Source organism: Poecile atricapillus, chromosome 1 (genome assembly GCF_030490865.1).
Source record: "Poecile atricapillus isolate bPoeAtr1 chromosome 1, bPoeAtr1.hap1, whole genome shotgun sequence".
NCBI lineage: Eukaryota > Metazoa > Chordata > Aves > Passeriformes > Paridae > Poecile > Poecile atricapillus.
This window is the reverse complement of record NC_081249.1, coordinates 67,624,340-67,696,428: the sequence shown is the minus strand read 5'-3', so window position 1 is coordinate 67,696,428 and position 72,089 is coordinate 67,624,340. Positions and strand designations below refer to the sequence as shown.

At 41.2% G+C, this 72,089-nt stretch overlaps 2 protein-coding genes across 9 annotated transcripts in view; one reads left to right on the top strand and one right to left on the bottom strand.

The window, feature by feature from the left end:
- Positions 1–14,944: 14,944 nt before the first annotated feature.
- KL (klotho) lies at positions 14,945–63,608 on the top strand. 2 transcript variants are annotated; one of them, XM_058862526.1, is made up of 5 exons: positions 14,945–15,663; positions 47,268–47,778; positions 52,439–52,707; positions 55,180–56,296; positions 59,936–63,608. In XM_058862526.1, exons 1-5 carry the CDS (start codon positions 14,986–14,988, stop codon positions 60,271–60,273), a joined length of 2,913 nt encoding a protein of 970 aa, XP_058718509.1. In that variant the 5' UTR covers positions 14,945–14,985; the 3' UTR covers positions 60,274–63,608. The 2 variants fall into 2 exon arrangements, with proteins under 2 accessions (XP_058718509.1, XP_058718499.1); XM_058862516.1 differs by having other exon boundaries at positions 14,945–15,792.
- An 8,284-nt stretch (positions 63,609–71,892) lies between these two features.
- The window catches only part of STARD13 (StAR related lipid transfer domain containing 13), a 287,017-nt gene continuing 286,820 nt past the window's right edge, over positions 71,893–72,089 (bottom strand). For all 7 annotated transcript variants that reach the window (XM_058862448.1, XM_058862457.1, XM_058862467.1 and 4 more), the window contains one exon: positions 71,893–72,089. This exon is cut by the window's right edge and continues 2,232 nt beyond it. The gene's annotated coding sequence lies outside the window, so the exon portion shown is untranslated.

Below are 72,089 nucleotides of genomic sequence, written 5' to 3'. Positions count from 1 at the left end.
TACAGCATACATATGCCCTCTAAACAGAGAACTCTTGTTTTCCTTTTAAAACAGGAATTTTAATCAGCAGTGATTAATCCCCACATAGAAATGAAATTTATATTCTCAGTCCAGTAATTAGAACAACACCTTAGACTACTGTTGTAGTCATTGTTCAGCTGAGGACCAGAAGTGTCCAAGAGAAAGCTGTTACTGGACACATCCCACACCAATACACTGAGCAGGACATTATGTGACACCTGTACAGGACCAGCAGGTGAACTGAGTTTGAGATTTGGTTCCAGTTCATTCCATCTATCAAATTACACTGGGGATGAAATCCCAATTTGAACTGGATGTCACCTAAAAGGTCATCTACACCTTACAAACATAAGATAAGACAAAAGCACAAGTGTTTCAAAAACACCAGCCCCCCATGCTCCAGCCACTGCAGCCTAAAACCAGCTGGCTTCACCTAACATGATCTCCTGCCACTGTGACTGTAACTGGTTGGAGGGTTTACATTAGTTATGAAGTCTCTGGGGTCAAGTAAATTCCTGGTCTCAGTTCAAGATTTGTGTATCATTTAACTCCTTCCTCTAAGTGAGAGTTAAAAATCCATAATCTGTGTTTTAAATTGGTGGTGTGCATTTCATTCATTAAGAAGATGCACCAGTTAAAAACAGTCAAGAAGATTGCTGTCTGATTGACAAAAGGGGATGATAAAGAATAGAGAAATGTTATTCTTTACACTGAGTCTTAGAGGCTTAGTATAAATAATAAAAATAAATTTATAAGGGGCTAGTTAATGCTGAATGAGTAATATAAACATGGTTCATAGCTACAGAAATTCAGTATATTGTATTCTGGGTGACAGCAAACATTGTTTTCAAAGCAACCTATCAGGCCTCATGGTAGGATTTTGTGTCTAAAGTAATAATTTTAATCTACTTAAAGTCATTTGTAATTTGATTTCAAATATAAAATATGAACAGAAAAAAGATTAACATCATTATCTATAGTTATATCTGGTACAAATAATATACTATGTCTGCAAACAACTTTCATGTATAAGGAAATGAAAGCTGGATTGGAAATATTTGAAAAGTGTTCTTGCTTTGCTTCAAAATGAACTCTGGACTTTCTACATTAATCAGACAGAAACCAAGCAGACAAAAGAATTTTAAATATTGCAGTGGGGAAGGGCTTTCAGCTATTATCAGTATGAAGACATTAATGTGAAGGTCAAGTGTTTCCACAATACAAGGTACAAAAATCACCTATCTTGACAGCTTGTAATGGGAAACAAAGCATTAAATTGGCAGAAGTCCGTTCATGGCAGTATAATTGCAAAAGGTATTTTTGCAGCACAGAAAGAAAATGTGGGTGACCCTTCTCCACTATGTACGAGACTTCATTTTTTGCAATAAATTGCAAGACAATTTTTGTATTTAATTACTGTCTATATGTATTTTTCAAGGGGGGTGGTTACACTGCAAATAGATGGATGATCATTCAAAGTGTGTGACTTACAGTTTGTTATACCCTTTGCATAAGGCACATGTATACTTAGATTAAGCTATCTACTCTTGTGCCTGGCCATACGAGATAACACAGTTGTTAAGCAAGTCACATTTATTATCTTGCTACAGCATGTTCTTTTATTGCAACGGCATGCTTACTTAGCAGTTCTGGATACCTGGAGAAAATCTGAAATGGCTGAACTCCTGTCAAGAGATAAGATATGTAGAGGCAAAAGCCTCTTATTTTTGCAGATCACAGAGTGTTTCTCCAGAATGTATCTATGCTTTCATTGTCAGTCATTCCCTCAAAAAGATGAAATATTTTTCCCTTCTTGAGTCTCTTCTCCATTTGTAGTCCTTTATATCATAAGAATTGCATGTTCTGAGGGTGTCTGCTGCCAAGCGGATTTTCCATGCATACTGCGTCTGGCTGCAGTCACAAGATGCAATTGGAACTAAAATAGGAGAAGGCAGATCACTGAATCTTCTCTGCTATTATCTGACCAGAGACATGAATGCCCTTTGGTTTCTTTTCTTGTATGTTGGTGCTATCGTCACATTGCATCTCTGGCAATGACACTGCACCTGTGAGTCATGACCACTGGGCTGCAAACCTCATTTTCTCACTCTCTTGCTTCTAGATGAAAAACAACTCATCCCAGCACAGCTGGGTGAAAGGAGTACTTTCCTGGAGGGTAGAAAACAGACCTTCAAGTCTTCAGGCAGAGCCATGCACATCCAGAAATCTCAGTCTTCCCCACAGCCAGATAAATGAGCCAAGCTAGAAGGCTGTTATGACTTAGGCTTCTCTACTTCTTTGATTTTTTGATATGAAAATTCCATCTGTATCAAAGCTGGCATGTACATTTCCATAAAAAAGCTTTGGTTTTGATAAAGCTGCCTTTTCCAACCAAAAATAGTTTCTGTTGGAAAATTCCCAACATATCCTATAAAATCCCATTTGGATGACAAACTCACTAAGATAAAATCACCTTAATAATAACTTAGGGTTTAATGTACATTTACCAGCAAAGGAAGGTTAATCCTCCAAAATTTTCAGCAGTCATTTGAAGAACACTGTGCCTCATCCATCTGACTTGTTTTTGAAGTAGTCTTCTGAACTTGGATATTTAATGAGATCCTTTCTGTAGCATCATTAGGGTCTTGGGCTCTGGAGACAAATCTCTGTTGGAAGCTACTGATAATCACTGCAACAACTTGTATTATTGTAGTGCCTTTCATCCCTTTTCAAAGCTTTCACATTCACGTTGATGACATCTTTCCCTTCTTCTCCTGAGTGCCAAGAAAAACTTTAAGTGAAAGTCAAAATGATTATAGATTAGGGATTTTAAATTAGGAATTAAATAATATTAATGACAGACAGTACATACTAGCAGCTCAAGTACTGTCAAGTTTTGGGGGCTTAAAAACAAATTCTTTTTTGTGAGAAAGGTAGGTAAACTTTGCTAATCTAAGGCATGGAAATAAAAAAAGCAATGTTCTGCTGTATAATCATAATCTAAAGTTACCACCATTTAGCACCAGTTTTATCACCAGTGTTTAGAAACATGCCATGTATGTGTGTACACACTGAATTTCTTCCGTCTAGTTTATGGTCATGTAACTTTCTCAGAAGTGAGAGGATTAGGAATGTTTTTGAACTTGTCTGAGACATGGTCACTACGCTGTTCATTTAGATCATGAATATAAAATACATCAATTGCTATAAATTTTTCTCTTCTCTTAACATATGTGAATCAGAGCTCTTGTTTACACTCCTGAGCCCTAGCAAACATTTAATGGAATCAACAATGTGCAGTTGCCCAGCTGGCCTGACAATAACTTTTCTTATATCTTCCTTCCCTCACAGTTCCAGGAACCATGAGTCTCCTTGGCTTTACCTAGGCCAATCCTATCCCACCTGACAAAAAAGCACCCAAGATTTTCATCCTTGATGTTTGTGAATTTGGGAAATTCAGTCACTCAGTGCAGGCTGGCATCATACAAAAGGTCTTGGAGTACAACAGAGCAGAATAAAGGGTTTCACATCACAGCAATAACAATGGTAGGTCTGGGTGTGGGGTGTTAACCCTTAGGCAGCAGTATGAACATAGAATCATAGAACTATTTAGTTTGGCAAAGATCTTTAAGAACATTGAGTCCAGCCAGCACTGCCAAGTCCACCATTAAGCCGTGTCCCTCAGTGCCACATCTACATGTTTTTTGAATGGCTCCAGGGATGGTGACTCAACCATTTCCCTGGGAAGCCTGTTCCAGTGCTTAATAACCCTTTTAGTAAAGAATTTTTTCCTAATATCCGATCTAAACCTCCCCTGATGCAACCTGAGGCCATTTCAACTGGTAAAACAAAGTACAGCAGCTGGTTAAAAGCTGGAAAGAAAAGTTTGTAAAGACTTACGTAGATGTTTATACCAATTGTCAGAAATATGCATTGAATTTTCTGTATGTACAGATGTGTCCTCTGATTTGGAGATGGTAGGGAAGTAGGCTAGATAAGCTATGGAGATGTTTTGCCAGTTATTACTACATGTGTGGATTTTTAAAAAATAAAATCCTTGTACCAAACGGAAAGGGCTAATTGCACTTTTACCCATTTTCATGCTGCTGAAGAAAAGCGAATAAAAGTGACTGATTCCTGTGCCTAGGGCTAAGCAGCACCATTTGGCTCAGGTCTGCAGTAGTTATGGCTGCTCCCCTTCATAGCAGATTTGTCTTGCAGAGAGTTGTGCAAAAGCAGAGACAGAATGGCAATTAAACAGCTTAGGGGATGGGCGTACATGCACAGCACAGTTCTCTTTTATTTACCAGTACCGATGGACCTGTAGGTTAGTTTAGGACAGTGTTGCTCTGGAAGGACTATCCTTGTTTCATGCCTTATATGGCTGCTGGATTACTTTACTCAAACAGTGGGCCTGTGGGTGACCAAAACATTTCCCACATCCAAATAGGAATAGAAATTAAAATCCTTTGCAAAAATAAGTTTGTTTCCTGCTTATGGATTGTGTGTTGCCCCTGTACCCCATGTCCCACTCCCTGGCTCCATTTGAGTGCCTCAGGGGAGAGGTTACTGGAAAAAGAGGGTGCATATGAGGAAGGACAGAAGTGGTTGGATTGTTAGTCACATAAATTTTATTGCTTGTGACTGAAAGAAGCAGACTGCTCTCCTGAGGCAGAAGGGCAGGGTGTTGAGGGGGAAGGGTTTGCTGTAGAAGTACAATGGAACAGCTTCTCCCTTGCCTTTTCCCTGTTATTTGCAAGTCCCAGACTTTAGGGCTAGGAATTTGCTCCACAAGCCCTTACGTATGACCTCCTTGGTCCTGGAAGTAGCTGCAGTACTGACTACTGGGGTCAAACAGGTGGAGGAGGAGAAAGGGAGGAGAAGCCTTTCATTTAAGGCATGACAGCTTCACAGTTGCATGTACCAAACACGCCTGGACAGACTGTTACTGCAGATCAGACAGCACCTGTCAGCAACCAGAGACCTTCTCATGTGTCCATGCACCCTGTTAAAGAAGCACAAAGATGCTTCTGTTGGTGAACATAAGCCCCATTTTAGAAGAGGCACAAACTAAGCCACAATTAACATAGTTTTGCCCATAGTAGAATTTTTACTAATATTACTATTCCACTGTATATTAAAGAGATTTTGCTAAAAGGCTTTATTTTTTCATACTGCCCTAAAATCACAGGATGCTTTGGGTTGGAAGGGACCTTAAAGATCATCTCCCTTATATCATTGTGTAGGTGAAGCTGACACTCAAAGAAAGGCGGTCCTTCCTGCTTACATATGTTTCACAGTTAAGAGCCTGCCTAGCTCTTCTTTAAGGACTGGCCACATCCTCATGGGTATTTAGCTCATATTTGCTGTTGAGAGAGTTCACTCTGCAGCCCCATTTGATACTGCACAAATATAGGTCCAACACAACACTAGCCAAAGGAAGCCTGGAGAGTGATTTGAGAATGAAAATGGAAATCCTTAACCTAAGCCAAAACAGTAATGTGAAAGTATAGTCAAGATGCTGCCGGGGAGTGTGATGTCCTCTCATAGTAGGAGTAGGAGAAGTGACTGTATTATATATGGTATGGTCTGGGACTTAGGTGAAGAATGGGAACAGAGCAGGATGCAGCTGAGCAATGATATGTGTGAAATGAGACACCTAACCTGTTTTGAGCACTGCAAAACAGGAGTTAGAAATCAAAACACATTGTGTTAGTCCTGGGGAGTTACACAGGCTCGTGTGAACACCTTGTTACGGGCAAACATGAAATGCCTTGCCAGGCAGATTGGGAGTGTGTAAGGGGCATGACCTGAAGACACCAAACCAGGCAGATCCTTTATCACCAAACCAAGCCTGTCAGCATTTTTAAGAGGCAAGAGTAGTGCTGCAGTCTCTGGAGTCCAAATCCACTGACCTCAAGGTTTTCCAGTGCTGACTGCATTTACAGCTGTGAGATGGATCTGGAGGATGCCCGTAGCTTTGGGAAGCATGCTCTCCCCATGGTGTGAAATTTTGCTGAGCTTTTTTTGGAGATACCTGCCTCACTTTGAAAAATCACATTTTCCAGCTTTCATTTGTGATCCTCAGGAAACTGCTGCTGGCCTGCTGAAATAATAATAGCAAACATGCTAAGGCAAGCCTCGCACACTGCAAGCATTGATGCTCTGCCCACACAGCACATCTGCTGTAAGGGAACGTCCAGAAAAGCCCTTGCATACACAAGAGGGACTCTTGGGTGGCAATGACTAGTAAGTGAATATATTTAGTAGATCACCTTCCTCAAATTTTCCAGTTTTTTAAGTTAAAACCCAATTCGAACTGAAGATAGAAATAATAAAGAGAAATGAACACAGATATCTTCCTTTCAGTGAACATGTGTTTGTCAGCTGAAAGCCAGGCCTAGAGGAGCTTAAATGCTAAATTAATAAAAAGAAGACCAAATTAACTTTTCTTTGTATCTATGACTAAGCTACATAATTCAGACAGAAAAGTTCCATATCAGCCTTTGTGACTATAAATTGCCCAAATGGCAGCATGCCCCCAAAACTGTAGCTAACTCAATAACTACCCCTTGGTACCTAACAGAGAAATTGGTCTGGAAAATACTTTCTCCCCCACTTTCCTTGCAATGAGTCCTTTCCCTGTTTCAGTCCAAAGAAGGAATTGCTTGATGATGCCTAACTGTAGTAGATTAAAAAAACCCAAACTAATTCATTTAAAAGTCACTTACTGCTGCCTCCTATGTAGCATGTTTCACAATGGTGGGTGTTTGCTTTTCTCTCTATGGGGGAACTGCCTCACTGTGTATATATAAATGATTTTTTGCTACAAGGATATATTTTTTTAATTTAAAAACATAAAATGGTTTGGATACATGCATCATACTGGTAAGGGGGTACATTCTTGCAGCAATGAATGCATTTGAACATAGTTACAGGGGCTGTAAAACATTTTTTACAAGCTGAATTTTTGCATGGGCTGTGTTCTGTGCACATGTAAAAGAACATTGTATATCAAAGATTTACACTTGGAAAACGCTTGCTTTCGATGCAGCTTCAAACAGTAGATAACCTTCCTAATGGCCTAACAATTCTGGAGAATAAGCTTGTTTAACTTCCTTATATATAGCTCAAATATACATATATTAAAGCTTAATGAATACCTCCTTCAGCCACAATTTGGGATGAGCAGAATATGAGCAGAAATACTAAACACTTTTTTCTTTAGAATGCCTCAGATGCTAATATTTTCTGAAGTTACCTGATGGATGAGGAGGACTGAAACACTGATGTGCCAAAATGTGTTACTTCATCACTGTGGCACTTTTGTTACTCCTGACTTCAGCTACCCACATTATAATTGTGGCATAGCTCTTCCCTCCTTATTAGATTGCTCATCCTTCTTTGATTTGCAGCAGATAACCACTGTAGTGGTGAATCAGAGAGGCTGGCGGAAACCTAATCACTGACCTTGAGAATATTCAAAATAGTCTCACAAACACTTAATCTCAGAGAACTGAAGGCAGTGGTAGCACACATGGCTTCTTGTTTTGCCCTTGATGGTTTGGTCTAAAGAAGGGGTTGTGAGTCCATCACTTAAGGGGAACAATAACATAAACAGACTGGTTCCTGCTCAGGAAGAAGTATTAAGATCCTGACGCTATTAAATGTTATCCTGTGTCTAATTTCACTCTAAGGAAGAGATGGACATCTTATTGCTGAAAAGAACAGATGTCCTGTGATTCCAGATGAGGATAAAGCAAGCTGTATATTAATGATAGAAGTAGATGTCTGACGTATATAAATATTATTAATGGTGTTAAGATAAAATTTTCTCTCAAAGTACCACTAGAGTGAGATTGAGATTCAGACACCCATATGCTTTCAAAAAGAGCTGGATGATGAAGAACTCACAGAGGTCTGGCAATAGCAGATTGTGTAATTGGACAGGCAGACAACCACTGTGGTTAAGGCTCCCATCTTTACACATGACATTGGGTACTATTCTGAGTGTATGAGGGTATTCTGCTTGACTTGCAATGGCCATTATGGCTGTACAAGGATCTCCCACATTTGGTTTATCACAGGAGGGTAGATGGTGTTGTTCAACAACCACTGTGTCACACCACAGAGTCACCATATAGTCTACCCAAAGCTAATGGATATAACACAAGATTTACATGTGATTTGTATTGTTTTGGAATATTAAGTGGAAGACAGGTGGGATACCTAGCCAGAAGTTATTTCAACCCTAAGCAGGCAGATGAAACGAGCCCTCTTTGCAATATCGACAACTCTGAGATGGGACCAGGCATACATACTTGGGAAGGTGAGTCTCCTTGGTGATTAGGCTGAGCTGAATCACTCTTTAAGCTGCACATATTACATTGCTTTGAATGTTCAGACTGCCTTGAACTGTCAAGGGCTTGATTCAGTTACCTGAACACAGACATCGTTTGAGATGCCCTGAGGACCCCAGGACATTAGCATGGAATTTCCAAAGTATTGGGTTTTCATGGCAAGGTTTTGGCAGCAGGGGTGGTTTCTGTGAAAACTACCAGAAGCTTCCCGCATGTTCAACAGAGCAAACGTAGATGGCTCCCAGATGGACCTGGCACTGGCTGAACCAAGCCCATCAGTGATGGATGTAGAGCTCCTGCGATAACAGGTTTAAGAAGGAGAAAAGTTACTGTGGAGGAGAAATTGCAGCTGGAGAGAGGAGTAAGAATATGTAGGAGGAATATGTGAAAGGAACAGCCTTGCAGACACCAGCATCAGTGAAGAAGGAGAGGGAGGATGTTCTCCAGGCACCAGAACTGAAATTCTCCAGCAGCCTCTGGTGAATACCATGAGGAGGGTCAGCTGTGCCCCTGCAGCCTGTGGAGGTCCATGTGGAAGCAGAGATCCCCCTGCAGCCTCTGGAGGAGCCCATCCATAGCAAGTTTCCTGGCAGGGCCCCACAGGAGACCCATGGTGGAGCAATCTGTTCCTGGAGGATTACACGCCATGGAAGTGACCCACGTTGGAGGAATTAATGCAGAAGTACAGCCCATGGGAAGGATTCATGTTGGAGAAGTTCATGGAGGACTGTCTCCCATGGGCAGGACTCCACGCTGGATTATGGTAACCACTTGAGGAGTCCTCTCCCTCACGAGGAAGGATCAGCAGAGACAATGTGTGAACCAACCATGAACATCTCATTACTTTATACTTTGGTTGCAAAGTAAGGTACAAACTTTAAATTTCATTGCTGCAAGCCTACTTACTATGGAAATTATCAGACCTTCAGTTATTGAAGCAGCACATTAGGTTGAAGCTGTGAAGAAATGCTTAATGCAAAATGGCTACTGGCCATGCATCTATGCTTTCATATCTCAGAGGTGAAATTTATTGCAGTAATTGTCAAGGTTTTATTTTCTTTTATTAGAAGGGTGTACTTTTCAAGTCTGGACTGTTGCAGCATTGTCTTGGCTAGCCTAATCTGGTTCAACACCTCAACCACATTTGAAGAGGCAGACCTTGTGTAATTGTGCATACCTACTGTTTTGGTAATAAATATCTTGACTTCCTGATGTTTTTGAGCCAGTCTTGGAAACAGAAGAGTAAGGCCTTGGTAGAGTCACTAGAAATGGCTCCCCAGTACATATATGTTAGTACGCAGCAGCACTAAAATACTAAATGACTTCTCGGTTGACTATAAAGCACATTTCAGTACTGCACACTTCACAGGGAACCGAAACTAAATTTTTGCTCTTCAGTGAAAATTGATTTTGTGTAACATAATCGTTGTATTTATTAAAGTACATCATATAACTGTGAACCTGAAAGATGTTTATGCATTTGCAGCCAGCGTTGCCCGTACATTTAGTGATGCAGCAGCTTAGTGCAATATATTTAAAATTACTAGTTTACAAAGTTTCATCTCAGTTCAGTTAAATGTGATATAACTCTTAACAGCAAAAGGGTCATTTAGGCAGAAAATCTTACAAAGAATTAACATGCTACAGTAGTTTTTTAAACCAATCCTATTTCTTTGTGAGCAGTTTTTGCCTTGTAGTAAATGAGACCAATATTTTCATGGGCTGAAACCAACAAGTAAGTATCTGAACTGTGTTGTCATTCAAGTGCTTATTGAAATACAGACTTAGCAAGTACAGGAGTAATTCTTATCAATTTACCTACAGAATGTGATCTAAAGATATGATGATAGAAGCAATTTTGCAAAACATTCTTTCCTCACTGAATTTAATGCATAAAAATTTCAACTTTCATGTACATAAAACTCAGCATTGCATTTTCATTTTTTAATAGTAGTGCTTTTTATTTCTTCAATTAAGTCCCTGAGGGAATTTCTTTTCACAGAAGATGTGGCATTTTGGCTGAAGTTTTAAAATTACTGATAATTTGAAGAGAGAAGGGAAATGCTTCATTGGTGCCTGAACTGAAGAGATAGGATGACTGTATATGAAAAGTAACCATACACGTCTCCAGAGTGCTGTCAGCTCTAAACTAAGACACAGGATTCAAGTTTTTGAGCCGTCCTGTGGAGACTGAATGAAATTGGTTCCAAAATGATAACAGTGTATCACAAACAGAAATTAGAAGAGAAAGTTAGAAGAATTGAATTATCTTTCTGGTCCTTTTTATACTGCATCAGACCACAGACCAGTATTTCCACAGGTGTGCAGCTCTTAGGGTTGAGATCCAGTCCCTCCAGATCCTTCATCCAAATTGTTAAATCTACTTCACCCTTGTTAGTGGTCCAGTCACTCTGCTTTCCAGGATTTTCTACCCTAAAAGAGATAGAATTCACTAGGCAACTCCCTGTTTGGCCTGTAATTTCCTAGGACACCCACTGTCACCTGTTTATACAGGCTCAGCAGACCCTATGGAAACACGTCTATCTCTTCAGACACTGCAGTCAGGGTTCCACTCCTGTCTAAAAACTGACAGAAACCTGTGGCTCATGAGCTGTGTGGCTGGAGTCAGCAATGGGCATTCTTCTGTCCTTTCTCTTCTCCCTCAGCTCTGAACTCCTCTTGCAGACAAATCCATGTCTCCTGCCCAGGACTGGAAGAGCGAGACTGTATCCACCTCTTTATGAACCCCCTTCTTAGGAGAGGGGCAACTTCTTTTCCATTGTGTCTTTGCCGATCCCTTCTTTCACCCATTCAGAAGGCACTTTTGAAGACAGGGAGATTATCTTCAAACCAGAGTGCCCATGATTCAGGATAAGGCATTGGAAGAAAGTGGACTTGAGAGTGACTTGGTACTTACAGATAAAAGAGAGAAGCCTTCAACGTTTTCCCATGCATTCCACAGTCCTGCATTTTATTACATCAGCAGGTTTATTTTGAACCTGACAACACCAGTCAGTCACTAGCTCTCTCTAAGGTAATTCTGAATATACAGTGAACGCATTTAAGTACTGTGATCATGCGAGAAAGAAGGAATTGATATGGAAGGCTGCATTTTTAAAAGGGAACTGAATTCGCGAGAGAAAGAACTTATTTGCCTTGTAGTCTGTGGTGTTCGGGCAGGGATGAAGAAGGTAAATCCAGAATGTTGTTGGACATCTTTCCACTGGAAACAGGTATTGATGAGGAAGTGGAAGTAAAATTTGACAGCTTAGCAGTTTGCATTGAACAAACAGAATAAAAAAGTAGTACTGCTATGCAGTGATGGCAGAAGCAGAGAAAACGTTCAAGTCTAAATCGGGTGGTGATTTTTTAAAGCAGTTTTTCCAAGTGTTTGCAAATACTTTTGTGTCTTGAGATGAAATGCTGAGACTGCAAATCCATTACACAAGGCTATTTTCAAGTGGCAGTATGGCTGTGTGCATTTGGAAGTATGTTTGTGAACAGGGAAGGGGCATTAAAGCAGGAGATGGTGGTTTTAGGCACTGAGATCACTTGTTCCACCCCAGATGCTACTGGTATATGGCTTCTAGCTCTTCTCTTGAGATCTTAAAATGATAAGGGGGTTTGCTGCATTGAAGCATGATATTACCTCAGGGGAAGCTGCTAAATGAATCTAAAGCAGTAATAGAGTTATTTTACCTAAAATTAAGTATCCCAGAAGATTCAGCCTCTTTGGGATATAAATGGAAGGGCTCAGTCAGAACACTGCTGAGTTTGATTGCATGCACTGACTCTATACCTAGCAAAGAAAATCTCAGCACAGCCTGAAGATTATAATGACACAGTGCTATACGTTATACATATTATCAAAAGCTGAACGTTCAGTAATCACCAATACACAGAGGCTGAAAGTCAAATCCTGATCTGCTTACCAGGGGCAGAATTGAAAGTGTGTTTGCTCAGCAACACGGACACATGGAGCCACACAAATGGAGCCACACTTTGAACTCAAGGAGCAACAAGGGAGACCTGGATGTCTGCAAGTGTTTGGCTGACCTTTCTGCATGGTTAATATTGCACAGAGTTTGTTAGGCTGCCTGCTAGGAAAAAAAAATATATATTGGCTCAGAGCAGTTGGTAATTGTGTTGTCCTAAGACACAAGAAGAGGCTAAGAAAAAAACTAAAACAACACATGGAACTGGAGGCCACACTGCACATTTTCTGTCATTTACACACAGAAAAAAAAGAATAAAGTTTTCATCTGGCAGACATGCAGGTAAAGTGACAGCTGAAGTGACTGCTTTGTGCCACCAGCTTATGGTGAGATTTTATCCCAGAAAAATGGGCTTCCTGCTTCAAGAGTACAGTCCACTGTATCCTTGACAGTTTTTGGATAATGTAGCCTTCTTCAGAAGTTTTCTAGACTGGCTTAGAGTAACACCATGAGGCCATTTCTTTTCCTTGACTGTTGACAGGCTCTGAAAGAAACAAGCTCTCTAGTGAAGGAGCTTCAGTTCAGTGTCTACTTACTGGTGCTGCCCAAGTACAGATAGGGTTGATTTAGGTTTTAGTTAATAATTAGCACATGGAAAAAAAATGTACTATAATGTATTTCAAAATCTCTTGTGTCCCTATATACTCAATGTTGTTTTTTTTTCCTTAAATATTAGCAATGGACTTACCATCACTAATACCCTGTTTTAGGTGGTGGTGTTTCTGAGACATGCCTGTACATCCCAATTTTTAAAAAGACTTTGTCAGCAAGATCCAGTGAAGACATTGTACTTTCCTTGAAATCAGGTCTGCAGCTGAATGGGAGCCTGGCTCTCCACTCCTTGCACAGGGACAATTGCAGCAATGCCCCAGTGCACCCAACAATTAATCTCCAGCTTCTGCAAGTAACTAGCAGGTGATGCCAACAGCTTTTTCCATTGTTGTACCAGAAGTTGTCATTTACTCAGACTGTAACTGAATTTCAGCACCTTCTCAGACTGTATCCCAAACTCATTCCTGGAAGCCAAAGTCCAGCCTTGGTTCTGGGCCTGCCATCTCCTGTTCCTGTCCTACAAACTTCCTTTTTTAGGGAAGGGCTGTTGATGGTCCCCTGGACTGTTCAGATCTCCATCCCCCTAACATGGCAATTAATTAATTGCCACAGTGGAAGACTAACTCCAATCCTGTCCCCTATGTCTTTGGTCTCTTTAAAAATAGCACAAATCAATTCCCAAAACTGACTTGGATCAGTGCAGAAAATGTAGAAGTTGGAAGTTCTAGAGACAGGCATGGCAAATGTCCTGTCTGCATTTAAGAGACGTGAGAGCCCATCCTGTGAACAAAACGAAACCTTCATTAGCTCACAACTGGCATTTAAATGTGTTGACTCATTATTAGTGATTATCTGTAATTTCTCCCTGACGACATTTATTTTCTAAAAATAAAATAAAATTATTGAAAGGCCTTCATTCTGTAGTTAAACAACAGCCTTATCTCCTGGGAACATCTCTCTGTGCCTAACAGCCTATCTAGTAGATGTATTTTATTCTTAGGTGTCCCAAATCCTGTTAAGCGTTCACACCACTGAACACCAGGTTCTGCAATGTGTTGGACTGTTTCTCGCTTCAAAGTCTTGGTTGAATTGTTCTGTCCAAAGGAGACGCAAAGGGCAGATTGAGACCTGCTTTTAAAGAGCAGTCAGCGTCATGCCCGCTCAGTCGGTTGTGTAAGTCAGTAATCAAACTTAACTCGATTTGTTTCCTCTCCGTAAAGATCCGTAAGGCTTTTCTAACTGGAACTTGCTTTCTGCACAGCAAGCAACCAAATATACCAACCTCCTACTCCAGGAAAGAAAAGTGTTGTTACTGGGAGGTGACAGCCCATGAATTCCCGGGAAGCGGGCGGCTAGGAGTGTACGGTGTCCTTGGACAACGAGTTTCTCTGCAACTGCTGCTACATGAGAGATCGCAGGTGCGATGTGTTTTGCTGAAGGTACCACGACGGAAACACTGAGTGAAGGGAAAAGCGTTTTTATTCCCTCGCCTTTCTCCCTTCCCCTCGCCTCCCCACCCCAGCCCCGCAGTCGCTCCCCCCTCTCGGTCCGGCGCAGGGGCCGCTGCCCCCCGGACTCCGCGACGGCGGCACTGCAGCGGGGCACGGGAGGGGGCTGCGCTCAGCACCTCAGAGGGGACGGATCCGGCCGTCGAGTCTCTCCGCGGGCTCTTCCGATGGGAAGAAAGGCGGCAGGGCAGCGGCGAGGGTCCCGCCTCCGAGGGGACACCGGAGTCGCAGCGAGCGAGGTGCGGGCGCCCGGCGGGGCGAGCGAAGGGCTGCGGCACCCCGCCTGCCGCCCGCGGACCGGGATCTCCGCCTTTGCGGGGCCGTGGGGATACCCCTGAGGGGCCGAAAGAGCCCACCTCTCCCCGAGGAGCCCACGCCCCGCTTCCCCCCTCTCCTCCCTGCCCGCCCCGTCTCACGCCCTGGCCCCCGCCCCCGCCGGCAGCTCTCCCCGATGGAACCGGCTGGGAAGGATGCAGGCGGCAGCTCCGAGGTAATTATTAATGGCCGTGCCCACCGAGGCGGGAGGGGGGGGGCTCGAGGGGAGATAAAATGGGGCGGCGGGGAGCTGGGAGGCGGGAGCTGCCGTCGCGGAGCCCCGCCGGGAGCATGGCCCTCGCCGCGTCGCTGCTGCCACCGCTGCTGCTGCTGCTCTTGGGGCGGCCGGGGCTGGGGGCGCCGGGACAGGGCGCGGGCACCTGGTCCCGCTTCGCCCGGCTGCCCTACCCGCAGGACCAGCTCTTCCTCCACGACACCTTCCCCGACGGCTTCCTCTGGGGCGCGGGCAGCGCCGCCTACCAGACGGAGGGCGGCTGGCGCCAGGGCGGCAAGGGCGCGTCCGTCTGGGACACCTTCGCCCACCGCCCGGCCACGCCGCCGGGGGCCGCCCCGCCGGGGCCCGTGGGCGGCGACGTGGCCAGCGACAGCTACAACAACCTGTTCCGCGACGTCGAGGCGCTGCGGCGCCTGGGGGTCTCGCACTACCGCTTCTCGCTCTCCTGGGCCCGGCTGCTGCCCAACGGGACGGCGCCGCCCAACCCCGCCGGGCTGGCGCACTACGGGCGGCTGCTGGCCCGCCTGCGAGAGCTGGGCGTCGAGCCCGTGGTCACCCTCTACCACTGGGACCTGCCGCAGGCCCTGCAGGACGCCTTCGGCGGCTGGGCCAGCCCCGTCCTGCCCCGGCTCTTCCGCGACTACGCCGAGCTGTGCTTCCGCCACTTCGGCGGGCAGGTGCGCTACTGGCTGACCATGGACAACCCCTACGTGGTGGCCTGGCACGGCTACGGCACGGGGCGGCTGCCGCCCGGCGTGCGGGGAGGCCCGCGCCTGGGCTACCTGGCGGCCCACCACCTGCTGCAGGTAAATGGCGGCTGGCCCGAAGGGCACGGCGGCTCCTCGGCCGTGCCAAGGTGCCGGGAGCGCAGGCCGCCCCCAGCCCGCCCCGCTGGCGCTCCTGGTGCCACACTGCCATGGACGGCAAATCCCTGCGCCGACACAGTGCGGGCAGCAGATCGGTGGGCCAAGGAGACAAAACTCATGGCGATCTCATGTTCGCCAGTGAGCTGGTGGAGAGTTGAAGAACTCTCTGTGTTTTGTAGAAATGTCCGCTTCTGCCCGCAGCGGTTCAGTTGCCATTCTGGGTGAGTGAGGATCTGCAATCCTTGGACTGTGCCAGTCCAGTGATGCCTTTCTAAGGTGGAAATGCTTAATATGACTCTAAAGGGAATTTGCATATTGGATAAAAAAGGCTTAATGAGTTAATGAAGATGCTAGAGGTGACTGAAATGTCATACAGAGACATTTTCTTGACAAAGAATGATTTTTTTGGAGTGTGAGCACTTTTTGGGAAAAGACACACTTAATTCCCCAGTTAGTCTTGCAAATGGCACAAGTAGTTTGCTATACTTAATTTTTATTCTGTGTATCTATATGGTGTAATTGTAATATTTGCTGGGGATTTTCAGAGAGAATTAAGCAGAAATATGTACAAATCCCTCCAATGCCAGGAGAAAGGATTCAGCCTAACTGGAATGGGGTGGTCATTTAAGCATGATCTCTTCTACTTTAATATACATTCACAAATTCTGCTAATGCCTATCTGCTCAGCACACTCTTACTGGCAGGAGTTGTATCCTAATCAGTATTGTGTATTAGATGTGAGCATGAAGAAAACATCTGGTGCATGTCTTATTTGATCTTTCTTCCACTTTCCTGTATTACTTCTGCATTCTTTAATGCTACAAATAAGTCAAAGGGAAAATATAGATGGGGAAATTGTGGATAAAGTTTCAGGTTAGTTTCCTCGTCCTCAAAACTTTAAGCTCTTCATGTAGTTACTATGGTGTGTACTTGGCCATGTTTCATGCTTGAGTATATCCTGCATCACCATAGTATCAAGAGTCCCTCATAATCTCAAGTATGTGCTTGTTCTCATCACAGCTCTGTGAAGGAAGATACTTTTCTGTTTAATAAATGAGAAACTGAAGCACAGTCTTACCCACACCATACCAAAAACCAGGAAGGTCCACCAATACTTGCTTTAGTGACAGAACGATAGTGTTTAGTTTTGTCCCAGTGACTGTCAGTTAGGATTTGCACATTAGTGAATGTTTCTTTTTACGTGCATTGGAAGACAGCAAGATACCACTTTTTTCCCTCCACATTTTATGAAGGAGGAGATGTAGTTAAGAGCCAAAGTGGCTCCTGGTTGTTAGTGCCCTTTTCCTGGCTTGTGATGTTTGTAGCATATTGGTCAGTTACATTATGCTTCCAGCTCTTCTACAGGTCATATCCTCAGATCTCAAATGACCTGCAGAGAAAATCAGGGACATACTTTATGTGCAGAGGAGCTCACATTGCTGACTTCTCCAGGTAAGAGTCTTTGTGGACGCAGAGAGCCTAGCACTTCAGCACAGAGAAGTGAACAGCTTTAGCACTGAGATCCTCCTTCTCCTTTTTACATATCTGTAGCATATTAATATTCAATGTTAATTCAGTATTAATTAATAAAACAAATAAAGACTTTCAACTTGTACAAGCAATGAAGTAGGAGGAAGCTACATAGTATGGCTTCTTCACAGCCTGATATCCATAGAGAAAGTGTGTGCATTTGTGTAAGAAAAGATTAAAGTTCTACCATAGATGCTAAAGAGAATTACATTTAATGCGTAAATTAAATTGTTTTACACAGTTCTTGAGTGATTGACTTTGCAACTTGAGTAATGTTCTTCAGTGTGTGTCTGTGGGTTGTATAATTTTGTAGGTGAATTTGGTCATTTTTTGGGACCATGCACAGCTTTGGTTTTTATCAGGAGGGTGCACAGCAGAGGTGATTGATCACGTAAGCTGCAGGATGTGTGCAGCACTGGACTGTGTTGCTGGGAGATACACTTCTCCTTGACCCACTGCAAAAGATGTGGTTGAATCCTCTCATGTGAAGAAAACTCCCTTTTATTGTCTAACCTCTTCCTTCTTATATTGTAAGATCTGGTCCCTGGTTTCTTCTGAATCCTTTTTCCTTCTCTTCGCCATTCTCATATTTTATTTTTTCCCAGGGAAATTGAATTTGCAGAACATGTTTAGTTTTTTTTGAAGTTAGAATTTGTTGTCATAATTGTTTGTTTCTCAGCAAGTGTGCAGACTAGCTCTTAATATGCATGATTTCTGACTTTTTTCCCCTTATTTACATTATGCAGTTTTAAGTGTTTCCTCTGCATTTATTCAAAGCAAAGACATAAGTGGAAAGCTAAAGCTAATGAAAGATGATGCCTCCTAATTTATTTTACTGGATGCTAATTATGTTAAAAAGCAGAATAATTTCCTTTAAGTTCTTTAAAATTCAACAGATATAAATGTGGATTTGGGGCATTGTTTTTCTGAGCGACTTATTATCTAAAGAAATAATCAAATAAGAGTTTGACTCAATTTAGGTTGTTCAGTTCAGAGCTGATGAAAACAGGACAATGAAGTTTGATTTAAGTAATGATGTTCAAATTCAGCTTGAATGAATTTAATCATATTGTACCGAATTTTTTAATCACCTCTCATTTTTCTGAACTTCCTTAAGTGAGTCGTAACAGATGTTAAATTGACAGAGACACTTTTTTTATAGACAGGTAAAATAAAAATAGTGTAAAAAACTTGTAAGGAAAAATTATTTTATTAATGCATCCTTGGTGTGTTCTTGAGGGTTGTTGATCAGTATTCAGTGAAAATTTCACCCTTTTATAGTATCTCCAGTGACACTTGTCGCTTTTGATATGTCTAAGCCCTTCAAATATGGTAAGAAATGGAGCAAGTTGTTCATGTTTATTCACAAAATAAATGGAATGGATCAAATATATTTCATAAAAGTTGGCATTCTCTCAAGTTAACAGCCAGAAAATGAAATGCCAGCAATCTGTCATGTATATGATGCATCTCTTTTCTCCAAATAGGAGTTGAGAGGTCAGTGTATTATGTTCTGGTTTTTGCAAATGCGGTTTTTTCATTAGTGGTTCACAGTATGTTTTCTGAGTTGAACATACTTGGATTTACTCAATATAAACAGCATTTGCAGAAACAGAAGAACACGTCGTTTCCCCGAAGAAGTGAGTGGAACTGCTGCCTGGAAACCAGTCACGTAGCAACAGACTGATTTCTATTCCAAAACTCTTTCCAAAACAGAAGGTAAGTACTCTTTTGTTGACCTTCAGTGCTAAACCTAATAAACTATCAGTAATTTCAGCATAGGAGAATGGCCTTTTCTTCATGTGTATTGTTTCTTTCAAAATTGAGACAGCCCTCAAACTTCCATTCAGTGCAAATAGAATGATTTGGGATTTTCCTGAAAGTAATGTAGCTCATCATAGTTGTGAAGGCATACCTAATCTTTAGAAAAAAGGAGGAATACTGCTAAGTAATAGTGTTTTTTTTCCTATTCTTGCTTTCATAAGGCATAATCTAAAGAAGAACAAAGAAGAAATTGATTCTTACCTGTGTTTCAGTATTAGTTGAGTGGTGTATGTTTACACTAGTGATTATTCTACTCATTAATCATTTGAATCAGGTTTCTTTCAAATACCAGATTTTACAAAAGAGGTGGAGTCAAACCATGGTGCAAGTTGAGGTTTGATGCTGCTGTTTTCTGTGCCAGTAGCTGCCAAAAGTTAGGCTGTGTTCACAAGTTATATTAACAGCTATAGCAAGTTGTTTTTAAGCTTTAATCATGAAAAGAAAGAAAAAAAAAAAAAGCATTGAATTTAATTTTCAAATGTGATAAACAGAGGTGTTTGAGTTTCAAGAATACTTGTTTTATTAAAACCAGCTCCAAAGGTAGATTATGTAACTTTGCTGTTGCCATTTCTACCTGATTCCATACATGTTTGCAAAAGGATTGTTGTTTTCAAATATTCCATTGTAACAAAAGAAGAGGTTTGTTACCTTTGCTGAGTACTTTGATTTTAGAAATCAAAGAAACTCATAGAAACACCAGGACTGCAGGGAGAATAAAGTGTTATCATGGAAGAGTAAGAGTGGATCTCCCTCATATGTGTGGGTTCCATAACTTGAGAAGCTTTTTAGAGGTTATAGAAAATCTTAGCAAAACTCAACAGGCAGGACCTGGAAAGACCACACTGAAATGACTGAAATGGACTGGAAGCAGAATTTGTTTGTTCTCTGTGTGGAAGAAAACTAGGTCAAGCCTGTAGGTGTGCTAAGTCCCACCTCATCTCTTTTGCTGTTCATTATGAGGATAAGGATTTCTTGAGAGTCTGTTCATTATGAGGTTTTTAGTGCTTGGTAGTTGTGGTTCTATAGCTGCAAGTCTCAGTAAATTCTATTGGCAGCCCCAAATCTGTATTTTCATGTCTCATTTTAAGTGCCATGTGCCTGATTTCTAATCGTTGTTGTAGCTGTTGCTAGAGGCACCTAGGTGATATTTCTGGTTCCTGTCCAAGGTAGTCGAGTATGCTTCCTTTTTGAATAGCAGTTGTTCGTGTTGGGCAGGGCTCTGCTCAGTGCTGAGAAGAGAATGACTGCTGGTTAACAGCTGTTTGATGCAGATGGGGCATTTAGATTGGCAGCATAAGATTCATATCTGGTAGAATCTCACTGGGGACATGAGTGTAAAGCTCCTTGATACTGGTCCATTTTGCATTAATAAAGCTTCATAAAGTGTGAGATATTCTTTCTTTGTCCCATCAACCTCTTTCCTAAAGCAGCAGTAGTAGTAATAGTTTTGGGGATTCCAAAATGAAGCGTGTGGTAGAATTCATATCAGTGTATTCCTTTGTATTACAAACTTACCAGTTTCCATTTCACCTTGTTTCTATGGATGGTTTCCAGTACGTAAAGGTGGTTGCTGGACATAATTCCTAGCTGAACTTGAGACCTGGGAAATAAAGCCAGTGAAACATTGTTTGTAGTTCATGATAGCTCATAATTTTTTAGTGCCTGCATTTCCCTTTTGGCTGGAAGCTAGGAGCTCTTAGAACTTTTGCCATGACAGGTCCAGTAGAAACCTCTGTTCCACAACTATCAGCAGGTTGGAAGTGCAGAGATTATCCTTTCTTTTGGAAAAGTTGTCTTCTGTAGAGAAGAAATGCTCTGTCATGTAAGAGGAGGTTGTTTCACTCATAATGTACCCGTCTTCTAGAAGGTCAGATTCTGATTACCCTTGCTTTGGTTGAAATTGTGCTTACCTTCGGTTTGTTCCTCACACTTACTAACTCTTAACAGCATTTTCTTCCTGTGCTCTGGGGAACAAAGTACTTTTCTTTCCATCTTTCATTTTTTCTTCAACTAGTTTGAAGCAGTGAATATGTCAGTACAGCTGATGGCAATGTTGGCAAGCAGTGACCATTAGGACAGGATGTAGGCATTTGGAGGCCTTTAGTTTTAATTATTTTGGTTACTGTGATGCATATCCTTTTTACTTTGGGAGAAACAGGAAAGAGCAGATGTGTATGTAGACAAATCTGTAGTTTGCTTAACTCCAGTTGAAGAGTCTTGTGGCTTTCTGTTAGTAATTGGCAGAGTTCAAAGACAGTTTGATAATCCTTGAAAATGAGTGTGTGATTTGTGTGTTTGGTTGTTCCTAATGAACAGATGAAATGTTAAACTTAATCTGGAGGTGCAGGGCCAATGTTAGCAAATTCTTAAAAAAGCCAAGAAGCCAGGAATCGAAAGAGTTTGCTTGTACAGAATTGTAGGTAAAGAAATGTACACAGGACAATTTCTTCTGTTCTTTTTTTTTTTCCAAGATGGTAAAAATAAAGAAGAGGAAATTATGAAGACACGCCTCTGAAGAAGCAGAGAGGATGACCTGTGCTTACAATTTATAAGGCCTAGTTGAATGGGGCTTTGGGCAGCCTGATGTAGTGTAAGGCTGTCCCTCTTGCCCACAGCAGTGGGGTTGAACTAGATGACTTTTAAGGTTCATTCCAACCCAAGAGATTCTATGATTCTTTGTCAGGTTTTAGCAATTAAAGGATGTGTGTTGCCAGTTTTAAATATTAAATAAAAACTACTCATGCTTGCATATTTGCCTCCCAAAACATATAGAAATATATTACAGTCAAAAATGTGAATGTTGATTTTAGGTTAAATCAGAAGAATGGAACAGAAGAATATAGTTGTAGACAAAATCTCAGGATCCTTTGGAAATTACTGAAATGAAGATTGGATAGATCTCTGAAAGAGAAGGTGATGCATTGAATATAACCATGAAAGAAGAGACTGGCTTCTGGACAACAGCTGAATTACTTCACATGGTAGAAAGTGTGTCAGCAGAAGGAGAAGGTGAGTTGTCAAGAAGGAAGAATAACTAAGTACAAAAGGAAAAAAAAGGATAATTTGCCATTGCAACAGACTGGAGCCTTTGGTAAAACGGGATGAGTAGAAGATGAACGATACCAAAGAAGGGTATCACACTGCTGTTCTCTGTAAATACTCCTGGACATAAATATCAATGGCGGGAAGAAAATTCAGAATTAAAAGACCATATGCATACACACACAAAAGGATACAGATACAGTTAGACTGACTCTTAGACTGACAGTTTTAGTCTATTAGTGATGGTAAGTTCTGGCTTGCTGTAGCTTCAGCTCTAATTTGAGAGGAGAAAACGCTCATAAAGAGCCTGGCCTGTTAAGTTTGTGGTTTGTCTCCCTGGAGATTTGTCAGGGAGGGCCCTTGGAGTTGCACGCTGGAGTAAGAATAAGGACTTCAAGAATATCTAGATTTGGCCGTATTGAAGCCCATTTGTGTTGCTTCATCTTTATGTATGTTTAGTTTGAGAAGAGATAGACTTCTGTATTGTGAAGAATTGCAGAAGTTTAAAGCTTAGTTTTGTTTTGATTCTGAAAAAAACCCAACCCATATTCTAAATTCTCCCAGTTACTGAAATCGTTACAGATGGTGTTTACAACAGTAGATGTAGGAACTGAGGGGCTGGGGCCACTGGTGGTTCCAGTGCCACCTGACAGCTGGATCTCTGTGACATCTGCACGATGAAAAGCACAGGGGCTTTTGCCCATCTCAGGATCTGTCCAGCCTGGGGGGCTGAAAGTCTAGGGGGTGCTGCAAGACACCCTGTATCACATTCTTCATCAGTGGAGGGAGCTGACAGGGGGCCATGCACATTACCAGGGGACTGTCACTTCAGTCTGCACATGATCAATTTGTTACTTGCACATTCGCTCTCATGCTGACAGCTGAGATTTGATTTTTGTTTTCAGTCACAGCCCTAAAGTCAGCTGAATTGGCTGGGAGGGACTATCCTATGGAAATGCCTTGCAATTTTGTGAGTCCAAAAGTCAATCCAGGAATCCTTTTGTAGATTTATCAGTTTAATGCTCTTACTAAGGGCTAGAAAATGTTTGTACCACTGGGATTATATTTTACAAGATACTTGCTTTACAGTTGGGAAGACAGTAGTATCTGTTTTGATCCTGCTCCTAGAAAAGACTTCAAATGGTCGGGTGGGGAAAGGGGACAGACTTGTAGCTGCTGGTCACACATTCTGGTGAGAGTTCACAGTGATTTTCCAATGCCTTTTCTCAGTCAGCTTTTTTCTTGTTCTCTTGAATATGTAGTAGCTCCACTGGATCACTTGTTTTTCAGAGCTGAGGGCAAAGTTTACTCAGTTTGTTTATTTAACTTCCAGCATTTTAAGAAATGAAATAATTTTTTTGCTGCAGGCATGGAACTGTTGAACATAGTTATTGATTAATTATTCAAATTATGGTTCCTTAGATATATATGGAAATGGTAGAATTATGCAGCATGTCTTTTCTTTTGGAAAAGTAGGTTGGAAAAATATTGCGTTGTCAGCTCTGTTTTTTTTTTTTTTGAAAATTTATTTTGTAAGTAATAACATTGCTTAAAAATCATTTGAACAAATCTGACTTTATGGTTGAAAAGAAAATTCAGCTGACACTTGGCTGTATAGTGATGATATGCTCTTTGTAATACTTATTTAATTCCTCATTTCTTTTCCTGTCATAGGACAGTGTTAACCTCGGTAAAAATGATGCTTACAGAGAGAATGACCACCACACCAGAATGCCCATGACCAGTTATGTATGCCCTCAGGAGGCAAAATCCAGGCCAAAAAAGAGTTGTAACAAAACATGAGGTGGTAAGAAGTAGTAGTATTGGGAAAACACATAATGCATGAGGATCTAGTGAGATGTGGAGGTGACTGGCCAAGAGTGGGAATGCAAGAGCTGAGTTTGAGGCGATTCTCAATTTTCATGTGTATATTTAGCATTAAAAACTAAACTCACTGTGCAATGAGATGGCCTGGAGTCCTGGAGGATGAGTTGTTTGCTCCCTGTTTAATTTTTTTTATAAATGTCATATGAATTATTTTTGAATTGAAGAAGCTAACTGGTAGTTTATGGAAATCACAGACCGTGCTTTACAAGGATGGGGCCTGCTTAAAATTTGTCTTGGCTTATGATGTTTACCTGCTGTACCCACATTGCCACCAGCACTGAGAGTGGGGGACACTGTGGGTAGCCTGCTAAAGGATGGAGGGATGATACATTAGGTTTGGGTTTCTCAAAGGAGCTTAAGGAAAGTAAGTGAAAATTGATTTTCCCTTTAGCTTTTTGGGGAGCCCTGTCACTTTCAAGCAGTTGAGTAAATTAGCAAATTGAACAGATTTGTTCCTCTTATCTTGAGAAAAATGTTCATTTCCATATTCAAACAACATCTCTGTGTATGAAATGCAAGACCTTGGAAATACACTGAAGGAGCTCTTGAACTCAGTTTATCGTTGCCAGCTATGAACATGCCTCTTGTTTTGAGAGAATATTGGGGTATATCATGCAGAGCAGGGAACAGAGCTGCAGGAATATGATTCAGCTGCAGTTTTGCATCTTAATTATATGCTTGGTGGGGGAAAAAAATTCCTTTTTCTTCTTCCCCCCCTGTCATATCCAGTAGCTCATTCTAATCTTCCTAATTCCTCCCAAATTCACAAAGTAATATAATGTCATTAGAGCAAGTCAGAAAGATCTAAAACCTTTGAAACTGGAATTTGCTGATTCATTGAAATTGAAATATTTGAGACACTTCAGTTTTCCAGAAAAAGTTAAGAACTAGGGGAAATAAATATCAATAATTTTATTTTGCTGTAGAAGTTCTTGGTTTTCCATTTTAATATGATACTGAGAAATTTTGTTTTGATGTAGTGAGTCAGTCAGTCATTTCACACTTTGTCTTCTGTATTCTTTCACTGGATGAGTGCCCACTGCTTCAAATTGGGTCAGTTTACCCTTGTGAAATTGCTGTTTAACCTGCTGCAATATGACTGACTTATTGAAGCTGCAGACTGATGCTTTTTATTCTTTGATGAAAGAAATAAAATGGAGCTGTCAGGACAGAATTCTTGCACTATAGAGGTTACTCCATGTCTCATATTTGTAGCTGGGCTGCTTATGGCACTTCTGTGTGAAACAGTAATTATTCAGTCATTTATCCAGCTCCTCTTTCCTATTTCTGGTAAAAAGAAAAGTGGTACTTGAAGGAGGCAGTTGCTTAAAAGGGGGGAAAATTCACATAAAAGCAGCATTAAATTGGCACAGTCATTCTGATTCTGAGTATTAGAGCCAGCAAACTGTAGCACAGGGAAGTTCAGAAACAGCCTTTTTCCACAGTTCAGCTTAGGATAGTGAAATAGAGACCACTTCAGAACTGATTGGTGGTGAAATGGTTGTAGCAAGAGCATTGTAACAGTAAGTCATGAAAGGCGGGAACCCTAAACCACACCAGTCAGGTCTCACTTTACCCAAGCTGGACTCTTCTGGAGAGTAATGCTTCCTGTGTTATTGGTAATTTGGAATAGGTTGGTAGAAACCACAGGGGGTGAGCATTGATCTGGATTAGATACTGATGCTGGCCTGTGAGAGCTGTTTTCTTTGACCTGTGGTCAAGGGAAGAATTAAAATTGTCAAAGAACAGTGTTGTTTTTTGTTAGGCCTCTTTTTTCCCTTTCTCTGTGACGTGGCCAGGCTCCCAGAGTCACTAAGGCATTTTATGTAAATAATTTGCCTTGTGTTACAAGGGTTTGGGATTGTGATGATATCTTTGCTTTTCCTGGTTTATTCCTATGGCTCACTATGACATCTGGAGCATTTGGCATGATTGTTTTTTTGGGGTTTTTTTTTGTGTTAAATATCTTGGAATTGGCTTTTTGGCTCAGAGTGCCATGAACATAGAGTAACAGAATCATGGGATGGTTTGTGTTGGAAAGAACTGTAAAGATCATCTAGTTCCAAACCCCCTGCTATGATCCAACCCTCAAGGGGGAGGGAACACCCAAGATTCATGCATGTTCATGGTTGAAAAGGAATGAAGACAATCAGAGGGTCCACAGCTTATCTTCTAGGCTTGCACCTTCTGCTAGATCAGGTTGCTCAGAGCCCTGCCCAGCCTGACCTTGATCTAAGGAATGGCACATCTACAGCTTTTCTGGGCAACCTGTTCCGTTGCCTCATCACCTTTGAATTTCTCCTGAATATCTAATCTAAATCTTCCCTCTTTCAGGTTAAAGCCATTCGTCTTTGTCTAATGCCTTTGTGAAAAGTTCCTCTCCAGCTTTGCTGTAGGCTCCCTTTAAGCACTGGAATGTGCTATGCAGGGAGCCTTCACTTCTCCAGGAGGGAGCGTATAGTAGCCATTATTGTGTAGTGTTCAGTGCTAGAGTCTTGCTGCAATATTGCAGGCTACTAAGTTTGGTGATTCCTGTATCTCTTTTCCATTTTTTGATTTGGAAGTGTTCACTTTGAGTGAGTGCTCCTGGGAAGTATGTTTTTAGGGGTGAAGAAGACTGAACTACAAAGAGAGCGAGAACTAAGAAAGGGTCAAACATACATTGGAGCAGTACGTTCCCAATGCGGGAAAGGACCTGGAGGTTCTGGAATGCCCTGTGGGACACTAGCATTTTGTAGAGCCAAGATCACATAGAAATGCCTGAGTGAGCTATTTGAGTGTCTGGGAGGTATACAGAGACAAGACAGTTAATTGGTATGTGAAAAGCAGAGTAATATACCAAAATAAACTGTTAACTGTCAGAGAGGGAGCCTTGCTGTGACACAAACACTGACATTGGACATAAAATAGAAACAGTAGCAATGACAAGCTGCCAGGCAGACTCCCTTTTTTTGTTACATAATAAAGCAGTTCCAGATTTTTGACTGACTGGTGCAAGAAGCTGGAAGATTTTTCTCTGAAGCACCTTATTCTGGAGTTGCTGCAATGATAATCAGATGGGTTGGACACCCGTTGTAGTTACTCTTCTATTATTCTCCTACAAGTGTAAGAAAATAGTACATTCTCAGGCCCCATGTTTCTGATAAGATAAATTATTGACCCCAACCCTGAATAATTCAGTATTGTTTTGTGCAGTTACCATGCAGAGAGTTTGGAAGCACCATCCCAGAGCATCTTGTGTCTCAAAATCTTCAAAGACTAGAATATGTAGAGAAGACATATATGTGTAAATATAGGCAGTGGGTGTCATTCTGGAGTGTGGCCAATGAAAGCACTGCAGTTCTGCACTGGAGGAGTGACACTGCTGATGTGAATGCTGAAAAAAAAGTGCATTATTGCAACCATGGCATAACATGGTAGTTCAGATACAGCTAAATACCTGTTCTAAGTGAAAAAATTGGTTTTTGTTCTGTTGACTATAAAATGGGTGATTCAGCTTAAGAGTAGTCTCGCAAGTATGCAAGTAATTTTTTTATCTGCTTGTGTCATCCAGATTGAGAACACAGGAGAATATGTAAGGAAAACCAGTCTGCCTAACAAAGGGTGGATATGGCCCATACAGAATGATCTGTTTTGGTATCAGCTGGTCACCAGCTCTAGAGCTGGTTTCATGGGGCTCATTGGAGAGCTGGGTGGAGATCAGAGGCTGCAGTGTCCCCACACTCACCTTTTGTGTGTCCTGTGTGGCACAGAAATAATTTGTGGGTATAGCTGGGGCAGTCTTCAACCTGCAAAGATTATCAATAGCAAATGGTACTTACCCAATGAAGAAAAAACAATGTTTGAGTACCCAGAGTTCACTTCCACCCCCAGCTACAGCTGTCAGCAGCAGGACATTTTGCTGCTTTGAGGCTGTAGTATGGAAAATTACTTCTGTCCCACAATTTAGAAGCATCATCATTGTGCTGGTCTTCCAGGCAGAGTTTGCATCAGCTCTGAGACACAGTTTGGCATCTGCTTGGCCTTGCAATAGCTGGCTTTCCAGTAACCATTATAAAATGTTGTTCAGCATAAAGATACTTCTTTAAAAGTGGTTTGGCAGCATTCCTAGTGATCCCAGAGGGAAGAGCAGCTAGGACTTGTTCTCCAGTTCTGAGGCAGCTGTCCACTGGGCTGACCAGGGTGGAGCTGTACGTAGTTTGGCTCTACACCACAGCTAGTGAGTAAAGACATGCATTAAGTTGTCCTTGGCTGTCTGCAATCCTTCAGTGTAAGGCTACATAACGTGGTGGGCCAGCAGCTGCAGGGTTGTGCAGTGGCTCTGTGTGAGGGCTTGTGATGGCTGGGTGGAGAGGGAGGAGTGCAATGCATGGGCTTTCCTATTAGATGCAGTAGAGACATCTCCCTTGAAGACGGTGGAAGTAAATGCAGGGAACAGCAATCACGCTTGAGCTAATTTTAGGATGTGTTCACTAGAGAAACCTACATTTCAGCTTGCCATCCTAGCTTTCTTTTCTGGTTGAGGGAAAGCAGAGTGGTATCTCTTGTTCTGTGACCGAAAAATACAATAATTGTTCTATTTCTGTCTGTGGGGTATAGGTAAATCTGTGGTGATGAACTCAAGCCCAGACTTTTTGTAGACAGACTTATACCCTTACTCTAGTCAGAGTGTGGAGAGATTAAATAGATTCAGAGGAGGGGAGTACTGAGGGGCTAGTTCAAAGATTGGCTTGAGGTGCTTTCTATCACTGTGACTACTCAGAGGGTGAGCTCTGACATATGGTCTGGATCAAATGCAAATTTTGCCCGTCTCCCCACTTTCAGGCATGTGGTGTCTTCTGCATGTCTGTGGAGAAGACCTGGATCACATACTTTCCCTTGGTTTTCCTGGGCAGTTAGCTGAGTCTTCTGACCCAGGACAGCAGCGGATGTTCCCCCATGCAAGGGTGGTCAGTAGCACCTGTTTGGTCCTCTAAAGCCAGAGCAGGCAAGTAGCCATGGTGTCCCATGTAAGATATCATGGACATTGAGTAGCTCTATCCTGCAGCTCTTCATTCCTTTTTCCCGCTCATCTGCTGCTGACCCACTGTGGCTGCTGGAGTATGCTAAAGGCATTTTGTGCTTTTTTCCAAAATATAAAGAGAGCAATTCTTGTAAAATATTGTTTAAAGCATAAAAAAAACAAAACAAAACAAACCCCAACCTTCTCCCCCCAAAAAAACCCCACAAAAAAACCAACCAAAAAAAAAACTTTATAATGGCACAGTCTTTTTATCACTAGTTTGAGCTGATATGCAAATGCAAACACATACTAGTTGGTGCAGTCGTCTTCTGTCTGGAAACAAAAGATGTCTCTCCTTTAGGGGCCCCATTATTTTCTGCAAGGAAGTTATTGAACCTCACATCAACTAATGGAATAGGTATTTACTAGCTATGCTAAGCAGAAAATTTAAAAATGCATTCAGTCTTAAAAATACATAAAACCTCATTATTTTAAAACAAAACACAGATATCTTCCAGTCACCTAAGAAAAGTAGCACAAAGAAAGACACATAGCCATCAGATAGAGGGGAAAAAGAAAATTAAAAAAACTGTACTCCCAAAATGCTTTTTGTCAGATCTATGAAGAAAAGCAATCATGCTGATCACTGGGATTCATAGACAGGAAAGGTTAATGAGGATGAGGATTAGATAAATGGTAGTAACTGCAGGTGCAATGAACATAAAATGCTATGATTTTACAGTATCAAAGTCATGCCAGGCCCATCTGATAGCTTTCTGTGGTAACTGATTGTCTAGAAAAAGAAAACATGATAAATGTAATCAGTCTGTATTTTCAGTAAGACCCTTGAAATGGTGGCACATGGGGAGTTACTGTTTCAGTGCAGAAGGAGGGGAATGTTTAGCAGTAGCTAGGAAATTGCTAAAGCAAATGTCATAGTGAGTTGCGCTGAAAGTAGAACCATCGGTCTCAAAGGGCAGTTCACAGCTGAACTTCTTAATGTATTTTAACTCCCATGCCTTGGCACAGGCTAGGATTGCACTACTTAGAGCATGAGCTAAAATTGAGGAAACAGTGCCAGTGCAAAGGATAATCAAAAATACGCAGATGGAACAGAAAGACTCAAAATTTTTTTCCATAAGAAGAGAACTTGCTGATCACAGCATGACCATCAGATGCGAATATAATCCAACTGTGACAAAGACACATTTGTTTCTAGTCTGTATCAGGTGATTTTTCCAGCAGAGATGAGACATTGCCTCACTAGAACATGGCTTATTTACCTGAGCAAGAACACTAGGAGAGCATATACTTCTTGTCTATAAATAGATCAGTGGTAAAAACAAGTGAAGGAAAATAACTAAGTGCAGGGAAAGTTTTGATGTAAGAACAAGTGTTTAGACTGAGCATGAATAAATTTAACCTGAAAGTTGGGGGAATAAGAAAACTGTTTGTGAAGTGTGATTTTCTAGTCATCTTCCAGATCGAGTAGTATGAACAAAATACCTAGGCTATGTTAAAGTGAATCTGGATCAGGTTATAAATAGGATTCTGTCATATATTGTCCGTAGAAGCACTGGATTGAATCTGATTCCTCTGATGCTCTTCCTAATTTTATAATCCAGTTTTCCTAATTTCTGGCAGATAGTAGACACAGGATCATAAATATGGTAATGACTTCTTTTTTTCTATAAGATATTTTTTGTATTTCTGTTAAGATTTCCTGCAAATCCAAAATTTTCTAACATGGTAATATCACTCCTCATTGTCTCCTCTTTACTGTATCATTTAACAAAGCATTTGCAGTGTCTTACTCAGAATGTTTCATGCTTTTTTGTGGCATCCATTGTTGGGTCCACAATGAAAATATCGTTTTGTAGGATTTTAGGAAGAGTGACAATTAACAGGACTGACTCCTGGTCTGCAGTAGATTTAGCTTGTGAAAGGCCTCTACTTTCATTCCTGCTTTTCTGCAGCACAGAGTTATCCCTGAAAGGAGGGATTGTGGAGGCAGTACTCTCATAGTAACAATAACCTTTATATATATATAAATATATATATAGTGTATATATACTTGTAAAGTATATACATATATATATAAAGCATAGCAAATATGTCCAGTGGCTCATTTGGTAATAAACATCTGATGCATCTAATGTACTTGACTATAAATCGTATCCAAATATTCTTGAATTATTTTATGTTTCAAATTACGTACATAAAATCCCTGATGTTTCTTCAGTATTTCCAACATCTCATTACTTTCTTCCATCTCAAGAGTATGAGGAAAGTGGGTTTTGACTGGTATAGGTGGAACCTTCCTTTTTTTCCAGAGGCTCATTTCTGCAGAGATTATTTTTCCTCCCCATAAGGCAGTAAGGACTTGTGTATGTGTCTCCTGCAGAATATCTTAGCTCTTTTCTAAGAGTGTTCATGTATAAAAGAGCTTCCAGTGAAACGTCTAGTTAATGCAATGCAATTTCTTCAAATTACTCCCCTCCTTCTGCCTTCCTGCCTTTCTTACCCCCTGGCTGCATTCCTCCCTTGTCTCAGAAAAACACCTGGCTCTTTAAGCCCTTCACACCCTAATTCTGGCTAACAGTTTGCTTTTCATTAGTGTTTGGGCAACTAGTTACTTGCTGTACTGCCCCCTGCTCTGCTTTCTCTAGCATCATTGATTGAACCATGCTTCCAGATAAACTGTATAATCTATGAATTTCTTAATATCTAAAGTGTCATCCTGATTTAATGCCTGATTTAATGTATTCTTAGACCTGTTTTTTCAATATCCTTTGTATTACATACTTGTTGAAAGTTGTATTGGCATAGCTGTGGCTACTGAAAGCTTTTGTCTCTAGGATAAAATGTCTGGCCAGCTCTTGCTGCATTATATGGGATCTCTCCAAGTTGAAGATTATTTTCCTGTTCTATTTTGGTAAAAGATGCAAATTTCTGTTCTATGGTTCATAGCCTGAAGTAGTTTGGGTTGGTTTTGAATAAAGTTTGCCTGGAAGCTGTTCTGCAGGAGCACACCTGGTGTAATGTGGAGCTGCCCATCACCTCCTGGTCAGTGGGTTACTGTAGATTTTGGGTCCTTAGTTCTGCTTTTTGCTAAAGTACATGTAAGTGCTGTGTCTGCAAATTCACTGGCTACGTATTGTATTTTTGGTACACTTAATCTTCTTTTTCATCTGACAAGTCTGGAGTATCTGTAAGTCATCTGGTTGCTTACATGAGCTTGGACTGGTTTAAAAATTAAAGAGACTATTCAAAAAAAATCAAGGTGCTGTATTTATGTCTCCTCCTGTCCTTCTGCATTTAAGCCTGAGGTGTTGCTGTTCATTCTGTTGTCTGGGAGTGGGGCTGTAACAAACACCTCATTTACGAAAACCTCTGTGGCTCTGAAAGTGTTTTGATGGATGTCTGTGGAAATCTGTTGGATTTTTTTGCTCTACCCGCATAACTCTTTGGTCAGTTTACTTAGAAACAAGGCATCTATACAAATTCTTTCCTTTGAACTGCCTTCCTTTAAAACAGGCAATATTTAAATGACAGACATCTGTCTCACAGTTAGATATAAACCTAATTACCACATTGTACATGGCCTCCTGAAAACTGCTGAGATACCTGCCCTCATGGTAACTGTGAAGCAGAGCAGTGCTACTTTCTGGCATTTCCACACCTGGACAAAGGAGGATGAATGATGCTGCTACAAAATTTATGTGAACTCTCATTTCTGTTGTTCTGGTGTGGTTTAATATCAAAACTGTGATTTCTCCCAAAATATGTTTTCTTTAAATAATTGAAAATATTATTTTATTTTGATGTAGTATACTTATATACTGCAGTATACTGACAGAATTGCCAAGGACATGGTTGTACTGAAATAAAGGATAACCTTCTACAAATTGCTTAAAAAGCATACCTGAAGCTCTGAGTTAATTGATGAGTTAATGTTTTAATGTGTCCTTACATTTTTGTATCTATATTTAAAATAGCTGTGGGGTGAAAAAAGTATTTAGTCATATCTGAGATCAGTAGAAAAGGAAATAGGTAGATATATGTGCATTTCAGTTTTTATATTCATAGCCCAGTGATAATTTTCATTGATGTATATAAGTGTCTTGTCATCACTGGCTTTATACTTTGTTCTAGAGCAATTTGAAGTTTAGTATTGCACTTTGATGTAGTTGGTTTCCCCTTGTACCCATTCCTTCAACTGGGTATTTTTTTTAACACTGTCAGTGTTACCCAAAGGGAAAACAATATTTTGTAGGTTTCTTATGTAAAGAAACCCCAATATCAAAGAGAGACAGCTGCTTTATCTCCAAAAGACAATGAGAACAGTGCACTGTCAGAGAGCAGTGAAATATGTTAAGTTGCACTTTAAAAAAGAACGCATGCAAGGCCCCCAGGAGTGCTCATTGTGCTGCTAGAGTAAAGTCTAAACTTTAACTGTGCGAAGTATGTTTAAAATTTGTCGAGTTGACAGAATATTTATGAATATATTTTACCTCAGTCAGTTAGTTCTGGTTAGAAAGTGTCTAGTACTGTGGTGTTGAGAGCACAGAAGCTGAAACAAGGATTGCTGGAAGAAGAGTGGCTAGTTAGCATTTTCAACTGTATGTATTAAACAGCACACACCCTTTTCTGTATGGCTTAGACTAAACAATCACTCTAACAACACACCTTCTTTTCTTGTGCTGTATTCTAGTTTCTTTTAAAATTTATTTTCATTTTTCTGTGGACTGGATAAAAGCAGCTTGAGGTATTTCACTGTGATTTTTTCTTAATTGCAAAGGCTGAGATTGCGGTACATTGATGTAGGAGACCCCCCTATCCTGTATTGTTTCATGTAAAAGTGTGGAATATGGTTTGAAAAAGGAAACAACTGTAGCTCGTATTTTTATATCAATTTTTAACATTCAGCTTCTTATCAACAACATTTAAACATTTCCTCACTATTGTGTCATCCCGACAAGTTAGATTCTTTGTATACAAGCAGGCAAAGCAGCTTAATTTCAGCAGGTAATCAACAATATGAATATTTTGTTTATAAAGTAAGAATTAGATACTTAAATACCTTTAGTTTGATGCAGGTATCTGTTCTACAAGAGTCCAGCTTTTACTAGAAGTGGTGATTCTTATTCTGTTTGCTGGCTACAAGAAGAAAGCAGGAAAACTTTTATGTGTACACTTTTGAGTTAACACTCATCTCTGCAGTAAAGCAATTTTATATCTACCACTAAACATACATTTAGAAACAGACATAAAGGGACTTATTCATACCTCAAAAGTGTATTTTCAGGGATTCAGCATGCTTTGGATAAGGTTCTAAATGTATTTCCTAAATCAAAGGAGGTATAAATTGAATCCAGTTTAATCTGTGACTGCAGTATAGTCAAAAGCTTGTAGAAAAAACAGGATAAATACACATAAATCGTCCTTGCTGCTGAAGAAATGCAAAGATTCAGTTTGTTACTACTGTAAAAGTGGATGCCCCGTTTTGACTCAGGTTGTTGCTCTGATTTAAAAAAGTGGTACCCCAAGAGTTTCACTTCTCCCAGTGAATCATTTCTCTCCCATCTTTCCTTGCACTGAAATTCCTTTTTCCTTTTCTGAATTTTGATTTTAATAGCTGCTCTTTATCTTCTTGGTGGCTGCTGAGGAGTGTGGTGATTCCTTAAAATAAATATGTCTGATGGAAGTCTGCCTCCTCCAGTGACTGTATCCTCACTGACAAGATATGAGTTTGTTGAGTAACCAGCTTGAATTCCTCCTGTAGTTTCCCAGATATTCCTTTAATAGTCTAGCTTAGTGGAAGCAATAACATTACGGAAGAATTACAGCTAGTAATAACCATTGTATTAATTAAAACTTGTCAGTTAGCCCTGTGGTTCACTGTGCTGGTGCAAAGACGAACACATCGCTGAGACATCCAGACCACTAATTATGAGTCATTCAGTTCTGCTTGACTTGTCCATCTGCAGGGTCCTGTGATTCATCTTGTCAGCCTTTCAGGGGTTGGTGCTGGTGTGGAACTTCTGGAGTGAAAAAGTCTTACTTAGATCCTCTTGGTTTTCCTGAATCCTTTCAGAATTTTGATTCATTCTTATATATTGTTCAAGAGTATATGTCCTTCTCACAGTAAGAACTTCATGCAGTCACAAGGCCACCTCTTAAGAAGCCACTAGGGTTACAGAAGTGGCACACATAATAAACGTGTACCATTTGAGAAGCCTAGAGTATCCTGTCTTGCCACCAGTTGCCAGTCCAAAAGACACAGGTTTTCCAGAGGTCGTGTGTTCTGCAGATCTCTTGATAGTCCAGAACTTCCCAAATGGTACTGGGATGACTCTCATTGTGCAACTGAATCTTAGGTCACACAAGGATATTAACCCTTCTGACTACTAATGCCATCTGTCAAGGTCGGGAGCTGCTTTCTGCTTCATAGGAGTGGGGTTCGATGGCTGGAGGACAGATACCTGCTGCTATTTATTTGTGTTGTGGAATTCCCATGGCATCTGCACTGGCTCACAAGTTTGACAAAGATCTGCAGGTGACCCATGCACTTTTGTATCCGCAGGTCCTGGTTAGGTGTGTTCTCTCTGGGATATGAATTGACACAAAAGCTGCTCCAAAAGTTACTGGATTAAAGTTAATTTACTGTACAGTTTCAGTGAGTTATGCAATTGTGAGCATTCCTGTTAAAAGTGAGCATTACTTTTAACAGTGAGCATTCCTTTTAAAAGTGTTTAATTGAAATCACACACTTCAGTCATTTCTATTACATGTGCCCAAGCTGGAACATTTCAGGCAGGTTACTCACAATGAGATAAGCCTGTAGTGGTTGTTTTTTTATCGTATGCATGTAAACGCATTTGGATCTGACATAAACAGTTGCAGACTGACTGGAAAAAGAAGGAAGAATTGCATATTCACATCTAATCAGATTGTAATCTTAACAGTTGTCTGAAAATTGAAAACTGGTATCTTCAATTTATATTGCTTATCCTGATGTACTGCATTCTACATCCATCTAGAGGGATGAATGGGACATTCCATCTTATTCCACGGCCCTGTTGTCATTGATGCATAGTTCTAATCTCAGAATGGTTAAATTTAGTGGCCATGCTTACACCAGAGTAAACACAGGTTGTCATGTAAGTGAGTGAACTAGATTTGGGCACGAACAATCCAAATGTTTGGCTTAAAAAGATTTTTTCAGCAATTGCTTCAAGCAAGTCTCCTCCTTTGTGGTTTTCATTTGCCTATATTATAGCACAGAGCTCTGTTTTAATATACTGGTTCCATATATGATGACTAAATTTGTAATTCCTATGACAACTCTGTTGTACTGAATGCCTTCCCTCCACTGATGGAGACTCTTCCAGTTCTTTTACTGTTGCTGTTTTTTCTCGCAGAGGAGCTCACAATAGGAAGAGCTGTCCACCGGCACAGGGAAATACCTTCTGAAGCCATCCGATTTACCTGGGCACTGCAGTACTGTTTTGCTGTTGTTCAGCTGAGACTGATTAAGGATTTTTCATTTTATATTTGCAACCATGGAACTGATATCTCTGAGTGCTGAAAAGAAAAAGGTTCTATTTTACCTTCTAGAAACATATATCGTAATACACATTAAATAATTCTGTAGCAGTTGCTTAATATCTTCTCCCAGAGGGAGCTACCTTTCTCTTGTTCTAGCCTCTTTGAAGTGACTTTTCTTGTGAATAAATTGGATGAGATTCCCCATGATATGCTCTGGAGAGCACCTATTCTTGCAGTTCACTCTTCTGCTCAGCCCACATTCTTCATACACTTAAAGTATGCCGAACTTGGTAATTGCACCTTTCACCCACTCTAATTTGTGAGTCACTGCGTTGAGTCTCCCAGGAGCACCATGTGCTCCTTTTTGTACAGTGAACTGACTGACTTCCTTTGATTTTGCAATAACATAACCTCTACTGCCTCTGGAGGGGGTAGCAAAGTGCAAATGAAGTGGCCATGCTGGAACAGCATCCGCAGTGTGGCTATCTATGCCAGTCTTTCTGAATGCTGCTGAGGTCAGGTTTTGTCCAGATCTCTGCTCCCATTCCTGTACCTTCTTTAAAAACTTGGTTAAAGGCTTAATCATATCTGAAAACACTGATACAGAATTCTAGGGAAGAATTAAACTTGCAAAAGATTGCAGCTTATGTGAACTTGTAGAGCATGGAGCTTCTTACTAATTTTTCTCATTCATCTTTCTAGGGTGGTTAGTCTATTCCTAAATATTTTTGTCTTTCATGTACCACTTGACCTGTTTTTCAGTTCAGTTAGAGATGAACAGCTCCTAGAGTTATGGCTAAAACTCACTCTTTCAGCGGTGTTTGAATCTGACTGTAGGTTAATATATCATCTGTTCATGAAATTACAAGGATCAGCCTCTGATTAATTTTTCCATGTTTGGTTGATATGAATATTGCATAAAGCTAGAGCACAGTGAAATCCTGGGGCAGTAGATCCTTGTAAAACGGTATTGCTGCCCTGCAAATGTCGGGTGAAATTCTTCCCATCCTTGCCCTTGTAACCAAATCCCAAAGACAGCATATGCTAAATCTGTTCTGCCAAACTCTGGCATTTTTTGCTGCAACAGGTGTGGTTTATGGTATAACAGAATTAATTGCTTAAAATCCAACCATTACCCAGTAAATCCTGCTGTCTGCTTTTATGGTAGGCCAGATTGGAGTGTCAGAATTATTTGTTACCTCCAGTAAGCTTTTTTCTGTGGTTTGGGGATATTTCTATTGCTTCTGTGGTTGATGGACTCAAGCACTTTGCCATACACTTGCAGTCTAATTTCTTTTGAGACTCTGATTGGAGAAAAGCCTCTACCCATTCATATCTAGCTGAAGTTCTGGAGCTTTTAGGGGAAGCACATTCATGCACCTCAAGAGTAATTTCTGTCTGCCAGTCTGTCAGCCTTTCCCAACTCTATGAACATGGATTTTCCAAATCCAGTATCATTTGATGTTCTTGTAATAATAGCATGACAGGGATTTCTTTTTCTCTGTCTTTTGGGAGCATTAAGTACCACTCAAAATGTTACAGTACTTCTCCAGGAGCAGTTGGGTCAATTTATTTTTAATCTACTGGTGTGCCCAGGATAAGATTCAGGGTTAATTATTAACACCAGAGCATCAGAGCATCTATTCTGCGTTCTTTAAATGCAAGGATGGTGGTAATGGGTAATCTGGGTTCTGTATTCTATAATATTCCTGCCCAACTGTAGGCTTTCTTCCAAACTGAGCTTTTGGTTTAGCACTATAGTTAGATGAGGTCCAGCAAGCTGAAATCTTTTTGTCACTTCCTTATATGGCGGGTACGCATATTGATAATGGATTTTAGTTTTATTTGTGTTTACCTCTGTCTCTTGCTAAGAAAATTTGTCTAACACACTATCTTGTTTGTTTAGCTTCTGCTAACTGCTCAGACTTTTCAAATCAATTTTCTTCGTGTGCTTCCACTGAAGTATCAGAAATATATTATTTCTCCCAGTGAAACACGTGGCTTAGCAAACTGAGAGAGGTATGTTGAGGGGCTGAATATGAACAGATGAATATTTGGTTTCCCTATATGCATCTACCAGAAAACCAGGTGATGAATCAAACATAGAAACATGCTTGACATTAGGCACCTCTTCCAGATTTTTTACCCTTAAAGGTATTGGAGATGTTTGGCTTTTACGTTTATGTAGTTATTTTGATTCTGCATTTATCCAAAAGTAGTTCCTTTTCTTAAAGACTGATGGCACTAAAGATCATGTGTGCTACTTTGGTTGTCCTCCTCACTATTGCTTTGGAGGGCAACCATCTTCTCATTGGGCTTGTGCCTTAGCACCAGGTAGAGTTGTGAATCCTGGGGCTTTAGCTTCTAAAGCTGTGTTCTATAGTTTGAGAGCTTCTGTGGGCAGTCCTCGTCTTCCTTCTCTGCTGGTTTTTACTTTTTTCATCCAGTTTGTACAAACCTTCATGAAACCACAGGTTTGAAGTCTTAATGGATGCCTTCTCTATGACAGTACTATGACAAAGACTTGGAGTTGCAGTTTTTAATATTCATTTACACTCAGTGCTCTGACTGGGCATTACTTTGTCACTTTTATATATTTTATATATGTTTTTGATACATGGTTTTATGTGAGTTTTGTGAGAGTTTTACATGTTTAATGTTTTTGCTCACTGCTGATTCTAGCATCATTCTTTGCAATCAGAATGTGGCTCAGAATCTACTAGTGTTCCATTTGTTTTCCTGGCTAATGGTGTACTTGGTTGTCAAAACTGTTACCATCATTCCCATTACGAGTTTCTCCAAAGTCATGGTGCTTTTTTTATCCTCCTTGTTCATGTGTCTGACAAGTACCAGCTCCTGCAAAGTGGTGTCTTGGTTTGTGCTACAGCTTGTGCAGTTCTGTGTGCTTGCTTTTCTGGATTATAACTAAGTTCTTAATGTGTTTTCCCTTGTATGTCTATTTTGCGTACATGAGTATGATCATGATGATTGGAGCCTGGCCTGTCTTCCAAGAGGTTCAGATTTTGGTGGAGAACTTCACAGGTCATTCTCAGTACTGGAGCTTTTGTAGGTTTATGTATCTCCAGCACACCCAAAGCAATTTTGATGGCAATGATTTTATCTTGGTTTTCCCCTAAATACTTCCCGAGCATCGTGTCCCAGATTTCAAGTCTTTTATCAGTGACTATTTTAGTTCACTCCAAGACTGCAAGATTGTCTCTAAATCACTCAAGAGTACTGCTCTGTACTTTTATCTTCTTTTTGTACTCTGTTTAAGAATCTCTCATGTCTTTAATATTCACATGGGTCACAACATTCCTTGAACTATTTTGGTGCAGTTCCGTAATTAATCTTTTTTGTCAGAGGTAACGGAAAATGATTAAACACATCAAGTGTCTCAGAAGCACTTGTTGTCAGAAATAAAGCTATTTTTATCTTGTCTCCCATTGCTTCACAAAGTCAAATACTGCTTAATTCTTTTCCAGATGACCTTTATATTTTCAGAGACTGTTTGCATCCCAGGAGACTTGAAACTGCTTTCCCAGCCCACTTGTTTCTCAGTGCTTTAGTTTATGTGGACAGGATGTCAACTCTAGTGGTTGTGCCAGCCTGTCTGTGTGGTGAATGTAGTGGAACAGGCACTTTTTCATCTCACTCTCTTCTAGGCATTAAAAATGGCTTGAATGAGTTGTGGCCCAGAGGTGTCCCTGCCTGCGCTGCATGAGAAGCTTCAAATTCATGCTTAAAATGTGGGTGATGGCAAAAATGGGGAGAGATGAGTCCCTGCCAAAAGGTGTGTCCTGTGTTTGCCTCTGATGGTGCCAGTGGGGTTTGCAAGGTGCTCTGTGCAGTCCAGCTGCCTTCTCTCTGGTTGCCATGCCAGCACTTGGTGCTGGCCCAGTGGGTGGCCTTTCAAAGTAAGGTGAGCCTGAGAGAGGTCTCGGCTTTCTGTACTTCAAAGGAGAGGTTTGCTGCAGCAGCCACCTGACTCAGTGGGATCAAGGGGTTTTTGTTTCCTTCCATCACACTGTGGTCACTGTGTCTCCCTGCTGCTTATCTAACTCTGATAATGTTCATTATGGCTGTACATACAGTGTGTGAAAGTGAAAGCCTTCCAAGACTTTAATCTGCTCTAAAATTCAATAGCAAAGGACAAAAATACTTCTTACCTGCTTTCTTATCTTTTGGGTTTGTTTTTTTCCACTTCTGATAATATTTTTGGAGTACCTGCAATTCATCCTGATGCCTGTGGCTTAGCTTCATGCTTTCAGGCTGCCTTCTCCTTTTTATTTTCATGCTAGCAAAGTTCTGTTTTGCCTATGATGAGGAAAAATGGTGTTCTATCTAGCCACTGTGCCTTGAGACAAATACTTAATGCTTTTTTTGTTTTTTTTTTTCTTTAGAGGTGAGTATCACATTAAACAGAGGCACTTATTCTGGAGTTAATACACTGGTTTGCAATTTGGGGTATCTGGTTTAATTTTTCTTTCTCTGTGCATATTGTAATATCTCTGTTCCCAGTTCTTAAAATAGGAATGATATTGCTTTGTGCCTAATATGTGGCTGCCATAAATTCATTCATATGAGTTCATGAGGCATCAAAATGTTCCAATGACCAGCACAGTGTGAAAAACAGTGACTAATGTGTATTGAGAAAGGAACTGGAAGAAAGAGTGTAAAAAGAAATGCACATCACAAAGAGTGATGTGTGATCAATACTTAGAGCTGCAATTCTAGCAAATTTTACATGGAGTGGTTGTAGACTGGAAAATGTTCACTTGGTGTTCTATGTGGCATTTACATAGCTGAATTCTATTGCAAGATTGTTGAGACTGCTCAAAAATACTAAATTAATTGAAATTATCATCTGCGGTAATGTTGGCTAGCACACTGTAAAAATAAAACTGGAACACTGCATATTTGGGAAGGAGTAATTGGGTAAAACCAGAGTAAGTATGTAACTAATATCTATAAAAGTCCTGTGCTGCTTTATATATGCAGATGTTATTTTACTAGTTTTGAAATATGAGGAAAACCTTAAGCAATTTCTACATACCTGTATCTGTTACTCAGTATTAAGAATATAACTTGATTGTGAAAGAGAATGTTTTCCCAAGGACTGTGGGTAAAACCGACTTAGGATCTAAGGGTGAAACATTAAATGTGTCATCCTTTTGTTGCAGCTTTTGATTAAAATACTTATTTTTGATGATATGGGTGAAAAAACACATTTTCCCCTTCCTGGTACAAGGCACATTGTGACTAATATATACTAGGCTTTCCCATGTCATTCAAATATTTATTTACATTTCAGAAGGGCTTTTGATGTGGAACTGAATAATGATGTTTTTGTTGGAAGTATATCAGCCCAGTTTCTACTAATCAAAACCCTTTTGTATTCCTTTTCCAGTTTACTCTTCTCTTTGTATTGCTAAATCATAGAATCATAGAATCATTTACTTGGAAAAAATCATCCTCTCTGGACAGCCTGTGGCAGGGCCTGACAACCCTTCAGTTACAAAATTTCCCCCACTATCCAACCTAAAGCTCCCCTGGTGCAACTTGAGGCCATTTCCTCTTGTCCTATCACTTGTTACATGGGAGAACAGACTGACCCCCACCTGGCTACAACCTTGTTTTAGGCAGTTGTAATGAACGATGTGGTTCTCCCTGTGCCTCAGTTTCTCCAGGCTAAACAGCTCCCTCAGTTGCTCCTTATCAGACTTGTGCTCCAGACCCTCTGCAAACTCCTTTGCCCTTCTCTGGATACTGTCCAGCACCTCAGTGTCCTTCTTGTGGGGAGGGACCCAGAACTGTAACACAGATTTGAGGTGTGGCCTCACCAGTGCCAAGTACAGTAACACTTTCCAGTTCAGTTTCATTAATATGCAAATAGGCAGTTAAAAAACAAGACCATTCATCTGGCATGGAGAGCAAGGTATTAGTGCAATTTATTTGTAAAATGAGTGGTATTATTACTGGTTTAGAAGACAAAGAACAAAATTGAGAAAACTTGTTCTGGAGGACTGAACACAAATTATGGAATTGTGATGTTCCCAATTAAAATTCTTGATTTGCTCTTGTGAAGGCTGTGCATCATGATAGATGTAAATACTGAGAACTTGCAGAATGATCCATATCAGTGCCAGACTCAGGAAGATCTTAATGATCATGGCGTTTAGAGGAGTAGTCAGGCAAACAAATGTCTCTGTATTACTACATTGTCTTCACATAGTGATTCTTGGGCTATATAGATCTGCCCTGCCATAGAGTAGACAATCTCTGACACAGCAGGACTTTGTCAGATTATGAGGCTTGTGTGCCTGTGTTGAATTACTTCTGCTTCTGGACTTTGGTAGGACCTAGCCCATGCTATGACATTGCAGGGGTTTTTTTTCTGCCTTGGAAATGTGTTTGACCCTTCCCAGGCCATTCAGGTCTCCTGCATGGAAATGGCAAGTGTGACCTGAGTCTTTGTTACTCTGGAGTGGCAACTAGTTTCCTGTGTTAAGGCAGCTGGTAGAGCCAGAGGTCACCACTGGCTGTAGTGGGAGCTTGGGCTCACATGTGGACGGTGAAATATAAGGAGCATGCCTTCAGCTCAAAAGGATTCCCACCCTAGAAATAGGATTAATTTGCCTGAAGGTAGCTATAGGTGCAAATTATCATTTGATGTGTTCTGTAGTATCTCAGGTGTCTCTATGGAGCTAAGAGATGTGATTTAGGGTTTATTGCGAGACTCACAGCTTTCTGAAACTGAATGGAATTTGGGCTGGAAGTCCAGTTTGCTCTGTAGTCTGTAAAGCTGGATTAAACACCCGATTTTAGGTAAATGAATTCTGTTCCAAATTTCCCTATAGGCTCTCTACATTGCCACTGTCTTCTTCATCTTTATTTTTATGCAGTTTTGACTTCTTCATTTATCTGTATCCACAGAGTCTGGGAACTTTAATGCACTGTTTTCTATGTTTAGCATTTTTTAAATGGAAATTATATAATTCCGCTTCATGCACACTCCAGAGGGCAGACATTTAAGTGGTCTTCTTCTTGCCACCTTTCATCTGCCTATAGAATATGTCATGTCTAAACTGGGTAACAGGTTTTGTCTGTCACCAGTGGAGAGAGATGGACTCAAAAAGAGTGACTCACACATAATAAGGCAGACCAGGTGACTTCGAAAGTAAAGGTGAGTGAGATGATCCCACATTGCTACACTTCAACTTTTTTCATTGCAGTGAGAGACTAAACAGCACCTCGTTGTGCATTCAGAGGGATAATCTGTAGAATTCTCTTTCTCCTTTCTTCATGGTAGATCTAAAGCTATTAAAATGCTGGAAGATCTCTCTCCATTGGCAAGAAACAGGGAGGGCCAAGAGTTCAGGGGGCCACAAGGTGTTCTCTAGCTGGGAAGCATACTTGCAAATTAAGATGTGTTTGAGAATGTGCATCGTGGTGTCTTTTTGAGATAGTAAACCAGAGATGAGTCATGTCCAACAGCGGAAAAATATACAGCCTCTTTATAAGAGAAAATTTGGATGTGCAAATTTGAGTTGCAAGTGGTGACAAATTTGTTCTCAGTGGCATTTAAAAAATTATATTTTAAGTGTTGGGTGTTGGTTCTGATGCATAACATCTTTTGTTCTTTCCTGAGTGTAACAGAGCTTCAATGTGAAGTAAAATAAAGTCTGTACTTAGGTCAGCTCTCATTTTTGGCATGAGATTTTGAAGTCATTACTATAGTTTCTCATGAGCATCAAAACCCATTTTATTAATACAGCCAGATGGTCAGGCTGCATCATGTTTATTGGAGCTATTGATGTATTATTTCCATTATTTCCATTGCAGACACTGAAGTCTGCAATGGAAAGCTTGATTCAGATACATGTGCCTAGGTGTGGACTGTGATTGACAGTTTCTGAGAATGTTGTCTTTGGGTTTTGGTGACCACTCTGAAAGAGGATGTAGGTCTAGTCTCCTGTAGGGCCTGTGTTAGATCTGTACAGATGTTTATATACCCAACAATGACTCAAAGTCAGCAGGTTTCTGTATGGGGGCTGCTGAATTGAGCCTTGATTATTGGTCTTGCCTTTAGTTGCCCTTTCCAGTGTTTTTTCTCCCAGCAGTGATAATTAAAATTCTGCTGGAGTAGTAAAATGGTAGAATTTGCTATTTCCCTGGGTAATTAACAATGTTGATGTCAAAAATTATATTGCTAGTAATGCTGGAAACTGGAAGTGATTGTGTTTCAAAGCTTAAATGGTAAGAGTGTATGAAAATAAAACTCTAAACAGCAGCTATCAATAATTAATGATAACATTTGCCAACATGCCGACTGCATGGAATGGAATTATAAGGCTTTCTGTGTGATTTTTATTTCAGGGAGGGCTAAAAATGCATATGACATTTTGATTCATTTGGTCGATGACTCTTTATGGTGAGAGTGGAGGTTCCTGTCATCACAGCACATACAAACAAATACTGGGTGATGAGTCTCAAAATGCAAATGTAAACTGTTAGAGTTATTAGGTAGGTTTTTATTCTAATGAGGGGATCTCAGAATTACAGAATCACAGGTTGGGTCAGGCAAGGAAGTACCACAGTGGTTAATGTGGTTCAGCCTCCGTTCTTAAGCAGGGTCATGCTGGATCACACTGCACAGAATTGCATCCAGACAGTTCTTGAATATCTTCGATGAGAGAAACTCCACAACCCCTCTGGGCAGCCTATTCCAGTGCTTCGTGATCTGTAAAAAAAAAAAAAAAAGTATCTGTAAAAAAATTCTTCCTTATACAGGTGGAACTTCCTTGTGCATCAATTTCTGCCTGTTGCTTCTTGTTCTATAGCTCAACTCTATACTTCCAGGTGAGCAGGGCCTGGATTCATCCTCTAGGCACTCTCCTTTAGATGCTCACAGACACTGATGAGGTCCCCTCTCAGTCGTCTCTCCTCACAGCTGAACAGGCCCAGCTCCCTCAGCCTTTCCTTGTAAGAGATGCTCCAGTCCCCCAGGCATTCTTGCTCTTCTCCGGTGGACCCGCTCCAGGAGCTCCATGTCTCTCTTGTCCTGAGGAGCCCAGAACTGGACACAGCACTCCACATGTGCGTCACCAGGGCAGAGCAGAGGGGCAGGATCACCTCCCCTGACCTGCTGGCAACTGCTCTTCCATCCTAATCCACCCCAGGACACCAATGGCCTTGGCCACAAGGGCACTGCTGGCTCAGGGACAGCTTGTTGTCCACCAGAACCCCCAGGTCCTTTTCTGCAGAGCTGCTTTCCAGAAGATTTTCCCCTGCCTGTCCTGGGGCATAGGGTTATTTGGTGCAGGACCCTGCATTTGCCTTTCTGGAACTTCAGACTGTTCTCTGCACATTTCTCCAGCCTCTTGAGGTCCTTCTGGAGCGTTGCACAGAACTCTGTTGTATTGGCCACTCTCCTACCTTTGTTGTGTCAAATATCATATTTTTACCTTTTTACCAATGACCCAGGAAAAAAACCCATGACATCACTTATACTAATGTATAAATTACAAAAGATGGGATATTAATTCACAGAACAGCCAAAATTCTTCGATAAACTAGGTTCAAAGAAAAGATATGTTTCAGATGTTATAGGACTCTGGAGATGTGGTAGTTTAGATGTGCATATGCTCACTGTGTAATTCTGTGGCCACATAAGCAGAAATAGTATGGTAAATTATCTCTAGTTTTACTGCTGGCAAGACTGCCACTGGTATATTATGTCCAGTTCTGCTTCTGCAGTTAAAGGCAGATGATGACAAATTGGAAGAGAATCAGAGGAGAGCAGTGAGAGTGGTTAAAGAGCTTGAAGGTAATGCCTGAAGATAATGCAAGGCTTCAGGAACTTAATCTATTTAACTTTCAAAGGGACCATCAAGAGACTCTTATAACTGACTCTCTAAGATCTCAGGAAAGAAATTTGGTACAAAATATGTTACCACAGTAAAAGAAAAAATTATACCAAGACGAGTGCTAAAATTCTGATGCTATATGTAAATACTAAATTTTAACAGATTAAATTGAATTATTGGAATAATTTTTCAGGACCTGTGGCAATTTTTTTTTCATCAGACTTTCTGAAGTCTAGATAGGTAGTTCTATATTCCTATATTGTGTGTTCTGATTCAGAGAGGATTAAGTTCAAATTATTTGTTTTGTATTGTTTTGGAGTTTGGGCAGTTCTTAAGATTTTTCTTTATATATCTTTGAATCTGCAGATAAAGTGATATTCCTATGATGAAAACCATTAAGGAAACATGTTTGGTTAAATGCATTTTCATTTTTGTAAAGACTGGCAGTGTGTCTGAACTCAGTAACAGAAGTTTAAAAAGTCAGAAGTATTTTCAGTGCCTGTAATAGTATGTCGTGGAAAAGAGATGCCCTTTTGCCCAACCAACTAGCAATTTGTGGTTGATACATGGTATTAATATGGCATTAGAAGATAATTTAGATATTGTAAACTACTGATGAATGAACAACATTGAGCCCCAGTACTTGAGAATAATTTTGTTACTTAAAATGGGTTTTTGGGTCCATTAATTAAAGCCTTTCTTTTCAACAGGCCCATGCTAAGGTCTGGCATCTCTACAATGACCATTTCCGTCCAGCTCAAGGAGGAAAAGTGTCCATTGCCCTTAGCTCCCACTGGATAAAACCCCAGCGTATGACCGAAAAGAACATAAAAGAATGCCAAAAATCCCTTGATTTTGTGCTTGGCTGGTTTGCTAAGCCCATATTTATTGATGGTGACTATCCAGAGAGCATGAGGAGCAACCTCTCATCTCTTCTGCCTGCGTTCAGTGAGGCGGAGAAGAAGTATCTCAAGGGAACAGCAGACTTTTTTTCTCTTTCTTTTGGAGCTACCCTGAGTTTCCAGCTTTTGGACTCCCACATGAAATTCCAACAGTTGGAATCAATAAGCCTGAGGCAGCTCCTTTACTGGATAAACAGTGAATATAACAACCCCCAAATATTCATTGTGGAGAACAGCTGGTTTGTTTCTGGTACCACCAAGAAGGATGATGCTAAATATATTTACTATCTCAAAAAGTTCATTATGGAAACTTTAAAAGGTAGGACTTACTTTTTAATACATGCTTGAAAAAATCATAATGCAATATAGCCTACAGAGGTGTGTTAAGGCACCAACCAGGCTGAAAACTGATTTTAGTCTTTAGCATTCATCTTGGCATTTGTGAAATGAGACTTCAAATCCCTTTCCTGGGTTTGTTCTTTCCTTGAAGAACTCTCATTTCTGCAGATAGCATTTGGTGAGCTTGATGCTGCTGTCCTTGAAGTCAGTAGGAAAATTTCTACTGTCTTTGGTAAGAGAAAGTGCAAGACATGTAAACTATATTCTCAGTGGCCGTAGGAGAATTTACTGTGTTACATATTAATACCTACTTTCCTTATCTGAATGCATATGTATAAAACATAAGAATATATATGGGAAGGTAAATACTCTGCAGTAGGAATTCCCCTGAAATGAAACCATAAGGCTGAAATAGTACATTTTAAAATGAAATATTGGAACCTTTTCATTCTGCATCTTGCCCTTGCACAAATTTTACATTTGTACAGCTGTGAGCATCAATCACAGTAATTTGAATTTACATCAGTTAAAGGGGAACTGAGTGGTTGAGGACATATAATCAAAATAATTTAATTCGTTAACCTATTATTTTTTCCAAACAGTAAGAAAAATACACCACCTTAGATGAGACTTACTTGCTGTTTTCCCATTTCCTTCTGGAAAAACATTTTTTCAATCCAAGTAGTCACCAAGAAATTGTTTGGGTTCCCATTTCCACTTTCATTGTCTTTTAATTTCTAAATTTGCAATTTATTAAGTGACTTGATTGTCTACAGTTTACTGTTCTTGGTTTAAAGAGTGTTATTGTATCTATTAGTTCAGATGAGACAGACATTGTGTTACATTGCAATTTCCATATGGTGAATGAGAAAAAAATGCCTTCATTTTATTCTCAGCATTAATGAAGATGCGGAAGACTTCCAAATTAGTTTCATCTGCTTTTCCAGAAACCTAATTATTGCACATAAAATAAAAGGTGAATAAATACCTGAGCCAGTGGATCCAAAATAAAAGTATGGAAGCAAAACAGTAACTTGCAACAGTTATTGCAAGTACAGTATCACTAGTTTGCATAAAGTCAGATGAAGAGCTCATCTTCATGAAGGGGTCATAGTCCAGTTACCCCTATTTCTGCTTAGATTTTAAATTGCTGGAAATACATACATGGATCTGCCTTTTAGTCACAGCTGGCTGGAAGCAATCTCAGTTTACAAAGTGTCTTTCCATTTATTGTATCACTCAATAAATAATAATAGCAGCAACAACAGTATGACAGACTTGTTGTAAGAAACTGGCACTTGCCTAAACCTTTCATAAAAAAAAAAAAAAGAAGAAGGAAAGCAGAGACAGACTGGGTCTGCAGAAGGGACTTTGGTATCTTTAAAATGGAAACTATTGCACCCAAATCTTCTGTTGTTAGAATCTGCAAAAACCAATGTAGATACCAAAGTTCTCTATACAATACCTTGGGGAATTTAGTTGAGAAAGATCCAAAAAAAGGCATCATGCTGGCTGTGAGCAGAGTTGGTGGACAGTATTAAAAACCAAACACAAAGGTACAAGCTTTCTCTCTGAGAGATGTAGACTTGCCTATCCAGTGCAGTAAAGCACTGTAATATAAAGATTTTTGAAGTATTTAGCATGAAATTCACTCCAGTGGTGAAGGGACAGTAAATTGACAGCAGAGCTGTAGCACTGAGAAGAAAGGATTATTAATTTAGACACGGGGCCACATAACTGGCATTTTGGTACTTGCTAGATCTTGCCAGTGTCTGTGCCTGGTTGTGTGCATGCACTGGTTCAAACAGAACTGCTTATTCCTGCATCTACTTTAACAAGTGCATCCCAGTTGGAGCAAGCCAAAAAAGAAATTGGTGTTGAAGGCCAGATGTCCACACTGACATCCTGAAGCCCATTTCTGGATTAATTTCAGCCCAAAAGGAGCCAAAGGAACCCAGGCCTTGCATTTTGAGTCCACTGTGTGATGTGAACTGAAGCACAATGACGGAGATTAGTTCAAAAGTGTGCTCCTGATTTCACTTGAAGTGCTGATATAGGTGTCCATTCTGATACTGCATACTGTAGACAAGCTCTGTAAGTTTTTTAGATTTATTTTTGAATTTTCCTTTGGGAAAGGATATTTATTTGGGATTCACAGCCCTGTTTTCTATTTTTGGTATTTTATTTTTCCAGGCACCATTTAGCGTTGATTAGAGTAAATAGAGCTGTAATATAAAGTTGTTAAATATTAATTAGAGCTGTTAATTGGTTTGAGATGTCTTCTCCCATGTATCTCACCACTTACTCTGGGGTCCTACTCACTTCCCTTCTCTGTCTCTGGTGCAACAAACAAATGGATTGTGCCTTGTAAAGCAGAGCACGTTGCCTGGGAGGGCATCCAAGCTCCTCTGGGCCATGTTGACTAGTGGAGGTCAGGTCATTGTCTGGGGAGTTACCAGGTCTGAATTCAGAGTCTTATGCAGAAAAGGAACAGCCAGGCCCATGACAGATAGGACTAAGCTATTCTCAGTTATGTCCAGAGGCAAAATTAAGATATTGGGCACCTTCCAGGTGGAAGCATGGGCTGAGGGCTTCACACACCTCCCCTTCAGGTGCTGGGGTTGGAGAGCAGCTGAGCAGGAGGGTTTTAAAGATCTGTATTTGATATTTACAGGTCTGCCATGTTTCCTTGCACAGCTTCTATACTATTGAGCCAAACAGGGCATGAGCTGAACTGCTGTTTAATTTTTAATCCAGTTCTGGCAGAGTTCTGGTCTGTACAGTATCACACTTGTAGGCATACTCTGGGGCATTGCTCAGATCAGGAGTCACTTGCAGTGGTAGTATGGACAAGGCTACTCAGTTTCAGAAGCAAGGGCAGTCTAGGTTTCAGTCAGTCCCGTTTAGTCACCAACAGACGTAAAGGAAAAAGAAGAAACAGAAAGAAAGAGGAAAGAAATGAAAAGAGAAGAAAACGAAAGAGAAAATAAAAGAAAAAAAGAAAAGAGAAAAGAAAAGGAGAAAAGAAGAGATACATTAATTTTCATTGTGGTTTCCCAGTAATATGCAATCCTTGTGGGATATGGTGTTTGAGACTTTCAGACTTCTTGGAACTTTGAAACATTTTTCAAGTTGCTTCTTTCCTAGGTGACACTTAAAAGTTAATACATTTTTTAAAAAGGATTTGTAGAGGATTTTTACAAGGTGCTCAGGAAGTGTGGGAGTGCTGTGTGATGACTTACAGAAGGGTGAGATGCTATTCAAAGAAGTTCTCCTGAGACTGGTTCACACTGTGGACCTGTACTGGCTTTTACCCTGCTGTGTGGCAGATTTGATCCTGGGTGGACACAGAGGTTAGAAAAATAGTGGCATTTGCCAAACACAAAAGAATGGTGCCTTTAGGAGGAGAAATATTCCATTTCCTTAGACATTTTCTCGTGACCTCTGACAAAGACTGGGCCAAATTTGTTGCTTATTTAACTGGATTGTTCCTTTATTTGATTCAAACAGGGTTACAATCAAGAATCCATGTGGTCCCTCATAACTGATTGTAATGAGGTACATTAGTAAAGCCAGGAAATTAGGACCTTGTTAGTCTGCTTGCCTGAAATAACACTTTCAGTGTTACTAGGCTGGTGAATATTATGTTCAGTCAGTATCTCATTTGGGCTGACAGAAAATGGTGAGTAATAAAGATAAACTTTGCTGGCTACAGAGCCAAGCACCAGTTCAAAAGAGTGCTTAAGAATGTGCTTAAATGCATTGCTGAATTAGGGTGGGTCTAATTATGTAATTAGAATAAGCACACTCCTTTGTGCTTTCCTGGAGCTGAGCCTTGCCCAGGAACATTTTGCTGAATCTCAGTGTTTAATACAGCTAAAAGTGAGTTTCATTTGGAATCTGGTAATAATGCTGGTAAAACTAGCAGATACCGGTAGATCCCAACGTTAACCTTCAAAGCATGTGGTGATTTTAAAAGTCAAACACTTGACCTAGAACATGCAGATATTTTTAGAAACCCTTAAATATTTGAACTGGAAAATGGTGTGCCATAAAAGATGTAAAGAGACAGAATTACCAAATAGAGTCTTTCTGTATTATCACTTCTGCTTGGAATCTCTGGTAATAAAAATTCATGTGCACTCCAAATGTGCTGTCAGGTTTTTCTCAATATGTATTTGGAGTGGAGGGGGAGGAGATGAAAAGGAGTATAACTTTGTTTGCATACAGGGTAGTGCTGCAGTAACACCTGCCCTGAGTGAGTGAGCTGCAGTGTGAACAGAGCAGAGGGCAGTACAGGACAGTCACTGGCTTTGTGCAGATGGGTCAGGCTCTACTCCGAGGCTGAGGTTTGGCACGTCTGATGAGCAGCACTGCTCAAATCACTGCTGCATGGCTTCTCTTTCTAAATCTTGCTGCTTTAAAGCCAAGCCAGTTTCCTCTGCTGCCTTCTAGCATAATCTGGCAGCTCCCCAAGTGCAGCTGAAATATGTTCCCTGAATAGGCTTTGAGGAAGGCCCTGAGATACTTATCTGACCTGTCGCATTGTTACACAGTAATGCTGCAAGCATTGCAGATAGGGTGTAATTTACTGAGGAAAAATGAGCACCGTGATAAGTTTGGGTTTGTTCTTTCCTCAGCTATCCGATATGATGGAGTTAACGTGTTTGGCTACACAGTCTGGTCCCTCCTGGATGGCTTTGAGTGGCATAGGGGGTACAGCATTCGACGTGGATTGTTCTATGTTGATTTTCAAAGCCATGACAAGAAGCTGATGCCCAAATCTTCTGTCTTGTTCTATCAAAAGCTGATAGAAAAAAATGGCTTCCCACCTTTGCCTGAAAACCAGCCCATAGAAGGTATTTTTCCCTGTGGCTTTGCTTGGGGAATTGTTGACAACTACATTCAGGTGAGTCTGATAATAAAGCCGACAGGCTGTCCAGCCAGATCAATGCACAAGTTGACAGTGACGTATTTGCTGAATAGAGTGTCTTTGCCACACTGTGTGTGTCTACTACCACAGTGCTGCAAGGAGACAGGTACAAGGCTTTTGTGCCAAACATCATGTCTTTCATTCTTCACCAGACTTTCTGTGTGTGACCAACGAGAACCAGTCAGATTGAGACACTAAATAACATTTTAGAGAAGTCTATGGAAATGGAAAGGAGTCTGATGCTTGTCTTCCCTGAACATCTGTGATCAGTTATGGGAAATCAGTTATTTTCAAAGGGAAGTCAATTAAATCTGCTAAACGGTAAAATACATGTTTTAGCAAACTTCCTAAAAACTCCCAAAACTCCATTGGCATGTTTCTACATCTTATGCATATACATCCTGGTACTGTTCTTAGAGAGATTTTATAACAAAAGGAAGCGAACAATACTAGATTTAAATGAAATTTCTGTATTCCTTGTATTTAATTTTATGTCATACTGTGTCTGATGAGGGCCTGCAGTGCCCCTGCATGGAACCTAGCTAGTTCATGGCCCTCAGTCTTTATTTGAACTGATTTGATACTTTGGGAGAATTTTTCAAATTATAAGACTTTATAACATGAGTAAAAATTGTACCTGAATTATGATCACTTTAACTGTTGGGCTCTGCAGTTTTTGGATGCTAATTTGGGTTGCAGAGCTTCTCTAAACACAGTAAAGAGGTGTAAATTCAAAGCCAAGGCTTCATTCAAGAACAGAATTTTTGATTTATATTTTTCACAAAGGCAGAATCTTTCTTAAGGCTAGAATGTGAGGAGCTTGTTTGTTTTTTCTCACTCCAAAACTAAGATTTGACTTTGTTCTCTTGAGAAATACTGCAGCCTTCTTACCTCATGCACCGATTTCCAAGAAAATTCAAGTCATCCTCCTAGCTCTCAGATAGATTAAGAATTGGAAATGGAATTGCTGCTTTTGGAGTCAATAACAACTATAACGTTGTAGAATCAGTCAGCCTACAACAGCTAAAAAATCCCTCCCATACCCAAACCCTTCAAAGCTGAATATTTTAGTTTCAAAAGGCCATTCAAACATTTTGTGCTGTAAGGCTTAGGTAGTTTGATTTGTAGATGCATCACAGTGGAAAAACTGTTTTGACAGCATTCCCACAGTATTAGTGGCAATGCATGCTTTAGTAATCTACAAGGGACAATTCTCCAGAAAAGCAATTTCCCTCAGACATGCTGTTTTTTATTACTTTCTTCTATAAGCACAGTACTGACCTCTCCGGAGAAAATAGCAACTGATTTTCAGCAACTGATTTTATACAGTCTGCAGAACCTCAGCTACAAGTTGAACACTGGTTGTAGGCTGACACCTGCTTTTCAAACAGAGGGCAGGACAAGGAATCTGAACTCAGGGGGAAACCACAGACCAAAGATTAAAAAGAAAGAGAAAAGGGCAAATAAAGACCATGGCACCACTATCCTATGATTTGGATCTAGAAAGAATTATGCAGAGTATGAATGAGGAGATTTCACACTGTGTAGTATTATAAGTAGTTCAATTTTTCATTTTCTAGTCCTTACTCTGCTGGTAATTTTCATTAAAAAGTGAAAATATAGTTCTGAGCAACCCTGAGAAGCTCATCTTGTACTGTGTTACTGTGTGTCATACCGGCAGTTCTGACATCTGAAACCCTAAAGCCTTCTGGGAAATGCATTTGCTGTTGGAGTAACATATAGTGGGTTTACTCAGAGGCCCAAAAAAATTGATTCAGACATCAACAGCCTGCTGAAATAACTTTGAAATTACTTCAGTATGAACTAAATAAAAAAGGATGTCTTCAGCAAGAAGGAAAAATTTTGCTTGTCAACTGAATTTTTGCTAAAAATCAAGTGCAGAGCATTACTCATCTTTCATCATAGTTAGGAAAAGAACAGAACACAGAAATGATGTTGTATTCATTATTTCTTTTCCTGCATTCAGGGAGTGGTCTTGAAACTGACTGTACTGGGTAATTTACAACAGACAGTATCTCTGTAGACCATCCTTAATCTTGAAAGAAAAACATTTTAAAAACTACTGTAGTCTTCACTGAACATCTCCTTCTCTGGAGATCTGTTGCAGGCTTAGTGCCTTATCCCTGAGCAATCCCTTATTTCTTTTGGAAACTGGAACAGCTTAGAGAAGACATAAACACGATGACCATTCGCGTAAGCTTGTTTGAAAAGTAGGGTGAAAATGATACATAGATTTGGTACTTTTCTGACATCACTTGTTAACAGAAAAGTCATTCATTCATATGGGCCCGAGATACCAGTACAGAGATGCTGAATGCAAAGTTTTGACTTAGGATATTCTTTTACTCGGCTGTGCCTGATGGTTATGATGTTCCCACCTACCTAGAACAAACAGCTTTAATCTGGTGTGCTTCTTGTTCTCCCTAGGTAGACACGACACCCGCTCAGTTCCTTGACTCCAGTGTTTATGTGTGGGATGTTCACCAGACAAAGAAGCTCATTAAAGTGGATGGAGTTTATGCCGCAAAGCGCAAGCGTCACTGTGTTGACTTCGCTGCTATCAGGCTCCAGATCTCTCTTCTGCAAGAGATGCATGTCACACACTTCCATTTTTCACTGAAATGGTCTTTAATCCTTCCTTTAGGTAACCTTTCTCTAATCAACCACACACTTGTACATTACTATCAGTGTTTTGCTAGTGAACTTCTCAGAGTTAACATAACTCCTGTTGTTGCTTTATGGCAACCTATGGTTGAAAATCAAGAGCTTCCAGTTTCTCTTGCCAAATATGGAGCTTGGGAAAACACAGGAACTGTTCAGGCTTTTGTTGAGTATGCCAGATTCTGCTTTACAAGTCTTGGGGACCATGTCAAATTCTGGATCACCATGAATGAACCGTCTGTGAAAAACCTGACATACACAGCAGGGCACAACCTATTGAAAGCCCATGCAAAAGTCTGGCATGTTTATGACAAAGAATTCAGGAGATCTCAGAAGGGCAAAATATCTATAGCTTTGCAAGCTGACTGGGTAGAACCAGCTTGTCCCTTTTCCAGGAATGACCAAGAAGTTGCTGACAGGATTTTAGAGTTCGACATTGGTTGGCTTGCAGAGCCCATCTTTGGGAATGGAGACTACCCAGAGGTGATGAGAGCGTGGCTTCACCGAATAAATGGTGCTGACCTGTATAATTTCCACTTGCCTTACTTCTCAGAAGATGAAAAGAAATTAATACGGGGCTCATTTGATTTTTTTGCCTTGAGTCACTACACTACAACCCTTGTGGGCTCAGAGAAAGAAGATGCAGTAAAATATGACCACTACCTTGAAGTTCAAATGATCAATGACATCACATGGCTTCACTCTCCCAGCAGAGCTGCAGTAGTGCCCTGGGGACTGCGTAAATTGCTCAAGTGGGTGAAATCAAAGTATGGTGATGTCCCAATTTACATTATGGCTAATGGGATTGATGATGACCAGAATATGGTGCACGATAAGCTGAGAGTGTATTACATCCAGAATTACATCAATGAAGCTTTAAAAGGTAAGGAACCACAGATGGTTTATGTCACAAATCCCACTATTAGTATACACTGTATGATAGAATATGTTTAGCTTTAAAAGACATGTCCTCTGTAGAATACTCCATAAATGAGATGTTCCTACAGTGTAACAGGTAATTTTCCCCTTGATTTATGATTCATTGGTGTTACTAAACATCAGGAAGACTGACCTTGCTTATATTCTGCCCAAGACAGCAGATGAAGTTATTAATGGATTCAGTAAATTTAAATAGAAGTTATGTGAGTAGCTCCACATGTATTTAGTCAGATTTTCATCTTATTGTACTTCTGCTGTTGTTTTGCACTGTTGCTTCTCTCCAGTGATGTGCCTCAGGGCTGAGTATGAGTTCTGTTCCTCAGTTGTCTCTGTATCTTATCCAACAGTGATCTTATCCAGCAGTGATCTTCATAATAATTCAGCTGTCTACCTCATTATGCCATTTCCTGGACTGTTTCCTGCTATTCAGAACACATGCCAGTCTTTTTCTTTGTCTCAAAGATTCATAAATTATAAGGCAAAAAGGAGGCATTTTGAGTCATCCTGTCATACAGCACATGCTGTTTTTTCAGAAAAGTACAAGACCCAAATGAGATAATTTTTACTGATGAAGAAACTTTGGCACCTCACAGTATGTGTATATATATATATCAATCACACTATTAATTGCTCTAACTTCATCTTTAAGCAATTTTGTTTTGTGTTTCCACATGTATTTTACCTATGTAGGTGTTAGCAGACACAAGACAAGCCATCTCTCATTTATCTCTTTGATAGATAACACAGACGAAGTTCTTTGTGTCCCTTGCAATAAAGCATCATTTCAAAGTTCTGAGTTATTCAGTTTTTTCCCTGTGTGCTGGTATTCCTGATGAGAGGGGTAAACCCAGACCTATGCATACTGTTCCTCTTGCCACACTTAGGCAGGTATAACATAACCTCTTACCCTCTTCATTTCTACATGCAAGCAGGCTGTTGGCCTTCTTGGCCACAGCAGCAGGTTGGTTACACAGATTCTGTGGTGACTTGCTGACGTTTTAAACTCAGTTACAGATTCCTGCCCCCCACTCCAAGCAGGACTGTCTCTTCAAAAGTAGGTCTGCTTGTTCTTTGACCTCTTCACATTTGGTCATGTTCAAATGCCTGCTGCTTGTTTATGCAAACCTTGCTACGCTAGCTAGGTTATGTTTCTAATCTTTGTGATACTTGCAGACTGTGAGAAATAGTTTTACATTTATTTCAGGTTGCTGATATATTTAAGATCATAAATAAACTTAGTGCTAAAAGCCGAGCTCCATGACCATGGTAGAAATACATACACTGTGACACTTACTTGCCTGAAATTACATTTCTAGACTTCTAGTTCTGTTACTTCTTAATTCTACCTGAGACCAGTTGAAATCTGTTTATTATGGGCTTCCCTTGACCTCATAACATTCTATTTTCTTGATCCAAATGCCATATAGTACCAAGTCATTTGCCTTGTGAAGCTCTAAGTATATAACATCAAACATCATTACTTTTATTGATCTGCTGATCTTGGAAAAAAAGATGTCAAGATATTTTGACAAGATTTATTTTTCATAAAGCTAAGCTGATTGGCATTCATCCTGTATTATCTCCTAAATTTCATATTTATCAAGCTTTATATAATCTGTTCCACTCTTTTGATAGGTAGTGAAGGATGGCTGGCAATTCCTGTCCACTTTATTAACCACTGGCTTTAACTTCCTCCTCAGTAATTTCCACCTCTTTCGCAAGTTACTGAACATCAATATTAAGTGCCCAAGAGTTCATTCTCGAGCATTTTGTAGCACTGGATGCATGTTTTATAAATCTATAGTTAAAAAATATATTTTGGCTATATTTGGGCTTGTGGTTTCAAACTGTTTTTTTTCTGTATTGCTTGTTTCCTTGGCACATCTGTTTGCAAAGTGTCTGTGGATATGGGCTTTTCTCCCAGTTCTCATTAGCAAGAACACCTACGCATGCCTCTGTTTTGTACGGAACTTTGCCCTTTGGAATGTTCTGGTACCACTGTTCCCCAGTCACTTCTTTCTCCCTCTTCTGTCCAGCTCCTGTGTTTTTCAGCTTAGCCTATTTTCTTATCTTTTCACCACCTTTGTGATGACTCTGCTGACTAGCCATAATACTTTTCCTAAAGCTTTATCTCCCCCTTTAGACACCATACACTCCTCCAAAGTGTTTGATCCATCACTTTTCCATTTTTTCTTCTCCCTCTCTGGTATTGCACTTTTGTCCATTTTGTCATTACATAACGTTGGCATCATGACTGATTCAGGTTTCTCCAAGACTTGCATTTCTTTTTTGCAAGACCTTGTGCAGTAACTAAGATGAATTAATAATCTTGTGTCCTTACCTCAGTGTCACAGTGTATAGGGGGATTGGTATGTGTATGCTCTGGCTTTGAAGTCCCTATTCTGCCTTCTTCCTCCAGCTGGTTTCAGGCACTGCATGTGGAAATTTTTGTGCATGTAATATTGCTCACCTGCATTGTTCCAGGGGAGCCAGCAGGTTTGTGCAGATAAATGATTCTAGGATAGAGTATGCGACCCTTTGGACTGAGGCCATATTTTGAAGTGCTTTATACTCTGTTTAAGTACATCTTTGCCAGCTGAAAACAAAGAACAGCAATTACCATTTATGTAACACCATTAAATCCACCTGCAGTTCTGCAAACACAACTAGTTAATTATCCTGGGCAGCAGCTCTGTAAAGGGGCAGGTAAATATTCTTTCATTTTGCACGTGAAAAGTGGGTTAGAGGTGCTAAAGTCTTGCATGTGGCTTCAGAAAGAATTATTTCTAGAAGCATATGAAAATTCAGTTCTGTGTTCATCTGCTTTAATTTGTTAATTTTTTTTGAGAGATAAAGTATTACAGTTTGTGTTTACTACCTTGGGTTGATTTTTTTTGTCAAGCAGGATGGATGGCTCAAGGTTAGCACTGCAACTGCTGGGCCTCTTCCAGTAGCTGAGTTAGCAATACGGATTGTGGACGTGTTCTCAGTAAAGACAAACACAGGTCATCTTGGATCAGAAATGTGGGTTAATAACAAGAGAGGGCTGTGGTTTGCATAAACTTTCCCCTTGCACTGATGATATCCCGGTACACAACCTCAGCATGGCTGTGTGATTTTTCTGGTGTCACTGTGCCTTTGCTGGTGAGAAGTGCAGCCTGATGTCCTTCTCCTCTCCTGCAAGGGAGAAGGAGCAATCAGAGAAGCGGGCTGCAGAAAACTAGAGGCAGGAAACCCAAAACCTGTATTCTTCCATATAAAGAGAGCCATCTTTTCATGATAGGCTCCATGCTGATCATTAAACACAGTCAGGCACTCACAGCTGTGTTTACCAAGCACAAGGAAATAAATTGCAGGATCCTCACAGATCACACTGTCTGGCAGTGGCTGACAGATTCTTACTTTTTATGAGAAACACTTCACAGATGTACATGTACGTGTACCTTACCTAATTTTGGAGAGGAGAAGTGCAGATGCGGGTTTAACATTTCCCTGCCCCTCCTTTACACAGGGGCATATGGTACTGCTCTTGAATGCAAAGTGACATTGATTCATTTCTTCAACCCTTTGTTTTCTTTTGCAGCTTACACCTTGGATGATGTTAACCTTCAAGGATATTTTGTCTATTCTTTTAACGACAAGACTGCTCCTAAGTATGGTCTCTACAGCTATATTGCAAATCAGTATGAACCAAAGCCTTCTCTGAAACATTACAGGGAAATAATTGGCAATAATGGTTTTCCTGGTCCTGAAACTCCGGAGTTGCTGTGTCCAGAAGAGGTTGCCTCATGTTCCGAATGCCACTTCTTCCGAACGAGAAAATCATTATTAGCCTTTATCTCTTTTGTATTTGTTGCTTTTATTGTTACTATATTCTTCATTACTTACTACTCCAAGAGGGTAGAAAGAAGGTATAAATAGAGTTTCTTCTTTGAATACATCACTCACTATCCTTTTTCTTACATCTCCTTGGGAAATCTGAAATAAGAATGCTTCAGCATTAGGAAGGGATTTACATTGCCTGATACTGCAGGATAATGACATTGAAAAGCTATTGCTTGCATATGGCTTCCAGAAATCATTTACTCTGTTATAGTACCTTTGGTTTCTAACCGGCCCTTGATTCCTGTGGTTGGAGTTGTTTCACAGCTTTGCCTGGGACCTTTTGTTGAGCAGATGCTTTCCCCTTCGGCAATCCCCTTTTGGATTTGCCTTACTGAACTGGTGAAAAGTTTTGAAAACATAGTGTGATGGAAGAGCCTAAATGTCAAATTCTCCAAGACTGGGGTGAAACAAGAGTTTAGTTTTCCAAATTAGGGTTTAACACCGACGTTTCTTAACCAGAGATAAACCCTAACTGGAGCAGAGACTATGACTGAGAAGAAAGATGGAGGAGAATTGCAAAAAGCAGTGCTGAGGAAAGATTAACTCCTTTCCTAAAGAAGATGCAGGAGGAAGAACAGGGGGAAATGAGTCTGTACTGCTGGGAGCTCTTGATAAATCAGTTATCTAGTACTGAGACTATGTCTGACTTCAGGCTGTCATTGGGGAACTTCAGTTAAAGGAACTGTGTCTTTCTGTGTCTTTCTCAGGGGGTAAGAAGTAGGGGTATATCCAGGGATTGCAGGGGTCATGCCATCAACTGGGAAGAGATGGGAAAGATGAAAGGGCTTCCCTTTAGTTTGCTCAGAAAAAAAGGGCAAGGAGCAGGAACTGGGATGTCTTCACTGGCTGAGTTGGCAGAAAGCTGTGTTTCTGACCCTGTGCTCTCTTGCCCTGTACCCAGGGACATGGCACACCTGGGATACCCTGTTTCTACACTTACCACAGCCAGTTGAATTCAGCTGCCACTGCTTGGCTACTTACCTGCTGGAAACTTGTGGTGACTTAACAGGGATGGTCTCTGCATGCTCTTTGTGTTGAGTGCAGAGACTTTAAAAGCCAGCATTTTGGTGTAATAGTGCAACATTTTTTGCTGCCAGGGTCCGAGACTGGAGCTGTTTGGGCCAAACCTCTCGCAGGTTGCCTGGAGGTTCTCCTTTGAGCAACTGGACCTGGCAGCATTTCATCCCAAAGTATTTCTGGATATCTGAGGGCTTCTTGTTCTTCTGTCAACAAGATAAAATAGCAAAATGTTAGCGCCATTGTTTATTAGGAGAAATAGAGAGAGAATGGGAGAAAAAACCCTATGTCATTTTGCCTGCCTTGTGAATTGCTGCATTCAGAGGGTCCTCAGTGTAAAGCAGTACGGTCATTTTTCTCTGCTCTCTAACCCTAGGCCTGCATTGCCTTCAGCTGTAATTGTGTTTTTATTGTTACGTGAACAATGTCACTCACTGGAAAGAACATTTTAAAAGAAATGTGCTCTGTGTTAATCAAGAATTATTTATCTACTAAAGCTGATTATGCTGTATTAAATGTGATGTTTATCTACTAGATTACTAGAAGATGACTAAATAGCCTCCCAGGGTTCCTTTCAACCTGAACACTCTGTGACTCTATACTGTAAATTGAAACTTACATATGAGATATTATTTTAATTTTTAACTTAAGATTATATTTTTTCTTAAATAATGTATAGAAAAAAAAGAGAATTCATATCTTCTCATAATGATTAATATATTTTTCCTCCAATTCCAGTCTTTAAATGGTCTCTCTCTGCAATTATGTATATTTTGGTATCAAGATTAAGGTGCACATCTCAGGGTAAGTGATGAAGTATTAAAAATATGTATGAAAATTATTTATAGACTGATAGGACTTGCTTTGGAAGAGAACATTTCAAACTGCTGTATATTTATATGTTGGTGCCTGGTGCACTGAGGATTATGAAGAAATAGCTCTCCCTGAGTGTATGAAATGTGGAATGGCTTTTCCCTGGCACGACAATGAATCACCGTGCAATACGTTCTGCCAGCTGCCAGCTGCCTTTGCAGTACGTAACAAAAAGTGATGTTCATTTAGCATGAGCTGTACCTGGGTCATGCCCGCTTTGTGTGTTTTGTATGTGCATGTGTGTGTGTGGTGTGTATTTTGCTGTTGGTCAAATGTTGGGACCTGATGTTTCCGAGGAGCCAGGTATACCTGGGTTGTACCTGCCTCCCTGGGGTTTGAGGGGACTCAGGGAGTCTGGCCAGGGCAAATCCAGAAGAGCACAGATGCCATGGGCACAGAGGTGATGGACACTGGCCTGAGCTGATGCTTCACGAGCAGTTCCCATCCATCCAGCTGCTGCTGGGAGCTGTGGCGTGGCCCAGGCACAGCACAACGTGTGAAACAACAGTCCCAGCACGGAGGAGACACGGCACGCTCTTCCCATAGAGGCTGGGTGATATGTAACCACTGACAGGCAGATGGCACCAGCTGGATAGCTAATTTGTAGGTATACTGGGATCTGTTGCTGTGTGATGTGCTGTATCCACTCATGGAGCTATGACCCATGGAACTAACACAGCCTTTGTTGTAGTTGCTTCAGAAGAGGTTTTAAATGTCACTGCAGAATGCAGCTGGCTTGAGCAGGGCACAGTGGTTGCCAAAGCCTTCTCCCAGGCATCCTGCCTGTGGTGCTGCCTGGGCCAGTGAATTGCACAATGATGGGCCGTTCTGATGGAGATAATGGTATGGTTTTGCCTCTGGAATCTGCCTTATTTTATGTAATCAGGGCAAGTTTCCTGTCAATTGTCTTGAAAAAATCACTCTTCACTAACAAAGAAGTCTTTGAATAGGCAAAGGTTGGGTACCTGTCCAAGGTGTGCTTATGCAAACCGATGTGGCAATCACCTGCTTTGGTCCTGCTGTGGGGCACTTGCTGCCTTCAATGCCCACATGAGAGCGGTGATCTGACTCCATCTGTGCATCCTGAGCAGAAATGCAGGCAGCAGCAAGGACTTTGAGCACAGGGGGCTCCCTACTCGGGCTGCAAAGTGCACCACTTTGGTGGTGGCTGGTGGTTTGTTTTCTGAAGAACAAGACTCAGCATGCTCAACTTGCAGTTTTTTAGGTAGACTGCTTTCTTGATTTTTAACTTGTTTATAGAATGAAATGTTGTTGCCAGTTTTCTCAATGCTCCAGATTAAACATTGTATTTGTTCAAAATATTTTTGTGACAGGTGTGCAAAGCTTCTGGTTTATTTCTTGAAAAGATTGTGCCGATTGACTGTGGGAGGGATGTCTTTGCTAAATGACAGGATGAATGTTATATTGTTTTTATAACAATCACAGAAGTGAAATAAAGATACTGAATGTAACAAATTGTAACGAGATCTTACTGTTTAATCTGTCCAGTTTCTTTGCCTGCAGCATGAAATACAGAGTATCTCAGGAGAGGCTATTGTGATAACTCTGCAAGGAGTTTGTGTTGCTGTTTGTTTTTCCAGTGACACAGAAATAACTAACTTTTGTTGGAGATTTCTGGGGCCTGTGGCTAAACAGATGTTTTTCCAACAGACCTATGAGTTTGGAGGGTTTTTGTTATTTGAGAGATTTTTTTTTTTCATTTATTTTTTAAAGTGACTATTTAGAAAGTCTGTGGAAGTAACCGTACCAATTTAAGAGTGCTTTGCTGCAATAGTTTATTCCACAGTAACACTGCAGTAAATCTGAAAACTCTTCTATTCCAGTAGAGTTACTCCCAGGCCTCAGGGATTTTGTCAGCATAGTTCGGCACTAAGCAGTCTGTTTGCGGCATCGTTGTTAAACATCCTAAGGAAAATAAATGTCAAGATTAAGGGAAGTGGGAGCAGAACAGGACAAACCCAGTGAACAGAATGGGGACCATACAAGTCTCAGCATGTTTAAACACACATCTTGCCCTTTTCTCCTTGCATTGTATGTGTTGCTTTCATGTCACTTAGAAAACTCGATCTGTTCATTCTGCTTGCAGAGACCACTGAGGTGAAAATTCCCTTATTCAGGGTGAAGAAGTCAATTCTAGGTGCCAGGCTTTAGCTTAGGCAAGGAAAGTTCAATCCTGTTCCTTCTTTGCTCAAGCAAAGCCAAGAAAAAGAGGAATGGAAAAGAAAAGGGAAAGCTCTTCCTGTCTTTGATGTGCCACTCATGAATTGCCAAACCGTCCCTCCTCAGCCCCCTCAAGGCTATGGCTGGGGCTGGCTTGTTAAGCCCACCCTTCTTGTAAAGCCCACCCTTTATAAGAGATTGGAAAAAAGGAATAATGAGGTGAGAAGAAACTGTCAGGGCCCAGTGTATCAGAGCCTTTTACTTTGCTTCACGTGTTGAACAGAAACACCACTGTCAGGCAGTTCTGAGAAAAATTAAGATTTTTAAGAAATCAGAAAGTTGAAATAACAGCGGCCTGCAACCAGGATGCTTGTGGGTGCTAACATTTCGCTGGCTATTATTTTGTGATGCTTTCTGTGTTTCTCAGGGAGTAGCAAAAGCACCAGTGAGGCAGAGAGAAGCCAGGGAAAATACTAATGAAGCAAGGCAGAAAAGCACAAGCACAAGTCCAGGCTTCTCATCCTGGGGGCAGAGTGAACAGCCCACTTCAGTGGGGATGGACCATGGGACTTGGAATATTCTTTGTTAAAAAATATTTTTTTTCCCTGTATTTCCCATATTTGTCCCTCAGTGATATACCTCTTTCAATGAAACACCTCCTACATGAGGAATTTAACTGTCAAAAGCCATCTTTTTGTCACAAGAATTACTCACAACATGGTGAAGCCTCATTATCTGATCCCAGCTCTCCTGAGGTCATCCAAATGTGGCCCAAATTGTAGGAGACCCATGGGAATCTGAGGTGCAGGAGGGGTGGTCAGTCTCCGACACTAAGCAAAGCAGTGGGAATTACAGCAGTGATGTTTTCTAAATGCTGCAAATTCACAGCCAGTGGGATTAGTTTCAACTTTAGTTCTTTTCTATTAGTGGAAATCGTTTCTTCTTTACTTAAGAGTAAAACACAAAGCTCTAAGTATTTGGGGGTTTTTGGTTTTGTTGTTGGTTTTTTTTTTTCATGGGGAAGGGTGAGTTTTAACATTCCCCTGTAATCTGGGATGTATGATGGACTTCTCCCTGATGTTTTTCATGGCACCATTCCTTGCAGGGGAGGAGAGCACCTTGGTAGTGACTTCTCAGTCCCACCTGCTTGGTTCTCAGGAGCTTCCAAACCAGATCTTCCCCTGGGGCTGTGCCTTAGGAGGTGCATTTCCAAGCTGGAGCAACACCTCCCAAGCGGGACATGTCCTGGGGCCTGGAGGAAAAGCATGTCCTGGTGAGATCTAGGCTGAAACCGTGGTTTGGCTCTCAGCACTGAGCTGGCCAGTGCATCGCTGCCTTCTGCATTCAGGGCTCTGTAAAAGGCCCTCAGCAGCTCTCTAAACCAGCAGGGCTGCACAAACACAGCACCTGACCCAAGAAATCTGGTTTTCCTCCCGCCAGAGGAAACTCTGAATTGGCTGATGTTCAGTTCAAGAGGTGTAATGGTATAAACTACCTGCACTGTAAAGTTTTACGAGGTGACAAAGTTTTGTAGTCTGGCAATGGTGCAGTTGAGCTGGAGGCCGTCAGGTGCCTTGCCAGGAAAGGGAGGGGAGCAAGAGGGTGAGGAGGGCTTCCCAGCAGGCTGCAGCCTCTCTGGGCAGCCTGGAGGATGACTTGAGGGGTGCAAGGCTGCTGCTTCTCCAGTCTGGGAGATGCGTGGCCCTGGCACTTGGTGCTGCGTGAAGGATGGAGCAGAGCGAGCTCCAGCTCTCTCATCACCCCTTCTTCCCCCTTCAGGCACTTATTTATAAACACTTGGGCTATGTGTTTATAGTGGGGAGCTGAATATGAAGGTATGACCGAGGTATGTCAAGGCGTATAGATTTCTTAGAAGGCAAAATACTGTTTACAGGCCTTACAGATTTTTTGTTGATAGTTTTCACTTGGTATCAGCCCTTCTGCCTCCCCCTCTCCACCAGGATTAGATGGATCTTATTTCCAAAAGCTAAGAAAATAAGTGCTCATAAAGGAAACTGCCAGTGTTGCAGCTGCCTCTCCAGCGCTTGCTGAGCTTTTAAGTCCACTTCTGATGCAAGTTTGTGAATTTTATAGCCATTTGTAACTCATTTATCTGCCACATTGCTACGGGATCCATGAGCGGATATTGCCTTTCCTTGCACCTCACAGCAGGAGGCGGCGGGGTCCTGCTCTTGGCACACGTGCTTGCTCCTGCTTGGTATTCATGGGCACATTCCTCTGGCTGATGATATATTATTATTGGGCTGGAAGAAAAATAATGCAACCAAGGTCTTATTATTTTCTCCTTTTATCTGTTTAGTCATATTAATGTGGGATCATCGTTACATAAATGAACAGGAGATGCAGTCAAGGACATGTTCATTTTTAAAGTCCTCCAATGCTCTTGTACTTCAGTCATTCATCTTCTGTCTTTAATTACAGCAAGTGATCTCAGAGGCACTTAAAAGATTAAATTACTCAATTATTTGAAAAACCCAAATGCAATAACTGTATCTTTTTGCTGATAAATACCAGCCATTGCTGGAAAAGGTTGCCCAAGGCAAAACGTATTGGGAGGCTAAGGAGGCCATATTGTAACATTTTTGCTTAACCCAGTGATACCCTTTTAATTTTTCATCATTTGCAACCTTTATTTTTATTTGTATTGATAATAACCACAAACTTTTCCATTGCTGTCCTGGTGGTTTCAGCAGTGTGATGAATGTCACTGCCCAGCACTTTACAAGTGTCTTGGCATCTCCTTGGCTGTGGAGAGAAGGACAAGAGGACAGCCATAGGTTAAAAAGGCTGGACATCAGCATGGCCAGGCAGTGAGCCCCATCCAAGGTGGTGCTTGTGTGTGAGGGATGCTTCAGTGTTTGGGAAGGGGATGTAATTAAAACACAGGTGGCGGCTCTCTCCACGATGAGGTACATGGGTTCCCTGTTGGTAAAAATGAGCATCCATGCTCTGCTAGTGGGCAGGCTGGCTTGTAGGAAACAGGAAAGAGGGACAAAAACTGGCTGTGAAGTGTTCTGGGTGTCCCATGGCCACAGAGGGAGCTGTTGGTGTGCCCTGCAAGTGGGCATTGCTGCCAATACTGCATCAATGCATCTGCAGCAGCAAAGTTTGTCCTTCCTGACCAGCTGCCCTATTGCTCGCTGGGGGTCCCAGCCACTGAACAATGGGAAGTTTTCCCTAAACAATTTTTTTTTTGGTCTCTTTTGCAAAGCAACAGATGGGGTTGAGCCCAGTTCTGGGAGCCTGGCTAAGGCACTTGTGTGATTCCTCCTCTCTGGGCTGGGAGAAATGGGACATGACTCTTCAGGGAAAGAGAAAGCCAGGATAAAAAGTTAAAATCCTGTACTTCCTCTTCATAGGTCCAATGTCCTATGAACTATGAGTTCCTGTCCTGCTGGGCACCACAGAACACTAGGCAAAATACCAGAGTAGCCATGAACCCAGAGTGCTCTACACTTTGGCCATGGTGGGCTCCTTTCTCCTGCTGCTTGGCCAGCAGTGAGGCACAGGGATGCGTTTTTTGAGTTGATAAAAACTTCCTGCTTTGGACTACCCCCATGGTAAATCTCTAAACTGAAAGACTCTGAGTGCAGAAGAAGGACTCGCTGTTTTTTGTCAAGCCAGACCAGCTGTGGTACTTCATGTCCTACTGCCACGAAGAGCAAGCCTGGTATTAGTAGGGAACAGTGGGGTGGCCACGTGGGCTGGCAGACCCTGGGTGGGTCTGGGGGTCAGGCTGCCCTCAGTCCCACGCATGTGGTGGGGCACTGCTGGCCTGCAGGTGCTGCTGCTGAGAGGGTTGCTGTCCTCTGCTCCACCACCTGTGGTTCCCACGTTTATTTAATTAAAAACAAAACAACAAAAAGAGTAAGTAATTTGATACACATCCTCTCAAGGATCGGCAAGGAGCAGGCCAGTGGTCTGGGGACGGACAGATGGCCCTGCGGCTAATTTGCTCCTATAAATCGCAAGCTGTTGCAAATCCTCACTGCAGTAAGTGCTGGCTCTGTGTTTGTGACCATGTGTCTATCTTGGAGCTGCAATGAGCAGGAGATAGAGCAGAATCTGTAGTTTTAAGCTGCATTTCCCTTATGTTATTTGCAGAATTGAGCATTTTGATTAAGAAATAAGCTGCAATCCTGTAGCTGGCTGCCAGCAGAGCTCCATGCAACTGCTCTTACAGCAAAACCAGGTATTCTCTTGTTGAAGCACCTGCACAGCCAGGAACTCATCCTGTCCCCTTGCAAACTGCTGCTAAGGACCTGCACACTGCTGTCTCTGGTTGAAGTCTCTGCACAAGGCAGAGAACAGTTCAATGCCTCTCCATCTTGTGGGATTCCTGGGAGAGGATCAAAACCCCCAGCTTGTCATTGCAATGGGACTGAGGCTTATGGTTGTTTCAGTGCTCTGGCCTTCCTGAAGAGAAGCAGAAATGATCTCTCCTCACCCTGGAGTTTTGTCCTCATTGTGGGACACAGGACATTTTGTACTCAAACTCTGGCAGGCTGGCCATGCCTGACTCCCTTGTTGCAGCTGGAGCTGGGACCACTGACCACCTGGCCATGGTCACCCTGCCCTAAAGGCTGTGTCCTCCTGTGCAGTCTGGGCTGGGTTAGCAGGTGCAGGCTGGAGCCCAGCCTGCAGGCAGGCATGTAGGGACTGAGTGAGACAGAGGGCATGCTGGGCTCAAGGACTGGCAGTGGAAAATAACTACCTGTGGGAGGTCAGTATTAAGGTTTTGGGATAGAGATCCTTGTTTCAGAGTTGAAGGACTGGAAGGAGCTAAGTGTCCAGGTTATTTTTTTCTGCAAGAGATGCTGACCTTTATCAGAGGCAAGAGGCTCTGGTATCTGGGACCTGCTGTGGGGTTAGGGAGGGTATCTCAAGTGTGTGAGACCTCCCCAACATCAGCCTATGTGGGACAGGCAAACAGACCTCTGCAGTGTTGTGACATTGTCGTTTATCCATTAACCCGGACCCACTGCTCTGGCCTGTGTTTGCCCTTGAGTTCCACACGTCCTTGTGTTTGCTGAGCAGTCTTGCACAATGAAGCAGGGCAGTCTGCAGTTGCACAGTGGGTTCTGCTCTGGGGGACTTGTTGGCTTTCTACATTGTATTGCTGAGTGGCAATTGAGGATATTGAGGGTCACAATTTGAAACGTACATTTTAGGAAAATCCGAACACCTACCTTGTTATGAATCTGCGGCTTGATGCCCTGTGTTCCTGGTCCTGTCACACCCTGATGTGTAACTGCGTTGTAACAAGTCTGCCTGGCCTAGCACCCATCCAAATGAAGCCTGTGTGCAGCTGTGGCTGACACACATCTGGCAAGGAGATGTGCTATCATGATGTTCATCATGACATGATCATACTGAAGTCCCATGGCATTGTGAGTGGGTCATGCTGCTTTCCATCAGGCAAGGTCTGTGTTCGCTCCCCAGCATTTTCACATCATGACTGAGCTGGAGCAGCAGGATGTGATTTTCATCCTCTCCTATCTGATTGGCAGGCTTCAGCACTCTTGTGGATATTTATTCTGATATTTTTACCTCACAGTTATCTCAGGGTGCTCAGCCTGTTCTCTTGTCTAAGAGAGACAAGACTACCGGAGAGCAGCGCCTCTTAGGCCTGCCAAAATCCTCTGAGAGTGATACTGATTCTGCAGTGTATATGCATCAAGCAGAGGGATTTCCCTGCTGGTGACTCCTGCAAGGTGTTGTAGAGAGGATGGGTGTCCAAGAATTCAACACTATAAAATCTGTGCATACCAGGAGCTGAAATACCAGTGTTTTAGGGTTAACACAACCTCACTGCCTTGACATTGCTGCAGGTGGGTGTGAGGGAGAAATGAGAATGGGAGTGCATGACATACAGTATTTTTTTTGCAAGAAAGGAAGGACTTCCACAGCTGATCATCTCTGCCATGGCAGACAATTGGAAAAAATTGGTTTCTTTCAATCCAAATTTTAATACAGAGCTTTCTCTGAATGGTGGGACATAAAGGTTTATCCCCTCCTAGGTGATCTCTCACAGCTGACTCTGCTCAGCACCCTGTTTTCTGAGCCTCTGCTTCTTTCAGCAAGTCAAGAGAGAGTTGGAGGGACATAGGCACATGACCTGCTTACAGCTGCAACATAATTAATTTTATTTTTAAAGGCTGGTACAGTGCTGTGCTTTGGATTCAGTATGGGAATAATGTTGGTAACGCAGTGATGTTTTGGTGGTTGTTCTTAAGTAGCTCTCACCCTAGGTCAAGGACTTCTCAGTTTCCCATGCTCTGCCAGTGAGGAGCTGCACAAGAATCTGGGAAGGAGCATGGCCAGGACAGCTGACCCAAACTGGCCAAAGGGATATTCCATACCATAGAACATCATGACCAGTATATAAACTGGGGGAGTTGTCTGGGGGGACAGTTGCTGCTCAGGAATGGGCTGGACATCAGTCTGTGGGTGGTGAGCAACTGTATTGTGCATCATTTGAGTTTCTTGGGTTTTATTCTTCTCTTTTTTATTCCCTTGTTGTTGTTATTAATAATAGCAATAATAACAATATTTATTAGTAACAACAACAATAATGATTTTGCTTTATTTCAATTATGAAACTTTTCTTATCTCAACTCATAGGTTTTACCTTTTTCTGATTATTTTCCCTATCCCTCCAGGTGGTGGGATAGAGAGTGGCACTTAGTTGCCAGCTGGGGTTATACCACAACACCCATCCAAAGGAACATTTAATCCATCTGCAGAATGTCTAAGACAAAAACCAATCACTATCATGCCACTGCACCTTTTACTCTTTTGCAATGGCTTGATGGATTTGAGAAGGCTGATGTCCATGTGAACCCAGCACTCACCCTCCCAGCTCCAGTCACTCTGTGAACCTAGACCTAAATTATTGACAAGAATCTAGATGCAGAAACATGGCTGAATTTGGAAAACAATCTTTGCCATGAAGGTCATGTATACATAAGGATACTACAGGCTAAGTATAATGGACAACAATATAATTTTGGGCCTGCAGTCCTTACTGAAGTCCCACACCAGAACAGTTTAGTGTATAGCAGATTGCAATAAAGAAATCAAGGGTTTAAATGCAGCATTTCTTTAGCCAATGGATGAAAAAAGAGCACGAAGAAACACAATTCTTTAGTGTATGCAAATTTATTCAACTCTGAAATTACTTATTTACAACTAATGACTGATACCAACAGATGAGGTAAAAATATGAGGTATTGATATGAATATAACATTTAAAAATGCAATTATCATAATGTATCAATGTAACAATACAAAATACTGCGGTAACTGAATGGTAGACATGGCATAATGTGCATTTTGAAGAAATCTTATTTCAACAATAAATGGCTTGGAGATGCCAGAAGCTCGTGACAGAGCTTCTGCAAGGGCAGGACAACAACCCTACCTTGCTAAGGGTGGCAGGTGGTACAGGGCCTCTTCTAGCTGAGCAATGACTTGTGAGACAGGATAAAACTGCCCAGGTTTTCCCTTCTTTTCCTTAAGTCATTATTTATTGCCAGACACTGCCATTCCCAGGGCTAGAAATTGTGTGCCTGTTAATGCTGTGGCACTGTTATATTTATTTATGTAAACTAATGTAGCAGAAGTACTCTAATTGCTCATGTTTTGGAAAACAGCCGGCATGAAATCTGCTGCCATGACCACAGGCGTCTGGGAGGAGGTGGTGCTTCCTGGAATGGCATTCCCAGCTAGGGAGGCACTGTTTGCTCCTGGGAAGGCTG

Excerpts from the sequence above, each read along its gene's own strand:
- KL (XM_058862516.1), top strand. The coding sequence starts at position 14,986 with ATGGGGCGGCGGGGAGCTGGGAGGCGGGAGCTGCCGTCGCGGAGCCCC. Across the intron at positions 15,793-47,267 it reads CGGCCCACCACCTGCTGCAG|GCCCATGCTAAGGTCTGGCA; the intron begins GTAAATGGCGGC and ends TCTTTTCAACAG. Across the intron at positions 47,779-52,438 it reads CATTATGGAAACTTTAAAAG|CTATCCGATATGATGGAGTT; the intron begins GTAGGACTTACT and ends TTCTTTCCTCAG.